We start from the raw sequence: 72,089 nt of genomic DNA on the forward strand, positions 1-72,089 counted from the left end.
AAAAGACTCTTGATTAACTCTGCAAACAAGATCTGAATATATCTGTCTCAATAGCTTTTATTTGCACATAATGTGTGTGTATTCAGATCAGGTTTTGCATAAAAATAAGTCAATAGATCATATTTGCAAATGTAGGTCTTCTTTCGTATTAAGAGAAGTTACCATTAGAAATCAGCACTTGTTTTCTAATGAAGCAATTAATTAATCACAGCTGTTAGTATAGTGTCACAAAAATCTCTGTAAGATTCCTCAGCCGATTTAGCAACTCATTTAGTGTTGGTGGGGAGATTTTAGCTGCCACTAGTATGATGCAATGTAGACACTTTTAGGGTTCTAATCCTTGTGGTTGTTTGCTTAGTGAAAAAGTTTCTACCAGCTAGACTGATTGCTCTTTCAGTCTCTTAAATCAAACATACCTGGAGGCCTCAAGATGAGAAAAACAAATATTTGGGGAAAAAAAAAAAAAAAGTGTTTGTTTGCAGGGTTCTCCTTAGTCTGATTCCTCTCTGACACTTTCATTTTCCTGTCTGTACACTTAAAAGGGATACACAGAGATCCAGGATACCTAAAAGAAATATGAAAGAGCCTAATAATCAGGGCTTGAGAGTTGTAGGAGGAGATTACAAGCAAGAATAGTTTCATGCTTGTAACTAAAAAGACCAGTTTCAAAGGTCTTTTAACCTTTGTACATGCTTGACTGCTTTGAGATCATTCTGGAGTTCAATAGAAGGAACCAAAAACAAAATGCAAGGGCAAAAATTTGCACTACGTATAATAACGAGGTTTAACAAGCACTTTCTGTTTATTCATTGCATGGAGAAAAAGGCTTGTTTTCCAGAAAATACTTAAAATTTATTTTAACTGACATAAAGAAACATAAAACTGCAGGTTTTGTCTCATTGTAGTAATTTGTCAGGAGGAACATTTACATACAGTGAAAAAAAAAAAAAAAAAAGGAAAAAAGAATTATCTGTATATTTTTTGTTATTGTTAAATTGACAGCATTTTTACTGGAATGCAGATGTAGAAAAGATCTCTTTGGGTCCAGACTTCTGTCATTGTGACCAATGTCAACATATAAGTAACTATGAACAATCAGACTAAAAAATATCAAAAAATTATTATTATTATTTGTAATTTAAATTCTGTAATGATTAAAGAGCTTTTATCAAATTTCCAGTCTAAATTTGTCTTTATCTTTTCTAACTACAAAGTAGTACATTATTATATGTACTGTGAAAGAATTAAATTAACAGAGGGATATTGTAACAATTTGTAAATCCAGTTAAATTCTCCAGAGCAGATATTGTGCCAATACAAATATTTGCATGGTACTAAAATTTAATATATGTGGAAGAACATAAATCAAGTAATTCAATGTAAGCTTTTAAAACTTCCACATGATTTTTGCTTCTCACTTTAAGACAAAAGATATGTTAATAGAAATCTCTGACAATGAAATACAAGACTCCCAAGATGTAGGTTATATTTAAAAGACCATAGTAAAAGAGTTTCCTTTTATTGTTGTTGTTGTAGTTGTTATAGTTATTTTCATCCATGAAAATCCTGTGTAAAACTATTAGTTTTAAAGAAATTTTGAAATTAACTGTGAATTGTTTTGAAGGGTTGGAAGTGTATCTGCGCATATAAGAGAGTTCACTTTGTAATGTGATAATAGCCAAATCCTGCACAGACTCTGACCCTTTCACAAGCCATGCAGGAACAGAAGATCAGGGAAGTTCTTATCTACATGTTAGACACTTCTGCAGGCTTGAAGTGAATCCAAATCTATTTCTGGAAGAGGCACTGTATAGGCTAGGCTCTCTGTAAGGGATACCTCAATGTTTTCTTCCCTGCTTCAAGGAAAATGAGTCATGGGATCTGGTTGTGTTTTATGTCACTCTTGTTGCCCAGGGGCAATCGGGGCATTGCAATGATGTTTCTACCACAGTGACAAAAATATGCTGTTTGAGGGGTATTGCTGCTCCTTGCCCCAGAGACAACTCATAGCTGGCTGACTGGCAGAAAGAAAAATGGGGCAGCTTTGAATTGAGCTCTGCTACACTTGGAAAGCAGGTTATGGAGTGGTTATGTACTTCACATTTGCATGCAGCAATAAATGTTGTGCACATTCTAAAAGTATGCATGAAGAGACTACTTAAGTAATTGGATGGTCTGTAATTGGGTCTATGTCACCCATTTTAAACATTTTTCTATTTTGTAACAGTTTATACATACTTTTATATTCATCGTGCTCTGGTAAAGGATGAATTCCTGAGAAATTAGAATTTCAGGGAACTACCATGAACGTTATTCGAACATTATTCTCACTAACAAGTGTTGTTCCTCAGGGGTCAGTATTGGGACCGGCACTGTTTAACAATCTTTCTCGGTTACATGGCCAGTGAGATCAAGAGCATCCTCAGCAAGTTTGCCAATGACACCAAGATGTGTGGTGTTGCTGACACGCTGGAGCAAAGGCATGCCATCCAGAGGGACCTGGACAGATTTGAGGGGTGGGCCTGTGAGAACCTCATGATGTTTAATGAGGCCAAGTGCAAGGTCCTGCATCTGGGCCAGGGCAATCCCAATCCCAGACACAAATACAGGCTCAGGGGTAGTGGTGGGGAATAGATAGAAAGCAACACCAAAGAGAAGGACCTGGAGTGTTAGTTGCCAAAATACTCAACATGAGCCAGCAACGTGCCCCTGAAGCCCAGAAAACTGACTGTACCCTGGGCTGCATCAAAAGCAGCATGGCCAACAGGGCAAGGGAGGTGATTGTCCTCTACTCTGCTCTTGTGAGATCCCACCTGGAGTCCTGTGTTCAGCTCTGGGGTCTCCAGCACAAGAATGACACCAAAATATTAGAATGAGCCCAGAGCAAAGCCATGAAGATGATCAAGGGGCTGTAGCACCTCTCCTACAAAGACAGGCTAAGGGAGTTGGGCTTGTTCAGCCTGGAAGGCTGCAGGGAGACCTTACAGAGGCTTTCAAGGACCTAAGGGGGGCCTACATGAGAGATGGGAAGGGACTCTTTGTCAGGGAGTGCAGGGATAGGACAAGGAGTAATGGATTTAAATTGAAAGAGGGTAGATTGAAATTAGTTATTAGGAAGAAAGTCTTTACTCAGAGGGTGGTAAGGCACTGGCACAGGTTGCCCAGAGAAGCTGTGGATGCCTCATCCCTGGAAGTGTTCAAGGCCAGGCTGCATGGGGCTTTGGGCAACCTGGTCTGGTGGGAGGTGTCCCTACCCATGGCAGGGGCATTAGAATTAGATGATCTTTAAGGTCCCTTCCAACCTAAACCATTCTGTGATTCTAAGATTAATGTAATCGGTGTTGTTATAGTTTGGAAAGTACATGCAAAAAAAGCTCTCTTGGGAACCTTTGTTTGTTCATCCTTATTATTTCCAGATTTGAATTTATGAAGTTCAGAAGTTTAAAGCTGTAGCAGTTCTTCACCACCACAAATCTGTGGCAGGTCTTAATCCAACAAAATAGGTTATGAAAGCCAGGTTGGTTTTATTCCAGCTCTTTTATTATCACTATCACTAAAGTTTATGGAAGGACTCCCAATCTACACTTGTTCAGTGTCACTGATCTCTAACAAGTACCAGAGATTTAACTGTTTATTTCCAAAGGAACTATGGTATATGCACCTAGAAACCTTTTTTTTTTCTTTTTTTGTAAGCTTGTCTAAGAAATTGAATCCTACTATACATGTTAAACAGATATAGCTTCAAAGAAAAGCAGGGCAAATGTGTCTGAAATGTTTCTACAAACCTTCAGGCTTATTTCAGTCAGAAGAAGAAGCACCTTGTCTGTGCCTCCTTTTGTTCCTGTCTAAAACATTCATGCAAGTATAGATTTGTTTACGCAGGTATCTACAAAGAGACAGAATTACTTTAAAAAGGGAGTTCTACGTCTAGAAAAAATCATTTTTCTTTGAAAATTTTGTTACCAGCCTTTTTTCTTGTTTGCAAAGTCACCGTCATTCACATAAGATGAGCAAAAAACAATGACAACAAAAGCACTTAATGGAAGTAGTTAGTTAGAAACAACAAACAGCAGTAAACAAGCAAGTGATTTTTTCATGATATTGTATAGATTACACTTGATTGGTGTAATTATTCAGTCAATATCTTCAAAAATCAGGTAGGCCTATATATTATTCCTGAACAGAGGAAGGGTTAGATGTGTTATAAAATGTATTGACAGTGAATAATTTGATGACGGTGATGAAAAATACAGTTTGATAACAAATATATTTATTTAGATGGTGGTAATTTTAGGAACAATTTTCCATAACAGACTAAAACAGTTAAAATAATATTTATATCAGTCTTAAGGAGGTTTGACAGTCAGTGATCCTGTGTTAGTGCTATGATAATAGGAACTTACACAGAGAAAAAATGGTGGCAAGGAGGGGGCTATGTTGCTCATGCATAAAGCATACTAGGCAGCATCTTATCTCTCTTAGGAGACTGTTGTCAGTACCTAAAAGCGGAGGGGAGAGTTCAAGAGGCTATATATCAGCCTATACAGACTTGCACACAATTTTATTTCAGCTCTCCAAAATGGTCTGAAAATAGCACAAAATATTTTAACAAAATAGTTAAAAATAACAACCTATGACCCAGGCGTATCTTTTGCCTAAAGATTTTCTACTTCCTCCTGCTCCTGACTGGGTCAGCTCTGAATAATTGTGTACACTGTTTTTGTAAAGATGCATCCTTAAATGCAGTATTTCCAGTCTCTGGAGAGCCAATAGGCGTTATCTGTCCCTTGGTGTGTCTGCATTTTATTAAGATGCATTAAGATTGTGAAAAAACAGGTCACACAGGTACTGTAAGAGAGATTAGTTCCTCCACATTATTTATGGAGTTTTATTTAGAGGACAGTAGGCAGATTTGTATAGACAAATAATTTTTGTAAAGAAAAAAAACATGTCAGGTATCCAAGTCTTGGTACCCGATTCTCAAGCTTTCCTTGACCACATTGGAGTCTTTATTGAAATAATCCACTAATATTGCCCTAGTTCAACACCGTCAGTATAGAAGTGGGTTGGATTTGAATTGACAGAGTTGCATATTTCCCCAGCCCTGGCAGAGCTCCTTCTCCCACTTTTACTTGTTTCTGTCTGAAGGGGAGGGGAGCAGGAATCCAAGGCTGAAGCTGGTATTGTTGACTTTTTAGGGGCTCCCCTTTTATGTTGCCTTGAATGAAAGGATTCTCAGCTAAATTGTAGCCAAATCTGTAAGCCCATGGGATCTGGTCCAGGGCTTTGGAGAATTATATCATTTTGATATTGTAGGTGAGGGAGCACTGCAAGCTTTTTGTGCAAAATATGTGAAATTATCTGTCAGCAATAAAGCAGACAGACATTTGAAAGTGAATAGCTTGTTTTGAACAGCTATGGATGACCTCAAATGATTAGATAAAAAGACAAGTACAATTTGAAGCAAATATAAGTCCAGGAGCTTTAGATGCTACATCCAGCTCTGCTGCAATATCTAGATGCTCTTGTGAGCAACCAGTAAGACTGAAGAGGTCTGTAATAAAGAGCGTGACTATTCACATTTGGGATAACATAACCACTCAGAGGATAGTTTTCAGAGGAAATGATCTAATAGCTTCAAAGTAGCAAAGTCAAAAAAACAGCAGGAGATGAAATACATGCTGTGTAGTTGTTTTTTTTTTTCCATTTGGGAAGGTGTTAAAATGCTCTGTAAGATCCTCCTTGTACTTCACAGTTACCATTGCAGGCTGGTGGAAATATATACATCCAATGAAAGTCATGGTGTGGGAGAATTTGTCTCAACTGCCTAGAATACTTGAATGTGATCTTGTGCCTGTCCCCAGTGTCCTCTGCTGTTTAGGAGACTGCTCAGCTGTAAGTCCTGGCCCCATACTGCTGAGTTTGCAATAAAAACTTTTGAATCCATGAATAAGGAGAGCTGCGTTCTGTCAGAGTTATTGTAACTTCTGAATGGCCTTGATAAACAGCACTGAGACAACAATGTTCCCCATTTGACAAACAAGCATTGTCCTTGTTTTAAGGTCGTTGTATGCTGTATCACCAATCTCTGATTTGGATTGCCTGTTTCCAGATACTAATTTAGTAGAGATATTAATGAAGGATAATGTTAGAAGAAATTCTGTGTGTATGCAATTCACTTTTCTCTCAGGCAGTTTCTCTGTAAATATTTTAAATTTTTAGAACCCACTTTTAATCATCTCAAAAACATGAAAGAGATAAGAGTTAGTTTAACAAAGAGCAAATTACGTATCTTTCAGAATATTTACTCTTCTGGAAAAGGTTCTTGACCTTCAGCTTGTGTTGTCGTAGTTCTTCTTTCAATGCGATCTTTTAGGTTTCAGCAATTATTACATATTTATGATACAGCACTGTTTGAAAGCCTTAGTCATTCTCTTGTATATAAGAGTACCTCATACCTGCAGTGTGAGAAATTCTGCATCTTAAAGACATTACACATATATGCACATATAGACATAGCCAGATAGGAAAATAATTTTTTCCTCTATTGGTGTGCACTGGGGAACTAGAGGACAGACAATGTGAATTTTTCAAGTTAATGAGAAGACTGTATGAGAATTCGGAGTTTGCATGCCCCAGACTAACAGTTTAACCACAGCTCTGTCTTCTGTGAATATAGCCTTCACACAGACATGTCCAACCTGTGGATCTTGAACCTTTGTGGTTGTTTGGGTGCAACTCATGCTGGGGCTATACCACACTACAGGTGGTGGGACTGTGCTCATGCAGGTTGTGTGAGTACTCTGAAACCTTAGCTGTGGGATGAAGAGTGCTTATAGGAGTAACTAGGCTGTTTAGCTGGCATTGCTTGGACACCTCCAGGGCAGCTATTCTCTCAGCTCAGCCTCATCCTATGCTGGAGACGTGAGACAATCTGCAGAACTGTTCTCATCTGCTGCCCATTTACCTTCCTGGCCCTAACTTGCCCAATACAGAAGACCTCAGCACTGTGCAGAGTTGGTATGTAGGTCACAGGACTAGACGTATGTACACACCTGCCCTAGGTGCTGAATTAAACATCCCGTATTATCTGTTAAAGAAAATTTTTTATTTTTTTTTTTCATCATTGCATATATTCTGTGGGGGAATTTCCCAGGGCATTGCTATAAGTACACCTCAGTCACTTATTTGTTTGTAGATACATCCTGGATGCTTCTCAAAGATCACTTTCATTATGCAAAGCACTTGTATCCTCAGTTATAATTCAATTGCACCTACATTTCACCTTATAGGAAGGCTCTTTCCCTCTCTTTCCTTAGCATAGCTTTTCTACAAGCAGCATTTTATTGATATCATGACTGTTTAACTACTGTCCCAGGCCAATGAACATGAAAGAGATGTTTAGCTGTGAATTCCTACAGTCTGCAACTATCAGTACTCTTTTCATCCAGCAGCCACAACTGCCATTACTTCTGCCCACCTGGGACAGAGCAGTGGTGAAGGCAGCTGGAAAGGGTAGCTCTGCCTGCAGAGGATGCAGACTGGTCCAATAACACAGCTTCTTGGCATCCATTCTCACCAGTCTGCCCCAAATGAATCTCAACAACTGCACATGGGTATATGTTGATAAATCATGATGGGAAATACAGAGGGAAGTCTTCGCTTTCAAATTTGTTTTCTTCCCAACTAGTTTCTGCTCTTCTGTTTACACTGCTGAGATGCTTCAGCTAAGCTTTTGACTGTGAGAGAGTCAAAAGTAGGATGAAACAGCTATTCTGCTCCAAGCACCCTATCCCTGAATGGACTATTATAGGGAAACCTGCACCGCAAGAGAGGAGTGTTCTGGGATCCCATCTGTACAGTCTAGGCTGAGCCCTGGTTTAAAACTGGCCCTTAACACAAGTCCAAAAATAGATTAAGTATATTTATTCATGCTTTAGCTGAAATTAGCATGCCAAAAACAACTTTTCTGAATGAGCATAGTAAAAAAGACATATTTCATTTGTTGCTAGTAACGTTGTCCTATCTCTGGGTAATAGATTTCTACTTTACAAAATAAAACCAAACAAAAAACATATACGAGCTAGAATCAATAGTTATCCAAATGTAACATGCTCAAGACTAGGAATCATTTAAAAAGTAGTGTCAAAAACAGAATGCTGTAAAAACTTTTCTTACCTGCGGGTGTAACAGTAGTTTAGGTTACTGTGAAAATATATTTGTCTTGCTTCATGTACTTAAAACCATTTCCTGGTGAATCCTCAAAGTCTTCAGCCTGAAAAATATTCTGCCCTGTAGCAGTAAGGGGTAAATCATAATGGGTCTGAGATTCTAGTTGAAACTTTCTTCCAGTCTCACTAGAGGGGTTATGGCTGAAGCATCTTGAGTAGAAGAATAGATGATAAGAAAGACAACTTTTGTTTGTCTTTCTCTGTGGTCTCAAGGTTTTTATTTATTTGTGTCTTATACAAGGGGATACTAGAACATTTCTGAAAACCATCTGAAAATCTTGAGGAAAAGAGTAAAGGAAGATATGGCTTCTCTTATAAAAACACTGCAGGTAAATGTTTTAGTACACACACAAATCTAAGCCAATGCAGACCTTTAACATTGCCCTAACACTTGAGCTCCTTGCTGCTTCTGAACCATAATATTTTGTGTATTGTAATCATCTCAATGAAACTGAAATTTACGCTCCCTTTTGAGTTGATTTTATAGTCAGTTATCACAAAATACTAGAAAGCAGTATACAGTTGAACACTGAGATCAAAAAATACTCTTGAAGACATTTGAAATTCATGTCAGGCTTTATGAAATATGCAAAAACATACCAAAAGCAATAACTCCCCCGCCAAATATGTTCAGTTTGTTTTAAGCCAAATGTTTATTTTTGAAAACATTTTGCATCTATTTTTACAATATTGAGTGTCCTCACAGGAAATGTTTCCTCGTAAGTTAATATCTGCTGTTAAGATATGAAGATATGGATACTAAGTTATGAAAATATTGGAATATGCATTTGTTTTCAGGTGTGAGCTCTTCGCTCTAGGCTTTTGGGGTCAGCAAAGGCTGGTTTTGCCCCTCCATAGGGCCACTGTGTGCTATGAAGTCTGTGTGCTGAGGAAGAGCAGTTCCACCCTAGGTTCACACAAATTATCTTTGTGCCCCTGCCTGACCCTGTCTTTGTGAGGGTAAAAAAACTGTCCTACTTTCTGTAAATACAGCTCAATGTGTGGAGAGAGGAATTTGGCCAGCCATGATCATACAACAGATGCACATAACTCTCATGTTTTCCCGTGACAAACTTGTTCGCTGCATTTTTGGATTGGCTTCCATTCAGATAGAGCCATGCTGGCTTTTTTAAAACTGTCAGACACAAAGTAGTGTACAATTTCTATTTTTATTTTTCCTGGTTATCTGCACTACTTTCCTCTGATGTTATTTCTGTTAGCAGTTCTGGCTGTAGAGGTTTTGAGAAAGCTATCTTGTAATCTAATTCATGTCAATTAGTCGTCAGTCCAGACAAAAGCCCTCTTATTCAGTTTGTGTAGTTAGTCCCCAATAAATCTTTCATGTGCTCTATCAGCATATATGGTAGCATTTTTTTTTCTTTTCTTTTTTTTTTTCTTGGTCCTCATTTTGTAGCTTTTATCGACAGCTCCTCTTGGGGGACCTAAACCTGTCACTCTGTCTTTATTTTTTATGTTCTTACCCATGACAGCAACATAATTAAAAAGTGCATGGATCTTGCAAATTACATACATCTTTCCATTAATGTTTAACTAAGCCATTTTGTGCTGTGTGAGTATAACCCACCTAACTCTTTATTAAGAAGAATGGATCAATTTGAATATGACACATTGCTCCATGAGATTAAGAAACAGAGTGAAGAAGTTTATAGGGGGGGAAACCCAAGAATTTCTTGGAGGTGAGTTTGCCATGTTCAGAGGTGGTTGTGGCTTGCCATGTGGTCTGCCTGGGAACTCATGAATGAGCTGTAGCTTCAGAATGCATTGGGCTCCCACATTGCTACTCCATTTGGTAGACTTTGATCACTACTGTGATTAACACAGGGGCAGGATGACCCAAGTGAAAGAGGCTTAAAATGAAGCATTTTATGGAGAACTATGCATTAGTGAAGTGTAGCAAATGAGCCAATACTGTGGGCAAGCTAAGGCAAGAGACCTCACAAATCTTTGTACAAATGTTTTCAGGTAGAATTACAAAAATTGGAAAAGTAATCTCAGTTTCACTGTTAGTTTTGCCTATTCTGGCATGTGTACAGTCTGTTTCTAGATGTAAACCTTAAGCTTAGATATTTTTGGTCAAGTTCTGCCCTATAGTTGGTAGAAAGTGTCCCAGATAGTGAAAATCAGCTAGAGGTAAATGTGAGGGTTGCATTTTCCTGAACTTAGGAAGCAAGTGTAAAAGCTGCAGGAAGAAATGCCTGGAGGGAAAAGACCTTGAGAACAAATGAATTCCACTGATATGTAGGTCTCTGGAAATGAGGAAGAAAAATGACATCAGAGGGCAGAGGCAGAAACTGCAAAGCCAGAGTAGGAACAGGCAGTTGTCCTTCTTAGTTGGCAAGAATCACAGACTGTCCTCATGGCATGCAGTGGAGAACTGTCTGATGGCAGAGGCTGCAGGACTGCATTCTTCACAAGCACGGTTCATTTGTCAAACAGTCCCAGAATTCCACAAAAAGTGCAGTCATCCAAGAGCCCCACATTGTACTGTGTTGCCAAGGGTCGACAGCAACTTTGCTTGCATTGGTGATTCCTATGAACTGTAGCAGCCCTGGGTGAGGATCTAGGGATGGTTTGAAAGAGAGGAGGGATTGGTAACATTCACCCTTGTTTTTGCAGCTGAAGATAAAAATCCTGATGGTTTCAGATATGAATAGATATATTCTGAAGCTGAAGAGATGTAAAAGTGATGTTAAGAGGTTATTGCTCTGATGTTACTGAGATGTTCACAGCCATAGGATGATGTTTCAAATGGATGCTGAATGTAGATGCAGTTTATTCCATAGGTACAGGTTGGGTGGCTAAATCTCATGAAAAAACTTTAGTTTCAGATTGACGCATGTTAAGTAACAGGGAAGACTGAAGTATCAGCGGGGTTTACACAATATAAAAGGCTGTTTAGCAAAGAAAATAAATGGGCATTTAAGTCCTCTAAGGGTAGGAAAAGAACTAATGGTTACTTATTTTAGCTAAATTTTCATCAGCTGAATCATCTTTGTAGCCTGATAGTCTGAAAATGGCAAATCTTTCTTCTGTTTATAACCTTCCCGTTGATCCGCTGGAAAGTTTTCTATGAGAAATAATCACATCAAACTCAATCTAGACAGCATAGTATAACAGCTGAGTCCATGGTGAATTTAAGTAATGCTTTAATCTAGCCCATTTCCTTTCAGAATAGCCTTGAAAAAGCAATTGAATGTCTCAGTTCCACCATGTGCAAAATAATGATAATACTTATCTACCTTATAATTAAGGTTGGGAATAATTAGTATTTAAACAGACTTCTCAATAAAACATAACCTGTTTGCAGGTCTACTTGTATAATCACAGTCAGTCTTGCCATCAGAATAAATAGGCCACTTATCTGTGTAATTATCAATGAGAAATTTACACTGCTGTTGATAATATGTTGTTATTGTGCCATCTGAGTCTTTTAAAAATGAAATGGTCATATGCCACACATATGCACCACACGTACACACACACATATATGCATTCTTCAGTCTAGATAAATAGGTAAGGGTTTTCCAGTTAAAAAAAATTAACTACATGGTAATAAGAAAAATACACTGAAGGCAAGGTTAGTAATAGAGAGTATATGATATTCAAATTTCAATCTATGCATATAGCTTGAAAGGGTATGTGAATTGAAAGAATTATATATTTTGGCAGACCAGTGGAAAAGTCTATTTCTATCAAGCTCAGAAGAAACTGGTGTTTTTAAAATATATATCAAAGAGGTGACTGAGGTGTTGAGATTTTTAGTGTGCAAAGAGAGATCATGTTAATTACCAAAATGAGACTTTATTTAATTTAGGAAAGACTCAGGGGAATATCAAAGTATTAATGTAACTTCCACAAATTATAAAAGTGAGAAGTGAGGGATTCTTTCAAAGGAATGTTATATAACCAACATTGCCTTATATTGTTCTCTCTATTATGGAATCCCTGTAGGAAAATGGATTTGTTGAATCAACTTTGTCATTACAACCTGTCTCCTGACTTCATCCTAATGTTGAAGTTGATCCCATGTTGTACATTATCCACTTTAGTTATGCTAGGTTGACATTTAGGAGATTTCAGACTTCTAGTGTTAACTGCAATATGGGGAGAATTTTCAGCAAAATTTGTAATTCTCATGTAGAAGATTTGTCCCTGACACCTCTGGAGACTTTAGTAGAGCTTATGAGGCATAGAGGTTGCAATCTGGCAGAACTGTGTATCTGAGAGTTCTTCAGGATGGAGTTTTCTTCGCCAGCTGGAGGAGGAGGGAACAGAGGGGACTGCATACTTATGAGAGAAGATGACTTGGGTAAAAGCCAGATCTTCTCTACCAATTCTCAGCCTAAAGGAGGGTGTTTGTGGGCCATAATACTTAACCTATTTTGAACGTGTCTGCTTGCTGTAATGTTGGAGGAGAGACTCTGCTGCGCTCATTCTAGATCTTGGACAAGGGTTCTGAATTTCTGAGGATTAAATTCCTTATGTAGTTGCCAAATGCAAGATTTGGGCTCCAAACCTTATCATGTTTCACTGGTGTCATTATAAACCAGATAGAAATTATATTACATAATGCGTGCTTCTTTTGAATGAAAGAGGCAACCTGTAATGTCATTTTAATTTTATTTTTTTATTTTTTTTTACTGCAAAAGTATTCAAGGGAAAAACAGTTTCCAGAAGAAGATGAGCACTTGCAGAACCTAAATTTAAAAAAAAAAAAAAAAAAAAAAACACAAACCCAACAGTTTTAAGGTACCCTGGAACCAGGAATATATGTTGGTTCCAGCAACTGAAATGTGATATTTTCATTCTGTATAGAAGTTCCTACTGAGAAAGTAGCTGCATCTTTTCTTCCCCTTGTTCGAAATAGTATCAGGCTTTACTGTCATTTTTTACTAACTGTCATTTACTAACATTTTTTACTTTACTTTTTTGTTTTTTAATTTCTTCTTACCCTTCTATTCAAGCTAAGATTCACCAAAGTTACATGTGCTAATTTGTATTAATTTTTTCTCCAGTTGTTTTCCACTGATTCTGTTTTGAATAAAAACCCTTGGTCATTTTATTCAAATTAATAATCAGAAATGGGTTGTGCCATTTAAACATTCTGTGGATGACTGATTATGTGTACCACTAAACACTAGAGAATTTACTGAAATAGATAAAATGGTCCTGGTAGCAGGATAAATAAGACCAAAGACACTTTTATGAAGTTTGTTTCATGTGAATACAGATGTCTGAGATCTTTGAAAGGAATATTATTGCTCTTCTGCAGCTCACTCCATTACAGGTCTTCAAAGATTGCTCTCCTCAGTGAAAAAAATAAAGATAAAAAAATCAATGCTTTCTTCCATCAAATTTCTGTAACCAGAACAGATGTGAAATCACTACAGTATAAAAGTATGTGTGAATAAAACTGATGCAAATCAGTGTGAATTTACTGAATTAGTATTTTCAAGAGTAAATAAAATAAAATAAAATAAAATAAAATAAAATAAAATAAAATAAAATAAAATAAAATAAAATAAAATACTTATTGGACTCTTTTTGAAAAGAGCTTTTATTCTGGTCCATGCACTTGTTATCCCATGTCATAGTGCTTTAATGCCAGGCTCATTGAGATGCATCAATTAGAGAGTACCTTCCAGATTTGTACCTGAATGGCATAGATATTCCACTTTATTGTACTGTGACTCTATTCTCTATGTGGTGGTATTATTAATCTGAAATGAATAAGGCTGGTTCCTTAATGATGATTATCTCAGTATCAAAAAGTGGATATTTATATCCAAATATCTCTTCTCTTCACCTCGTAGCTATGATACCAGTCTTCTGTTGTGCAGCAAGAGGACAGTGGAAATCAGTTACAGCCAAAGCAGTGAAGAATATTTTAAAAACTATTTAAAAATTTCCTTACCATCCCTGGAAGAAGCAGGATAGCTCTCTTAAAAGCATTTTTCCCATCTTTCAACTAGTGCTTCAATGGAAATAAAAGGCAAAATTAGTTTAATTTTCCCCTTGTGAGTTAGAATATTTGCCTCAAAGGACAATATTCTGAACTTAAACGTCTGAGTGGTACTAGCTATAACTGTTATAAGACATTAACAGAAAACCTAAATTTAGATTAAATAGATTAACACTTAGGTTGTTTGATGTGGCAAGTGTGGGCCGTCCAGCTCCAAACCACATGTTTTTATTCTGGTATTTCTCATTGGCCATCTGTTCTTTGTTGTCTGTCCCAATTCTACCATCTGTCCCCAGAATTGCACTCAGCACAATGACCTCACCTATGAAGCTGCAAGAAGGCAATAGCTCTGTCAATCAAAGCTAGTAAAGAACCACTGCTTCCTTCTCAGTTCTCTTTGTCCCCAGTGCTAGAAGCAAGGAATACAGATTACTGTCTCAAATTTTGATTCCAATTCTGTCTCTCTTTAACTTCTAGCTTTTTCACATAGCGAAAACCAAGTGATGGCACAGGAGGCAACATTGCTTTACAGAGGACACCTGCAGCTTGCAGAGAAAAAGTGATTCCTGATCAGTCAGGGGAGAAATTTCCTCTATGTCAATGAAAAAAAAAATATAAAATTTGACCTTCTCTGCCTTTGATGGCTCATGTTCTCTCAGCTGCTGCATGCTTAGACTTACTCTCTCCCTTTTTTCAGTCCTTCTCTGTGCTTATTCCTATTTACTGACAAATAAGTGAGGGAAGGACTGTGAATCAGACTAAAAGAAATATACTTAGTTGTCTTGCATGCCATTGGTGTCTTCTTGCTTCCTCTAAATGTTCTGGGTTTGTACATACATTCTGAAGTAGACAATCCTAGCACTGCCATTCCCCATAGCAACAGTAGTTCATAGCAGTACAACTTTCAATAAATGAGCAAATGAATAAATATACTCTTTTATTTTTTTTTCTTTTTGCATGGATGTCTTTTGTCAGTCTGAAAGCTAGACAACTAGTCTGAGTTGCCTATTGGATGCCTATTGTCAGTGGGAAATCAACACCAGGGGTGAGTAAGTTTGCACTTAAACTGATATCTAAATTGTCTGGATCCATCTGCCTCTTTTCATAGAGTCCAGAAAAAATGCAGATACCTCTAATAGATACATCTAGCTATCTCATGTTAAATGAGATGAAACCTGCACAAAGTCTGAAAGAAAAGGCAAAGTCTTCCTCCCTTACGCTGTGGACTTGCGCATGGAAAAACACTAGACAAATGCTCCATGCCTAAACTTCTTCATTCTTCCCTCATGCACAGCTACTTTATTTTCTTTCTTGTTTGGACGATTCATTTAGTGTACATCTAGCACTCACTGCATGCAGGCCAAGGGACAGCTCGATTGTGTAAGGGCTGCAGGCAGGTGATGGTGTCCTGGCCCCAGGTGAAGCTATCTGATTGTGAGAAGCCACTGGACATGACATAGTTGGAATTGCTGGATGTAGCAGATAACAATGTGGGAACCTGACAAAGGTTACAGATAGTGCTGTGAAGGATGTCTGGATTTCACAGATGTTTAAGGGAAAGCTATGTAAGAAATGGCTGGATTTCACGGATAATTGGAGGGGAATATCTAGTTAACCATACCAGAAATATCACACAAAGACATGAACGCCTAGGTAATGGTTTCAGAAACACTAGTTTTGGCTACATATTTAGCAATATCAAGACCAACACGAAAGAAGTAATCATGGTAGTTTAGTTGTGAGAGGGCAGAGGTGGCAAAAGCAATCTGTCTACTCTGAGTAGACGGAGAATTTCAAGAAACAGGGACAGGTATGCAAAGGTATGCGCATGGTGCAATCAGGGCTTCCTGAGGGTACCTCTGCAGCTTCCCTGGGCTCTCTCACCACAGCCTGGAGCAAGACAATAAACCAAACCTGTTCTGACCACACCACGCATGTTGAACCTGCCACTGCAATCAGCAGGACAGGGGCTGCAGAGATACCTTCTCTAACATAGAAACACCTATGGATGGATTAGTTATCTCAGCATCATTGTGCTGGTGCATGCTCCTGGAGAAAGCAGATCAAAGTCCTCCTCACATCCTTGCAGACTACACAAATCCTTGCACCTTGGACAGTTAATATCTCTCTTTTTCTTATTTTTTTCCTAAAGACTATGCTTCTAGTATGTCAGCGAGCTCTCTCACACATTTATTTTATCACCACAAACAATCACTAAACTGCAGAAAGCCACTTCCATAACTCCTGAGGTATAACAATGCTTTCATATTCCTTTGTTGATATTTAAATTATTTGTGGGTGACAAACACAAATATAGAAATCAGAAATATCTATAGCTTACCTTTAGTGCCTTGGTGAGGTCTCTAGATTGAAGAAGACACCTTCCACTTGATTTCTGGAAACTAAATATTTTTTAGTGTCTTCCTACCAGGGAGACACAAAGACATTAGATAGATTCCTTGGTTTCTAACTTCAGTGAGAGAAAGCTTAGTGCTACAGAGGGTTATCCAGTGAGAGCTGTTCTTGCTAAGTGGGAAGACAGTTGAGGCTGGCCATCAGAAACAGTAGCAACATCACACCTCTGAGGGTGTAGATTTTTGAGGTCAGCAGTTCATTAAACACATCTGTACACTTGAAAACTAGATGCCACCATCTCTTGTTTGAAGGTAAGTGCCTAACTGAGCAGGGGTCTCTTTTTACATGCAGGAAATAGCACCATCAGTTGTTAGGCAGTCATTCTGAAAGGGAGGACTTTGGGTTCTCTGACCTCCTCAATCTGGAGCTGAAACTGTCATATCCCACCTCCTTCAGGAGTAAACTAAACACCACACATACATTGAATGCCTTGAAGGAAGGTGAGAAAGAACAAGCCTGACTTTGCAGCCAAAACTTAAGTGATCTCAGGAGGAAGAAGGTGATCTTAATGCAGTTGAAGCATTTTATATTAGATATCTCAGGTAAAAAAACTGCCAGTTCCATACACTAGATTTCAGCATCCATTTGACTGGAAGAATAGTGCTTTATGACAAGTTTAGGGTTGTTTGGGTGGATGACGCAGGTTCCCAGGAGGCCTAAAGGATTATATTCCTGTGGGGATTTTACCACAGATTAGAGGCAGATCTGCCTGATCACCCCCTGGCTGAGGCTGAGTCCATCTGCACTTGCATAGATGCCAATAGGTGACTCCTCCCCAGAGGCAGAATCCCTGATGCCAGATGGGTTTTCCCCCATTATTTAATTGTCTTCCTGTATTAGTCCAGGTAGTGTATAAGCATCCTCCTTTGATAAAAATAGGGTGACTCCCTCTGGCAGATGAGTCAGAATCAATTTTATGCTGGCGCTGCGTCATTCACAAGCTTTGTTGTATGGCATGCTTAGCGTGTTTTTGTAATTTGTATTATAACAATTACAGGAAGCCCTGTGTCTCACTGGAACATACTGTGCTAAGGAGAAAAAAAAAAAAAAAAAAGAAAGAGAGAAACAAAGAAAGAAAATTTTTATATGACATATTACAGAAGCTAAATATATCACATATTATTTCACATTTCAGAGACCTCCACCCAAAAGTGTGTCCATAAAAGAGAAATAAAGGTTCCCAAAATGAAGCCTGAAACATTTATTATTAAGGTACCACTCATGAAAATGATGTAAAAGGCATTCTTTGCACACAACAAAAGAGCACGCTGTTTTGCATGGTACTAATAATGGGGAATGTGGCAGATAACCTTTTCCATGTTTCTGTGCAATTTGTACTGTTACTAATTTTGTTCCCTGTCTCTATCTTGTGTGGTACAATAAGAACATTGTATGGTAAATCTTGTCTTTCACAGATGCTTATGATCTGCTCATCGCTTTTAAATGTCTAGACCTTGCTACAGAATTACATACAATCTGATAGATTGACATTTTCCACTGTATTGGGTCTGGCTGGAATGTTAACTTTCCCAGCAGCAGCCCATACAGTGCCGTACTCTGTACTTGTAGCTGGAACAGCAGTGTTATCACACCAGTGTTGTGTCTGCTGCTGAGCAGCAGTGGCACAGTATTAGGCCTTTCTCTAACCCTCCTAGGGGGTGGGCAAAAGGTGAGGAGAGAAACATCACTAGGGCAGCTGGCCTAAACCAATCAAAGGGATATTCCATACCATGTGATGTCACACTCAGCAATAAAAGGTGGAAACAGGAAGAAGAGGGGAGGGGTGGGCTCTCGTTTGGAAGACGTCGGTCCTCCTCTCGAACACCGGCTGCGTGCGTTGAGGCCTTGCTTCAAGGACGTGGTCAATCATCGCTCATTTGTGGGAAGTAGAGAGTAATTTCTTTCCTCTGCACTTCCATATAGCCTTCATTTATTTTGTTTGTTTGTTTTCCTCCCTTCTTTTTATTTTCCTTTTTTTCCCCTCCCTTTCCCCTTTCCCTTTTTATTTTCCCCTTAGTTAAATTGTTAGTTCATGGTAGTCTTTATTTAACTATTATAATTATTTCCCTTTAATTAAATTATCCTTATCTCAACCCGTGAGTTGTTCTTCGCTTTACTTCTCCCCCTCCTCATCTAAAGGAGGGGGAGTGAGAGAGCGGTTGTGGGGTTTAGCTGCCCAGTACGGTAAAACCACCACATCCACATACACAGAAATATTTGTATTTATTCTTGTTTTAAAATTCATGCTACTTTCAAAAAACGTACTAACCCAGGAACTCAAAGTTAATATATTTAAGCTGTTTTGATAAACACTTTAATCCTTCTCTAGATATGACATTTAACCAGGATGTCTATGAACAGTGTGGGCCCCACATAGGTGGGAGTCCTCCACCCTGTTCATCCTACCATCATGGACCCTGTCAAACAGAAGAAAATTAGAAGCTCTAACATTCAATCTTATTCACATTAAGGGATTATTTAAAACGGTGTCTTTCTTGAAATGTAATTGCCTTGGAAATCCAGTACCACAGCAGGACTTGTAACATAAACAAATATCTACCCATAAATTAATGTTTTTCTCCTTCCTCACAACTGTTAAATAACTTGTGTTTTCTACTGACAATTAGTATGGTCTTTTTCCTATTTTATCTGCACAAAAAAAGGCCCTTTATTTAATGATTTTGCTTGCTCATCTGTATGATAATTCAAAAAGTAGTATAAGAAATGCTTAAACTATTTAAATAATGTTTAATTTGCAAATATATATATATATATATTTTACACAGAAATGATGTTAGAACTTAGCAAAAATGATATACATTTTTCCCACCAGAAAGTTTAGTACCATTGTTTATTTGTCTTTATATGTGTTATGTGTGTGGGTGTTCAGATATATTTAGTTTTTTGTTTTGTTTTGTTTTGTTTTTAATTTTGTTTACTCTGTTAGCAGTGATTTTGTTCATACTTTTATTCTTCACTAATTAAAATTTGATGTTTCTTAAACAAATTTACAGTACAGCCAGGTTTTCACATACAAATATAACATCTATAATTTATTTTACTGTGTGTTTATGAATGTTAAATTGGATGAGAAATATGTCAAGCAGCTGAAAGACAATGAACTTAGCTTCAGAGAGTTCATTAAACATTCAAAAACATTTGGAATGAAATTACTAAAACTCAGTTAATGTATTTCCAATGGCTGGGTTTTCACTTTTTCCATTTGCTTACATAGCAGAGAAGAGGAAACAAGCAAGAGTGCCAAGGTTGGTATAGCAAATGTCACTGCACACCTCAGAACTGCATTTATTTCTGTTTGTGTAAACTGGTTATTGTTAAACCACTTATATATCTGCTGGCCAAAACTGCTAGATACAGAGGAAGCTATAATGTTTAAGTATTCTAAATGCTTTTGATTTAGTTTTCTGAGGCAGTTTATATAAAAGATCTCAAGTGGAATCTTGTAGAGACCTACATAAATTATTTTTAAGTGGGCAAAGTGCATTTGAACTTCACAAATGTGAAGGAAGGGATATAAAGGTAAACTATGATTTTAAGTGATTGTTCTGCAACTCGATTCACTGTGTATCAATTGCAAAAGGATATGTTAAATATCTAACTAAAGTTTTCTGGGACCAGAGACCTAGAGGGTTGTGTAAAGAGGAAAGCTTTGGTTAAAATGAAGCATTATAATGGTGCACTAGGGCATAGTGTACAGAAGAAGGTGCTGCAAAACAAGACTCTTGTAAGAACTGGGTCTCACTAGCTACAGGCAATGTTTTTCAACTCACATTCCTATATGTTTGTGTCATATAAACATATTAGTATTTATACATAAAACACACATTTATATATATACTAAATTGTGGTCTTCCAAATTGATTGCAAGCTTCAGGAGGTGCAAAGAAGCTTTATGGGCTCTGCTAGACTGGATAAGTGCAGAGAGACGAGAGGTGGGTAACCAGAAAAGCAGCAGCAGGACAAACTTTCCAGAGCTATTCTCACCTTTTTCCACAGAGCCCAGGCAGCTTACTGGGGAATGGGGTAAAGGAGAGGTATCTTCACCTTACCCTTTTCACATGCAGGCAGAGGTTAATGCTCTGGACAGGCTGGTGATTTAATTTTTCTCCTTGAGCAGGGATAGAATCATAGAATGGCTTGGGTTGGAAGGGATCTTAAAGATCATCTAATTCCAAACCCCTGCCATGTGCAGGGATGCCACTCACAAGATCATGTTGGCCATGGCCTCATCCATCTTGGTCTTGAACACCTCCAGGGATGGGGTATCTACAACTTCTCTGGGCTATCTGTGCCAGTGCCTCACTACCTTTACAGTGAAGAATTTCCTCCTAATATCTAGTCTAAATCTATCCTATTTTAGGATATAAGATTTAGTTTTAGTGAGAAGGCAGAAAGGTGCGTGCTAAGAAAGGAAGTAAAGAAAAAAAAATAAAAATCCCTAATTTCAACAGGGAAGGAGAAGGGGAAGGGAAAGGGGAAAGGGAAGGGGAAGGGGAAGGGGAAGGGGAAGGGGAAGACTCACTGGAAAAGTGAGATGAGTGGGTTGGTGGTGTAGAGGGAGGGGTTTGATTTTGCTGTTTTTAGTAACTGAAAATGCAAATGTCTGTGTTCACCCCATGAGCTGTGATGCTTTTCCAGAGAAAAATAAATAAAATGAAAAGAAAAGAAAAGAAAAGAAAAGAAAAGAAAAGAAAAGAAAAGAAAAGAAAAGAAAAGAAAAGAAAAGAAAAGAAAAGAAAATCTGTATTATTTAAAACTAACATTATCAAAGTGGTACAATCATCCTGTAGGGTTTTATCCCCTTTTGCTGAATATAGAGAGAATCAGATGAGTATCTTACCCAAATGTCTTTCTTTTGGCTCACAGACATTCATAGAGATGAATCCAGGCCTTGATGAGACAATGAGGGCAAAAGATGTAGAAGATAAGGCTTTTTGGAGGCTAGATCAATTTTCAGACATTGCATTTGAGACAAAGCAATGTCTACTCTTATAAAGGAAGTCAGCTTTTCTTTGCTGCTCAGATATAGAAAGTGGGTCACCTTTTAGGTCCAGAGACCATTATTTCAGGAACAGTCTGTCTTTCAAAGCCTCCAAAATAACACACACACACACGTAAAAATACATACACAAACAGAAGAGGAAATGACTCTACATTTGCCATATCCATTAATCAAAGAAAAGATATAAAAATAATACCTTGTTGACATTAAAGAGGGAGCACAATGAGAACAACAGAAGCTACGTAATTTTATAACTGAGCCATACAGTTTACTTGAGATGTAGTTCCCTCTGGCATATTTGCTTGGTAATTGGGGGAAAAAAAATAACAATAAATGTGATACGTGTTTATAAAAGACATATTTATTTAATACATCTATCAATTTGATTTTTTTCCACATAAATGAAAAATTGAAAGTGGCAAATGCTCTCAAAAAAATCCTAGACAATCTCAGGATAGTTTAAAATAAATAAATAAATAAAATGGTACAAATTAAAGCCTATATTGGAAAAAAAAAAAAAAAGTACTTGGCAATATAATAATATATTTATTATAAAGTTATGATTTCTTTGCTTCCTCAGAAAACTATTTTCCAGCTGGTTGATCAGTGTCATGACTTGAAGAAGCAACAAAGTTTTTACTAAAACAGCTTAGGATTCAACCAAAAAAGTGTTATAGTAAATGCAATGGTTGTAGACGGGGCAGAGTGACTTTTGTTACGGAACTGATATTATAGAAAGAAATTCCCCCTAACTTTTTAAATCAATTTACAAAAGCAAGCAGCATTTTAGATTTATTACTATATTGTCCAAAGCTAAAGGAAATGAAAAGAGGAAGTATTATTTCTAAGCTGGAATGGAAAGTGACTTTTAACTGCATTTTCTCTGTTATTTTTAGAAACTTCGTGTGTGTGTGTGTGTGTGTGTGTGTTTTGTTTTTCCATATATTACACCAAGAGAGAGGAGAAATACAGCAGGTAACTGGTATATCTCAGAGTGTATTGAATTCAATTGATAATGGACATGACCTGAAGAATTAATAAAGTGAATTTGTTTGCGTATTTGGAAACAGAGCAAATGGTCTTTTAAATTTTGAAAACAGATAGAAGTAAGGGGGAAACTACCAGAGTGTAATTTTTCTACAAGTTTACTATGGTATTCTTTAATTAGTAATCAAAGACAACAAAATCTGGAGGAGGCCTCAGGTTCATTTCAGCTGAAGCTGGCATCCTCTGTTGAAATCCTCTTACATGAGATACCACATTGCCACCCTGGAGACAGTGCAACACAGGTTTCTCTTGCTGTCTTCACTTCAGAGTACACCACACGTTTAATTTTAGGTCATAAACATTTGGCAATATCCTGCACATCTGCCTTTAAAATGGCTTGTGGATACAGCAAGATGCAATGTAGAGAGATACAAATCACCAAATAAATAAATGTTGTAAGCCTGTCTTTCTCCCTGTTTCTGACCTCATGTAGCAGTACTGTTGATCACTTTTATCATTTTAACAGAACACATGTGAATAACTTTTCCCACCCATTGGCTAATCCCAATTTTTGCAGTTCACAAGGATCTGTGCCTATCCAATAAAGATGTGGGGTAAACAATATAAAAACTTCTGGATTTGTTATATCAGCGACTGGAGTAGATGTCAAGGCTTGAACAAATAGGTTAAGGCACAAACACAATGAATTTAGCAATTACTACATGCTAGCATAATGGTTAGTGTTCAATGGGAAGGGCAATTTAAAAATCAGTTAATCCAGTGAACAAATCTAGACACTGATATAAAATCTTGTTAAACATAGGGAAAATACAGGTGTTGGAAAGCAATGGCATGACACTACTACACTTAGATTATCTTCTTATCATAATTTTATCTCATCTATTCTTAACTAATTTTAATACGACATTATTTTTGGAGTGATCAAAAGTATTTCAGCTTTTGCATTTTTCCTTCTTTATCAGACTAAGAATAGGTTTTCTGAAAAGCAATAACTTGCCGAGTGAATTGTACCTGATTTTTTCTTTCTTTGATTTTTACCAAGAAAACTGAAAAAAAAAAAATCTCAAAATACTCACATTTCAGGGAGATTATATGGATTATATGTTCCTTTCTAATAAACTGTGAACTGCAATCTGGCTGTGGCTGTTTCAGTGATAAATTACTTTCTTTTTTTTTTTTTTCCCCCTGTCTGTAACTTATACACTGACAATAAATTTTATTCTGTATTAGCAGAAAAATATAATAAATCATACTGAGGATCCTTCATAAATTCTTTTAAGTATAATTCAGTTTTATTTATACAGTCTCATGTTTCATTAATAATAATCAGTATCAAAGTCTTATATCTTAATATGCATATCACATATTAGTTCTGAGAATAGCTAGCTCCTGCAGGGTAAATTCCTGGCACCATTTGAATTCTCTTTGTACCACCTAAGCTATAGAGTGTGAATCTGCTGCCTCAGTTTCCCTCATATCCCTTTGGATTTGCAGGACTGTGGCTAGAGCCCTGTGGGAATAGGGAGCTGGAAACAGGTATTTGAAGACCTCTCCCTTGCTTTCTGACCAAATGATATTTTGTGAAAGAAATAAAAGAATCTATCCGAGTATTTGATCTGTCATTAAAACATAATTTTTTTATCTTTTCATATAAGGCAGAATGAATGCACCTGACGATGTAAAGACAGGCTGGATATCAGTCTTTATTTTCCTTGCAGAAAATTCAAATTTTAAATGATATCTCCCATTTTAAAATCGCCTTAAAAGACAGTAGCAGGTTACATGTTAAGCTCTTGAATATGCTATATTAATTATAGAAGCTGTCTGTAAGAACTGAGTCCTTTATTTGGGAAAACCCTCTTTTTAATCTCTTGAGATTCTCTGAAGCATTCTGATCTTCACATAATCATGCCTTTTCTTAAATAATTCCTAAAATAAGCCCTTTCTCTCTGTTACTTATGTACATATGTGCACTTACGTACATGCCTGAAATGTGGTCCTGCTGATGTTTTACTTCTATTTAGAAAGATAGGCACTCCTGATGCATAAGGAAAGGTTGCCCCAAATTATTCTGCAGAATGCCAAATATTTTTCATGTTGGCCATACTGCTGACTGTGGTGGTGAGGAACAAAGTGGTCCTTCAGCTTTGTCTCATAACTCATTTTCAGCATTTTGAGAAACCAACACAAGGCATCTGTCACAATGACATTTTATTTACTCTGTACATTTTATTCGACTCCTATATTTTCTGTTTTCAGACAAGCATAGCATAAAAACTTAGACCTGAAAGCAGTTGGGAAACTAAAAGACATCTTCATCTCCACCCCCCACTCCTTACAGTATTTATTAAATTAGACAATAAAGAGTTTCAAAGCAATTATAAGTCCTGAGAAAGAAGCCCATCCCCCAGTACCCTGAAAGAAGCAGGATTCATTAAGTTCGATCAAACCCACTTGGGGTTACACTGCAGCACACACATGCAGAACAGATCAAGCTCACTACTGACATTTGGATTGCACTATGTAGGATTTATGTTTAGAAAATGTCTCAGCCAGTGTTTTGGCATATCTTATCTCTAGGGCACTGCAAGAATAAATTCTGTGAAAAGTAATCAAATGTTAAATAGAAAATCCTGTGTGGGAGACATCTTTGATAGTGAGTTTTTCTCTCCACCCCCTTTCCACTCTAAAAAGCTGTTTATCTACACAGGCAGATCTATACCTGCCACTTGTAGTTGCACTCTACTGTGTTTTGTGGAGCTGATGATTGACATGAAGAAAACAGAGCTGTGGAGACATCTTCTAGACACATGCCATTCTGCTGCAAATCTTTTTAAATCTTCTGGTGGGGTTTAGGACTGGTCTCAAAGCATCTGAAATGAAAAAGAACATACCCCAAAAGAACACATCATGACCAGGGCTAAAGAGATACAGAAAATAGACTAATACACCATGAAGACTTTCACCAGGATGAGTCACCAAGCAAGCCGCTTTCTTCACCTGTCCCGAAGCACGTAGCTGTTGACGGATGCAGAACACGTTTTGGCCGCAACTGGCTATATCCGTGATCCTGTTTGTTTTTCTCATAACCTGTAGTTAAAGTAATTAAGCTTCTTATGTGATGCTAAGTGGCACTGAATAACTGTGCTCGTGCCAGGTGTGTTGGGAACAGGGCCCAAATGGAAATTAAGGAGAGCTTAACAACATCTTTGTGGCTTTCTTAACCTTGTGCTGGTCACTAACCTCAGGTCAAGAAACCTTCAGAATCTTCCAGCATACAGCTGCCTGCCTGCAGTCATAACACGTTAAACCAGTCCACATATGATGGGAGCAGGAAGGCATTCAAACTATACCAGGGGGTGTCCTGGTTTGCACCATAGTTCAGGCACCAGGCTGGCCACATGCATGTGGAAAGTCCTTCAGCCCCATGCCTTCCTCCCACAAAGTGGTGCTTGCTTCAGCTCAGACTCACAGGAATTGAGGTTTATAGGGAAGGTTCCTGTCAGCTTCCAGGGAAGGGCAACAAGCCAGGAGGAAGTTTCAGGAGGCTGGGCCTGGCCAGAAAGCTGCTAGTTGGATCCTGATGGAAATGGGAATTTGGCAACAGGGTTACTGCGTAGGTGCAAATCTGACCTGCTGGATTAAGAAATGATTGTATAGCATAAAGGAAATAGTACTTTTTGCTTACCTTTTTTTTTTTTTTTTTTTTTCCCTTTATTTCCCAATAGTAAAACAAAGTGTAGGACATTGAGTGAGTTATTTTAGATCCATCCTGCTTTTTCGTATGGGTGGAGGTAGGAGGATGAAATGAGATTTTCTATTTAAAACTATTCTAACTCAAATCTGTATTCCAGTATCATATCTATGTAGAACTACCCATTACACTTCTCTTTGCAATATTACTCTTTTCTCCTTACTAATCTCACTATAAAAAATATTTTCTTATAGTAAATTATGCAGAAAGAAAGTCATTGTCATAGACAGATTGAAGTAAGATGGATAGGGTACATAGTCTGGAAGTTCTTGGCTAAGTTAGATCCTCATTACAATTTAAAACAATAAAAATAAAATAAAAATCCAGATTTTGAATGAAAACAAGAAAGTTTAGACATGTTATAAATTTATAATTATTTTTTTTCCTGAATTTATAACAATTTACTTCATCTGAGAAAACTGAGCAAACTGCTGGCAAAACTCAGACAAAGTCTTAATAAACTTGATGGTTATTTCTGGATTCCCAAAACAGAAAATGAAAAATGAGGTAATTTAGTCTCTTCCAGGTGGAACAATATCAAGCTCCTTTGCCCCATTATCTTTGATTCAGTCATGTTTGGACTAAATTTCTGCTCAGCTCAAACAAGGTGTGGGCACTGCCTCATCTTCCCAAGGCTTCATGAAATATTAATAGCTAATTAGACTGCTTATCCCAGATGGCAAGCAGCTCCCATTTGTTTTAAAGACATAAGTTTTTGCCATGTAGATGGAGAAGTTAACTGTGTTTGCATAGTTATCTTAGAAAAAAAAAAGGGAAATGAAGTTAAAATTTACATCCCAGTACACATCCTTCTTTATGTAAATTCTACTGGGCTGAGATTGTCTGCTCACGAGAGGCCTCGTGCTGGGAATAGCAGGACTGTTATTATAGGCAGAACTGAAACACATTGGCAGAATCTGTGGGAAAGTTTATCCGTTTTAGTCCTGGTTCTACTGGATGGTGAAACATTCCTCGAGTAGTTAGCATGCTGGACAAGGGCCTGACAAAAGTAACTAAAAATAACTTTTTTTTTTTTTCTTTATCTTTTGTACTGAAAACCAAAATAAGATTAATAGAACAGGTTTCTCACAGGAATCATTTCCATCTTCAGTCACAAACTGGTTGAGGTTATCCACCTGGTTTCAAGTGAGGGACACAGGAAAGAGCATGATGAACAGGGCTACGAAGATGGTGAAAGGCCTGGAGGGGAAGACGTACGAGGAACGGCTGAGGGCACTGGGCCTGTTCAGCCTGGAGAAGAGGAGGCTAAGGGGAGACCTCATCGCAGTCTACAACTTCCTCGTAAGGGGGTGTCGAGAGGCAGGAGACCTTTTCTCCATTAACACCAGCGACAGGACCCGCGGGAATGGAGTTAAGCTGAGGCAGGGGAAGTTTAGGCTGGACATCAGGAGGGGGTTCTTCACAGAGAGAGTGGTTGCACACTGGAACAGGCTCCCCAGGGAAGTGGTCACTGCACCGAGCCTGTCTGAATTTAAGAAGAGATTGGACTGTGCACTTAGTCACATGGTCTGAACTTGGGTAGACCTGTGCGGTGTCAAGAGTTGGACTTGATGATCCTTAAGGGTCCCTTCCAACTCAGGATATTCTATGATTCTATGATTCTATGAACATAATAGGTGCGTAATGTCCTGCATGACAACTTCCTTGCAGCTAACAATCCCCTGAAGTATATTTCTCCTTTCCAGGAAAAACAAACAAACAAACAAACAAACAACCCCCAAAAACATATGTTGTTTGTGAGATATTAACTCTGGGACTATGATATTTAAACTTAAGGGTCACTATTGTGCTACAAGAATATGCAACTTTTTTTCCTTGCATAATGAAGACATCAAAAATTCTGACTTAGGAAGAACTTTCTCTTAAAATGCTTGTCCTCATTTCTCAAAATCAACAGAGGAATTAAATTAAAGAGCAATTAGAGATTGTCTCTTCAAACCGTCTTTGCACAGTTTATTTATTCATTTATTTACTGGTTCCGAAATTTCAAAGATGCTGGAGTAACTCTAATAAGCACTTAATTTTGGTAACCAATAGTGTGACTAACATTTGCTTCTTTACTTTCTTTACTTCCTAATTCTCAAGTCTTATCAAAGTGTGACAAAGAGAAAAGACCAAATTTTCACTTTTTTTTTTTTTTTTTTTTTTTTTTTTAGGGTGAGAAGAGAGGTCATTGGGCTAGAAATTGTATTACATTTCTGAAAATTTATACTTGTATGCATATATAAAAATACATTCTTTTAAATAAAAAATGGGAAATGAGTCCAATTAACATAATCAGTATGGGTAGAGTAGAGAAGTAATGTGTTAATTTGCAAGGGATGATAGGAATACAATGACTTGAATTTGTTGTCTGTGTTTAGTACATAGAGCCAAAAACTAACTTGGCAATTAATTTGGTGTCCTGAGCAGATTTCTTCATAAAACTAAAGATGTGATTCTATCAGTTCATATCAAATTGTCTTTTTATTTTTAATTTCCATGATTTCAAATAGGAAAAAAAGAGTAATCCCCTCAAAACATTTTATTTAATACTCAAATGTTAAGAGGTGAAACGTTAAGTTTATATTAACTTAAAATTAAAAATCCACATGCTAATCACCTGTCTTCTCTTGTTATCCGTTTGCAAAGTGTGCTTTAATCTTTTATGTGATTTCAGTTTCACTTTCCACTTAATCTACTTTCATGTCCAAGCCCACCTCAGAATCAGATAAGAATAGAGACTGAAGGGATTGAGAATCCAGAGCTAGGGATGTTGCAGCAGTCGCTAGGCTAGAACTAAATCTGGACAATATTTCTATATCAGTTGCTCTTCATCAGTATCCCTAAAATGCTGAATCTTTCTAGTTCACCACCTTGCTTATCTCAGACTCAGAACTTTTCAGACATGCTCAAAATAATATTTGCAATTATCTTTTTGTTCAGTTCTCATTTAATTTTAACATTAAAAAGAACCTTTCTCAGTTATTTGCAGTTAGAGGAGGATTTTTGTGTTACACAGAATCTCTGAAATGCAACGTTATACAAGGAAAAGGATTTTTGTGTTACACAGAATCTCTGAAATGCAACGTTATAAAATGAAAGAGCAGTATTGTAAGCAGTTCACAAAAAAAAATAAAAAAAATCTTATCCAATAAGAAATTATGATACTGTCTCATTTATTGCATCCTGAATTAAAGCAAAACAAAGGTGTTCAAGTCTTTGTAAAAATGAAAACTCGGGAAACATTAAAATATTTTGAAAGGGTTTTATAATTATGTTGACATATCATAATATAAAGTTGTCAACTACAGCAAATACACATTTTACTATGTGATGTCAAAATGAATGACATAAAACCAACTGATGGAATTGGGAAAAATAAAAAATAAAAAATTTTGTGTATCTAAACAAAATATTTTGATGCTGTCAAAAAAAAAAGTTGAAAAGATTTTGACACTTGCAGAAAAATGTCTTAAAAAATAACACATTCCCTTGAATTTTCTGGTGCAAAACTCATCTGTCAAAATGTTTTCACCCTGTTTGAGTGATACCATATTTCTAGCCAAACTTCTGTCTCAGCCTGTGCTTCCTCATGGACTAGCATTTTGCCTCCCCCTCTCACCTAGTGGAGCAGGTTTGATCTACAGCCAGTCTGAGCCTAGACTCACATTTTTGTCAAATTAACTTGTGCACATGACACAATTTTTGTGCTAGTGTTAGGCTGCTAGAGTGCAGAAAATGCTTAATCTTGTTTAAAGCCTGTCATGACAAAGTTTTTGCTAAAGGATGTTTTTTTGACAGAGTTCACCCTTGTGAGTTTACATTTTGGAGGGACTTCTTGGCACTTTGCATCTTGAAGTGATTGTGTCTCTGGTCTGGCCCTCAGTGCCACAGAGAAGGATCTTGTGGAGCACTGGCCTATGGCCAGAGCAAGCTGTCATTCATTACTGCAGGGAGAAGATACGCGGCAGTGGCTAGCATGAAATGCCTCTTGGAAAAAACAGCACTTGAACAGATTCTGTAGAGAACACAAAACTTAAACTGTTTATATGCTGTAGCTTGATAGACTCCCTCTTCTTTTTTTTTTTTTTTTCTTCCCAGAGTAATTCAGATTTGTTGCCTGAGATTCAAAAGACCAGATAGAAAGAAGTTAAACTTGTTTCCCTTCAGGTTAAAAAGATCTCATGCTCTGGCTGAGCAGGGGAGCAGAGAATGGGGCTGTGCACTGCTTTATGTGCACCCTCCCACAGATCCCACCATGCCCATCTGTGGTGGCTCCCATGGGGTAGTAAAGCTGTCACTTAGACTTATGGCTCACTCCCTTTGCTTTCATCCTTCACTGGTCATGGAAGCAAGGCACTGTAATTCATACCAAAATCATCTAACTGAAACCCTGACCTGCAGGCCATGGTATTCTAGGAGGTGGTCAAAGGGGAAGCAATGAAGGGTAAAGTAAAAAAATAATTTTTGTTTTAAGCTTAGCACTCACTAGTACCATTGAGTTAGTTCATCTTGGCCAAGGTTTTAACTAAGCTGTTTTCTCAAGACTGCATGGAAAATCATGAGTGTGATTATTTTCCTTTCCAGCATTGCATGCTTCAGGAGAATTTCAGTCATTCATAAAGAAACTGGGGTTTGGAGATGAGGGTGATTCAGCATTAAGTACTTTTTTTCTACTTGGAGTTATAATTTCAGCTATAGAGAATCAACAGAGAAAGTGAAGAAAGGGTCCTAAGCCAAACATATGGTGCCCGTCTCTAAATTCTGTTAGTTCTAAAGCCCAGTTCTTAGAAGTAATGGAAGAAAAACAGCCTGCTAAACACATGGGCCCCACTCAGTTAACATGGTGCAAGACCAGCTGGTTAAAAGAGACAAGTCATTTAGGGAAGGAAAAAAACCTAAAAGGAAGATGCAAAGTTCATAGGGTGTTGCCTCTTCACATGTGCTTTTTTTTTTTTTTTTTTTTTTTTTTTTTTTCTCCTACTGAATAGCAAAAGGTTTATTTTTCATCTTTGTCACCCTAATAAAAGATATACTAGGGAAAGTTACAGAGCTCTTACACCCTTGCACCTGTATCTCAATCAGCTTGGAGCACTCTGGTTTTGATTTTCTTTCCAACAGAACCTTTTAAGCTTCTCTTAAGCAACTCCTGATTTATGTTTCTATAAATTAGATTATAATCATGCCCAGAAGGCATGGCATATGTTCTTATACTCTCATATATTATGATTAACAAAAGCTTTTGGCAAAACTTCCTTTAAAAACTTGCCAATTTTGCTGTAGATAAACAGATATGGCTTTCTTGCAGAAAATACCTGAAGAATACGGCAACTGCTGGAGTAATGTTGTTTATTTTCCAAAATTGCTTATTAATTTTTTGGAGTTACTATTATGATGAGTTTGTTCCACTTGAAAATACATAAATAACCTCTTGTTCTGTTTTGGTTAATTCTCCTTTAGTGATTTCTGGATTTTATTTTAGTTTCATGGATGTTCATGTGACTCTATTCTTCTAATTATGGCACTTGTTTGTGCAAACTCTACATCACCTGCAAAGATTTCCTTGATAACCTATATGATACTTGGAAGCTCCTGGGGCAACAGAAGGTGCTTTCAGCCCTGAGGGGTGGGGGAAGTGCATCTTGCAGTATGCCCCCCTCTCGGTGCACTTCAAAATTGATCTGTACAGAGAGAGAGTGAGAGATATAGGTGCAATGTCCCACGTTTCTTTTACCCAGTTCGGCATACTTTGAGAGTAGTAATGAGTGGGACATTGACATCAGGCAGCAATTCCTGTAACTGAGATAGGGACTGAAACTCATTTTTTCACAGTCAAAGCATGGCTCTGGGATGAATCTGTTTGCAGTCTTTTCTGTAATTTACTTATGGACTTCATTCAGAGAAATCACCTCTATTTTTCTGGATGTAGCTGGTTCTGCTATGTTTTTTGGTATAATCATGGGCAGATGATGAACTACACCTAGTGATCCAAGGTATTACTCATCAGTAGGACGTTACTCTACAAACCCACAAAGGAAAGGTTAGCAATTTCTTTCTGTACTTTGCCATCTTTTACTATGGGATGGGTTCAAATACTTGTGTCAGTACTCGTGTTCAGTGGGAAGACTGCCTCCTCCAGGGCAAGTGTTTAAGAGCCACCAGGTAGGAGCAGAAGGAGAAGATGCTACCCTGAAAATGCAAAGATGAGTTCTGAAGTTTCACCACTCATCTCAAGGGTAGCTTACCTTCAGTGCTGTGGTGACTGAAACCCCGCTCTAGTGTCTGGATGACTGAAATGTCTTTTGTTAAGAAAAGGTCACATCAGGTGTGTCTACACAACTTCTCTGATTTCTTTTGACAGTAGAAGTAGTTATTGCCATCTTCTTAGTTGGCTGTTCCTCCACCACTCCAAAGGGCCATGGAAGAGGCACAGCTACTAACAAGGTAGAAAGAAGGAATAAAAGCTCTCGGTATCACCTTTCTTAAAGTGATTTTATATTCAGTGTGTGTTACATCCTGCACACTATACCACTGACGTTAGAAACTTCCATGCTTGTCTCTCAATAGCTTCAACATAGTTTGAACTTAATACATAAGTAAAAAGATAAATTTTCTGCCTGCCAAAAAGAGTCTTTGGCATTTCTGGCTCACATCTCAGCATTTGTAAATGGATAGTAACTGAAACCAACACAACTCTCCTGAACGGATATGAGTAGTGAGAGTCCTGTACATGTTTCTTGAGAACTGTGTCTCATAACATCAACAAGCTTAAAACAACAGCAAAATCTTCAGTAACTAAAGCAAGCATCTTACATTCTCAATGTAAATTGAAAGAGGATCCTCTGAGTAAGGAAATGTAGTCACTTATCTGACCATAATGGTACTGTTAAAAGTCTAAGAGCAGTTCTCAAGGCAATACCACAAGTTAACATAATAAAAGTGTAGTATTGCAGCACCTTGCAAGCTGGGTCAGCAGGTTATTTACTGTATGTACACTGATGAAAATAACGCTATGGTACTGTGTCAGACTTCCTAACACCAGGATATAAGATTGTTTTCCCAAAGACAAAGAACAGAAACATATATGAAACTTTCCCACTGATTTAACGGATGTTTTATTTGTGGCTCATTGCTATCATTGCTGTCATTTGATAATTCAAATAGGAAAAAACATGTGAAGTGGAGACCGAAGTGCAGAAAGGAGAACCTACAAGAGCAGATACCTGTATTTTAACATGTATGTTAGACAACAATGCTTGCAGATTAGGTTTTATTTTCTTTCTGAATTAAGCATTAACACCTGCTGATGGGGAATGATTTATTATTATTTTATTTATTTATTTATTTATTCAGGCTGAACTGACCCTGAACAAAGGTAATTTTCACCTCTTTCACTACACATAATAAAAAGTGTTAATAAAGTCTCTCAACACTTTACTTCCTAAAGACCCATTCCAATAATTACCTGTTCATTCTTGTTGTTGGTAACAGGGTTGTTTTTTAATTAAAATCATTAGGGGAGTCCACCTAGATAAGAGGGTAGACTTTTGAGTAATCCCAAATCACAATTTATGTGTATGTTTTTTAAAGATGTATGTGAGGCTTACTAGACAGCAAGGCACTGATTTCAAATTTTTAAAGGGAGTAGAAAATTTTCTAATTGATACTAGTGGGAACAAGCTCTTCTTTAGTGATGATAACACATGAATGACCTACATTAATATGGCAGAAGTATAGCTGGGACCAGTGGAAATGGAGATGGGAAGCAGCCAGAATAAAAACAATCGCTTGCATGTATGTTTATGTAGTGTGCATGCTTATACAAATGAAAACACTTTTGTCATACATTTTCTGACTTTTCCAGCTGATTTCTTAGTTAACTCAATCTACTTTAATTTTAATTTTTATTTTTATTTATTTTTTTTTAGCCTAAACAATTACAATATCGATAATTATTGCCAGATAATGCTAGCAATTCCTGATGTTACAAAATTTTCCCCATATAATAAGCATTTAGTAGGTCTAATACAGACGTGATATCCCATATCATGGTTACTGAGATGGAATTCAAGGTGGCAGGGTCTGAGCCTGACCAAGTGCTTTTCTGAACACATCTTGCTGTACCTGAAAATCTCTTTTTCCTGAAGGACTTTTGTGACAAATGTTTTGTGAGATCTCAACATTTGTTGAACAAATTGTTTGTTACAGCCTTTTGGGTAGAAAATAGAAACGGACAGCAGGAATTTGGAGGAAAGAGACGTCATTCCAAACTTATTTTCACTATAATATTTTCTCAACTGAATTGGCCTTTTAAAATGTGTGTAACTACTCAGTAGGAACACAGCTATGACAGGAATGAGGCCAACAGTTTTCAACTACATGGTTAAATTAAAGTAACATTGAGAAGTTATGACTGGTACTTTTCAATTTGAACTGTATTTAACAACTGAGAAAAAAGAGAAGATTCATCTGTCACTGGATGAAAAATGAAAACCTTTCTCAAATCTGTTGCATAAAAATAGAAAAGGTCCTCAAGGGACTTCTGAGAAGGACTGGGAGAGTGACCAAAGAGATTTAGAAAACTTTTTTTTTTTTAACCCATGTCAAACCTTGTGGCATGGAGAACATCCCCTTGATTTCTACAATATAGAGAATGGGAAAAACAAGCGATTCTCTCTTTCTGGATAGAAACCTCAGAAATATAAGGAGAATCTGTTAGCAAGACTAGGAAAATTTTAACAAAATTCATGTAAGATAGGGGAATGAATTATTGTTTATAGGAACAAGGAACTGTCTAACTTTACAAATTTATGCATTCAGTTATACAGTTGGTAACAAATCTCAGGAAAAAGTTTTTCCTCACAGTAGAAATGGTCCTTCATGACTAAACATGAATACAGGACAAACTTCAGGTAATGCATATTACTAACTTGAAAATAAAATGTAAAAGATTTGTGAAGATCAGGTGCTATTGACCCAAGATTTTAAAAGCATAAAGAAATACAGTTTTTGTCCTTGTTTTGCTTTGTTTTGTTTTCAAATACTTACTTACAAGTATTTGGAGTTGAAATGCAAAGTTGCACACCACACACAATTAACGTCAGTATATTTCTTTGCATCGTAGATATGTTGGTAGTAAGACAATATGTGGAATTTAAAATAACTTTAAGATACAACAGAATGAAAAAAATGCTATGTTTCATCTTTTAAAATTAGTTTTATAATGGTCACCCAAGACAATTAGTGAATGTGCAATTTCCAGGTAATTTTGAGCATTCAGCAATTCAGAAAAAAAATAGAAAAGTAGTAAAGCTTTGTAATGCTTTTTTGAACTGCACCTGAACCTGGATTTTGTGATTCACTTATCTATGCCTCACTATATTAGAGAAATCTTTCATCTGTTCATTGAACAGCTTTGACAGATTGAAAAGTAATAGAGTTTTAAATTGTTTTACCTTACCTAAATAATTTTTAGTCCTTTTTTGTTTTTCAAAAATAATAAAATGTAGAATGAAATTGCATTAAACAATGTGCAAAACTTTAAGAAGAATGATTACTTCTTTAATTTTTTTTTAAGCAAATAATTTATTAGTAAAAAAAAAAAAAAAGTCATATAATTGAGACCAGTAAAAGACAGCAAAATCTTACTTTCTGTGCAAATATTCATGACCAAATATAGAAATATGTAAAACCAATGTCTTGAAGACTTTGTATAGATATTTAAGTAGAAAGTCTGAAGGAGTATTTCCATCTTTCTATTCTGTACATACATTGTAAATTGGTGTGTCCTTACATGAGAGTAGAATGTATATACACTTGTACATATATTTATGTGGCCATGTAATTAACTATCATACTATCATACCTAACAGAATTCTTGGCAAGCCTCAATTCTGGCTTTTCTTAATTTCATGTGTTCTGTTTTTCAAAAACAGAACACATGAAATTTGACCATAGTTCTTTGGTATGTCATGACAGTAACTCTCATTTGTCTTCATATGCTAACTTGTGGTTGGAAACAAACAGAATTACTTATCACTTGATTTCAGTCTTGGTTGTTAGCTGTAGGACTTATTTTGTTTAACAGCTGTTGAACACGTATATTCTGCTGAGAAATGATGTTGGCACTGGGCTGAGATATGACTAACAAATGGGTCATGCAGAATGTTCTTATAAATAAGATTATTTGATGCTGAATGTCCCTCTGCTCTTACTTACCATATTTCATCTCATAGTAAAAATACATTATTCTTATTAAGGGTCTTAATTCAATTTGCGATATCTAGGGTCATGGAAACTCTTGATTGTACTGTAGTGTATTACTATGGAAACAATAAAATTGACTACAAAGCCACTACTAACTGGGTAAGAAGTGAATAAGAGGTTTTTCAAGATAACTTTGAAGTTACAGTTTAACTTGTTTGTCTTTATTCTAATGGCCACATCTGGTGACCAAGCTTTAAGAACATAAATGAACTCGATTAGTGATACTGTGATATCCAATTTTCTGGTTTTACAATGAAATCTGTACTTCTCCCTGGAGTCCTTCATTTTCTACTTTAATGATCTCTCATGATCCTTCAACCAAAATCATCCTGTCAAACAGAAATGAGTCTTTTGAATTCTTTTGTGTCTTACCTCTCCACCTCCACCTCCATTTTTATTTTATTTTATTTTTTTCAGAAGGCTTCAGAGTGTTCTTGTTAAAAAGGAATATGCATCAATATTTCAGGCTGAGTTCTGGACCTTTTTTTGTTGTTGTTGTTCTTAATGGGGATATTTTCATTTCCATGATTCATGATTCATTTTCCAATGAACCATGAACCTTTGCCTACTGTCATCATTTTTATTTCCTTAATCTTCCATGTTTGGTTAATAGTTTTATCTGCAGAATCATCGGACTTTAGCCGTATGTGTTTTGGAAGTCAGGACCCCTTCATACGTGGGAGAAAATTTTCCAGTCTTCTGCAGGAATGATTTACTTTCATGCTCAGAATTTCTTATTAGATAAATGCTCTCCTTGGCACCTACATATATATATATGCAATCATCATGTATCTCCTAGGATAGTTATTTCCTGGAGAAGATACATTTAAGTTCTATTCTCACATCAGACTACTTCCCTAGGATAGTTGTGCTTACATCTGAAATTTTGCAGTGAAAGAATCATTTAGGTTGGAAGAGGCCTCTAAGAAATCTAAACAATCAATTAATTTGTAAATGGGGAATACACCGAACTTAAAATCCTATTAATATGTCCAGTTTCTTCCTACATAATTTATGAATATTACAGTAATCAAATGCATTACTAGGAAAAGAATCAGTAAAATACTTGAAATCTTAAAACTCCTTTTTTTTCATCTCTTTTGTTAAATGTAGCTATGCGAATCAAGTATGAGCACAAAGTTGGAATCTTGAATTATACTCCTCAAAACTTCTGTTTCTAATTTTTACTCTCTAGTTTTCATTTTGTAGGAGCCTGGTCAGTACAATCATTTTGACCAGCTGTGAGCTGTCATTTCTCAGCTGCCCTGAGCTCAGTGGGATCCTACTTGGTTGCTCTTCCTGGTTCTGTGATATGCCAGGTGAACCCATATTTTCCTAGACACTATATCCATATAACTCCATTCTTGGACAAACACAGGCCTTGAAAACCTAAACCATAATTTCATTTACAGAAGAATTTGACCTACATTGTTAAATAATTAAGCAATTTTCTGTGGTACAATTGCATATTTTATTCTGATGGCTCAGAAGAGTGAACATAAAAAAATGCAAGTCTAGCTTACTGTTGGTTGCAGAAATGTCCCTGTCCTTCTAAACTCAGTGTTGTTTGTTTGTTTCTTTCCTTTCTATCCATAAATATTGTGCAGCCAAAAGAGGAGCTATTTTCTGGATCTATTTCAAAGACAATAAAAAATGGCAAAGCCCCAGATCTCAGCCTTTCTTTCTGGTATTGTTTAAAACTTCTGTCACTGTGTACTCCAGCAAGTCCAAGGTTCCCTTTTTTATTACCAAAAAAAAAAAAAAAAAAAAAAAAAAAAGACAAGGGTTTTATCATTCAATGGTTCACATGATCCATGTCAGTGTAACTGTTCTAAATTATCGATGTCATGGTTAATCTGAGCTGTTTGTGAATAGGATTATTCAGACAAAAACAGATCCTCTCATTTAATTTAAGCAATCATTGATTTTCATGCATTTCTGCTGAGGAGAACTAAATGCAAAATCTATCTATTATTACAATATCTTTACAGGGTAACTGGAAATAATTATATTTATATTTATGTTTATGTTTATGTTTATGCTTATATTATTTATACAATTGCACAGAAATGTATGAGAAGTTTCTCTTCTCTTCTCTTCTCTTCTCTTCTCTTCTCTTCTCTTCTCTTCTCTTCTCTTCTCTTCTCTTCTCTTCTCTTCTCTTCTCTTCTCTTCTCTTCTCTTCTCTTCTCTTCTCTTCTCTTCTCTTCTCTTCTCTTCTCTTCTCTTCTCTTCTCTTCTCTTCTCTTCTCTTCTCTTCTCTTCTCTTCTCTTCTCTTCTCTTCTCTTCTCTTCTCTTCTCTTCTCTTCTCTCTTTTTTTTTTTTTTTTTTCCCCTTGGAGTTCTGCTGCATATGATCCTTAACTATTGTCTTCATATTGTAGAACTGACACCACACCACAGAAAGTTTTCTTTATACTAGACTGTCCTCTCAGATTAGCTAATCTTAAAAATGACTGTGTGTAAAGTTTCCTGAAATAAACATTTAAAGTCTCAAATGGAATAACAGAGCCCACAAAAATTGTTTAATGTTGCATACTTAAAAGTCTTCTAAAATGTTTTCTTACTACTGTGTACTAGCAAAGGGACAAAATTATCATGTATAAAATACATACACATGCTTAAAAGTTGATTAATAGAAATTATAAACGTATTGAGGAAAAATATTAATGAATATTACATTATAATTTAGTCTGCTGGACTGCAATATGAAAAAGACTTATTTGTATTTGGTTGCAATTGCAGTTAAAATGATTACAATGCTTAGATAAAACAGGCCTTGCAAAAGTCATTTAATGAGAAGTAGAGAATATGAAGTTATTCTGCATGTGTCTAGCAGGCATTACAACAAGATATTGCTGAATCTATTGTATTGCTTTATGACTAAGGCCTAGTGTATGAATATGTGGTTACTGAGCATCTCATGCTGGGACTGCTTCTACATTTTAAGGTCTCAACAAAGGAGGAATATAGCAGTGCTATCCCAGCCTGGCACTGCAGCAAATAGACCATTTGCATCAGGCTTAATAGAGATTGATGCAAGTAGCATATAGCAGTCAAGTGGCAGCATGATGTACATTTAATCTTCTGCTCTATTTTCTTTATTTTTTTATTATTATTTTTTTTTTAAGTTGAGTTAAAAACAAAATACAAAAGGCTGTGGTGAAAGAATGGTTCCTATGCAAGCTGTACAATGTGCATCATAGACTCTTCTGTTTAAAATGCCATGTTTATGTATCACAAGAAATGCTAAAAGTTAATTGGGACTTGTATAGTATTTACTGACTATGAAATAGAAATGCCTAAAGCTGAAGGCTAACTCCAAACAGTAGTTTATTTCATGCAATTTATGTGACTTGCTGAGTACTGCTACCAACAGGAAAAAAAAAGAAAAAAAAAAAAAGAAAAAAAAAAGTGAAGACATTTCTATTGGTTTATGTTCTGTTTGGGAAATTATAGTGTACACCCATGAGATTTTCTTTGCCCAAAACTTTCCTGAGCAAATGGTTTTCTCAGTCAGGGAATGACGTTTTAGAAGGAAAACATTGCAACTGAAATAGCTCCCAAGTATCTGTGTGGAATGAGAATACTTTATAAATGATTTAGCATTTCATCAGAAGCATGTAAAGTTAGATTTGGCAGGCAAAAACACAGTTTTGATAACCTCAAGCTCATTCTGTTTAGATTGTTCTGGTAGTACGTGAATGTACCAAGGACATGGGAACTGTCACAGTGTATGGTACAATGTGCTGGATAGTGTCCTCATTAAAATAACTCATAGGGTTGATTTTTTTCTTTCTGTGGTGTGAAGTCTACATTCATTTAAAGTAATTCACTTGAGCTGAGTCAAATCTAATTTCATCCTCATATAATTTTGTACAAAGTAAGGCCCTGACTGGAAATAAGGAACTGCTTTGGGTTGTGATGTTTTGTGCCCTGTTGATCTCCCTTTAGAGCTCCAAACACCCTTTGGGTAACTGCATCCTGAAACACAATGTGTGTAAAAAAAATAATAATAATAAAATAAAGAGCCAGGACTTCACTCCTTCTTTCCAATGAGAAACCAGAGATGATCTTAAGGCTAGCAGTTTAGGCTGGCTGTAGCAGCCAGGAGAGAGAGAAGAAGGGGGAGATCTTACATGTCAGTTGTGTTAGTGGTGACTGGAGGCATGGTATCATTGGGGAGCTGAAACAAAAAAGCATGCTGTTTCAGGATAGGACTCCTGACAGGGTTTGGGTTCTCAGAGGTGAAGGTGAGTCACGGGCACTTCAATGGCACTTCTCTAATGGTAAAGACAGGATACTAACAGACAGGAGAAAGTGTAAAGGTGGTAGTTCTGGTAGTTTTGAACAAGACACCAAAGGAAAGACATCAAAATAGGGAATATAGCTCTGAAGGTATGCGAAGAGGGAGTTAAGGGAATTGGAACTCCATGGTTCCAAGGGCCTTGGAAGGGAGGTGTCCAGGACTACACATCAAGGTGCATTTGAAGCATCCTCAAAAATTCCAGGCACCTTTGGCTGAGACCTCAATTGGGAGTCAGGGTCTCTTCACCCATATACTTACAGTATCCTTTTTTCCCTTATCCTTAGTTCCTTTCCATGTATGCTTCCTTCTAATGTTGGATATACAAAGGCCCTTACCTGAAAAAGTATCTACATTTAATTTTAACATTTTTTGTGGCTGTCTTAATGTATAGGAGTTCTGGAATAAACTAGAAATAGGTTTTCTCAAGGATGCACCGAAGGTAGAACCAAAGAGTTACTATCAATCATTGGGGAAGACCAAGAGATACAAATAGACGAGGAGAAAGAAACTGAGACTGGGAGATAAGCACAGGCTGGAATCCATTTCTCAAGGTATGTTGGGCTTTCTGGCTTGATAAAAGTTCCTTCTGGTGGCCTACTGAAACAATTACAGTTCACTAGCTGGCAACTTGGTGTTACCAGATAAATATCTTTTAATTTCCTTTGATGCACAAATCTTTTATTTATTTATTTTTAATCTTTTGTTTTTTTTTCCTTGATTTTGAGAAACCTGAGGACACCATTGCAAAGCATACAGGATGACAGAAAGGCTAACAAGGGAAGGCCAGGTGCCATTTAGAGTAGGAAAAATAGAGTAGGAAAAATCTTGGAGAAGACAGAGGAAGACAGAACTGAAGTATATGTATATGTATTGACTTTACTTATATTGAGGCATTATCTTTCAGCTTATTAAATTAATTATGGGGTATTATTATTATTCAAAACTAATATACATTTCCCCACAATGACATTACCTGGCAGGAAGAGGATTTATATGGTCCTGACTAGTGTTCCTAACATACCTCGTGGTGGGGCTAGGTCTAGTACCCATTCAGTCATCACAGGTACCACCACATATGGTGGTATAACTATAGGACACATTAATCTTGTGTGAAATATGATGAATAGGAGCAGATTCTAAGCTTTTTTCTTACAAAGAAATATGCTGATCACCACCTCAAAACAGCAGTCCTGGATCACTTTAAGTAAAAAGGGATATCAGCTACAAATCTGAAAAATATCGTTTGATTTTCATTAGAAAATCTTGGGCTGTCTGGCTAATCTTTTTGAAGGTAGCATCTTCCTAATCTTTGCAGAAACAAAGACTGCTGCTGTGAAAGCTTTGTGTAACCCCCTTCTCTCTCAGCTGCATTGTTTGTAAGGTTTACTGCTACCTGTGTTTACCACCCTTCTGTGAGGAACCACCAAGCCACCATCACTCGAAACCCTCAAGGCAGCAGCATCTCAGCATCTCCTGGCAGCAGCTCTGCCAGGAGAGGAGCAGATTGATCCCTGGATCCCTTTCTTCATTTAATTTTCCCTTTAATAATTTTTCTCCAGACTTGGTGGTCCCATGTTGATTCCTCTAATTACAATCACCATTCCTGTGCTTTTGTGAGGCCTTTGTTAGCAGCTTATTTTGAGGCTGAAAAGATCTTTTTTGGCATACACACATACATACAGGTATTCTCTAGTCTATGTACCATACTTGCCTGGCTACATACCATACATATTTGTTTGTTGGCTGTTGGCTGTTATTCATCCTAGTTGCTTACTATTTATAGTTGTTTCCACAGTTTCAATTTCATTTGAAGTCAAGTCCTTAGCTACCATAAATTGATGTTGCCTTATTTAAATTAATTGAGCTACACTGATTTATACTGACTAGGAGCTGGCCTTTTACAGTCTGGATTGTTTACTGTTAAGGCAGTTGCAAATGTTCATATTTATGAAAAGTCCTGACTATAAGACGTCCTTTGTACTTGAAGTTCATGTTGCGTGTGATTAGACAGAAGCTGATTGTATAAACCTGCTTGCTATTATTAATTTAATTAACAAAAACAACTTTACTCTGACTATGTATCTTCTCTCCTTCCTCAATGAAAGATAATTTCACAACGTCTCCTGATTGTTTCTCCTGTCCATGTAAACCTTTGGGACAGGTAAGTAAGCAGACCATTTGGCTGAAAAAGAAATTCTATGATAGTTTGGACATGAATAAGCATAGATGAATACTTCCATGGTACAATTGTATTATATTTAGCTATGGATATGTTTGCTAGAAAATTCTTGTCATGAGAGTCTTGGTGTCTGGCATTACTTTCCAAACTGGCTATACTTTGATTTTAAAGTTTTAAATGAAGATGTATATATTGTGGCTGCTGGTGAAATGAAATGGCAGTTGATGATGGCCACAGCTGGGGAGTGAATTAACTATAGAAAAATCTCAATTCATGCTTCCAGGGGTCCAGACATTCATCGTCTAATATAAGATCATTCTGAAAGTGAGCAGCTTCTGGCTCCCAGTAAGGACAAATGTGTTCAAATATAGTCAAGGTTGGATCATTTATATAACCAAAGTGTTTCTGCAGTCAGTGGATGTTAAAAATATCATATGTGCAGCATATACTTTTATTAAAACATCAGAGGAATTATAATTTAAAAGTGGAGGGGCTGAAGCCTCATGAGGACTTTCTTTAGCAGCATTTCCAGCTTTACAATATGCCTTGCGTGACATGTGATTATCAAAGAATGTGCATCCCAGTTTCTACAAACTGAAACACTGGAATAAGAGTGAACACTTTTTGTTACTTAAACAGATCTAAACCAAATGTTCTGAGGTTTGTTCATCCTATGTCATTACAGACCAATCTGACATTTCCAAATGGAAATGCTTTTATGACTTACCATGTTCTACTTGTAAGCCTTTGAAGAGAGCAATCCTCTCTTCAAAGATGATTGGTTGCACCATCATTTAAAAGATTTTGGACAGAAAAGGTGCTCTTAAAGCACCTCTTTTCATTGGTAACTTTAATGGGATTTCTGCCAGTTCTGTCTGGTCTATGATTGTGAATAAATTTCATTAGTTTGATTTTAATTTTAGTATCCACATACTGTAACTGAGAAAAAACAACGCATAAACTGACCAGGAATTACTGAGGATAGCTACAAATACTTGAGAAATACCTTCAGATCTTTCAACAATTGGACCAATAATCCACATTCTTTAAAAATGCTTGAAGTTATTGGCATGTGAACTGCTTAGCCGAATGGGTAAATGAACAAGAATGAAATATTGTGCAATCACTTTGGGCAATTTCTTTCTCCCTATTCCGGGAATGTTCTGGTTAATTAGCGTGCTTTAAACACAACATCTGGCTGTCTGATATGCACAGCTGTACAGTTTGTGCTCCGCTGGTGATAATGCTACTCAACATGCCACACTCCATCTGCTTTCTGTAGACTGGAAGAGGCAATATCTTGACTGCAATATTCAGGACATGGGTTTCTTTTTCTCTCTCCCCCCTCTGCCCTCCCTCTTCCCCCCCCCCCCCCCCCCCCCCCCTTTTTTTTTTCCTCTCAATTTCTTTGCAATTCACAAGTCAGAAACTTGAATCACTACATTTTATTTAGAAATATTTTACTTCAGGTGAGTTTTTCAGAAATGATCCTCTGAGAACTGTGAGATACAGAACAGAAAACCCCCATGAAAAAATATCTTGAACAGCAAATTTTAGCTGAAAGTAAAATCATGCACCAAAGAATATTCACTGGTATGATTTCATGGAGTCTAAACAAATTATTTTAACATAGCCAGGTTTTTATTATTGCTAAGCTTTTGAACAGCTGAAGGACTTTTATAGTGTTCCATAAAGTGTCCCATTGTGCTGAAAGTGTCCCAGTTTTGAGAAGATGTAATAGACAAACAATTTAAATTACAAAATCTCAAGGATCTGATAGAGGCATCTTATTTAAGGTTAGACACTAGATCTAAACTGTTTACCAACCCCCAAATTTAGAAATGCTTTATGTTACTCAGAGAGCTGAAACGGGCACTTGTGTGGTCCATAGGTCATCACCTATATTGTATATATTGTTGGCTGTTCTTGCCTGGGTACCCTCTCTTGGGCAACACACCATTCCTTCTCTGACCCTTTTCCCTGTGTGAACTGTATTGTTTCATCAGGAAACACAAACCTCCCTATTGGCTGTTCCCCTTTCACCACTATCAGCACTGGCAGGAGAAGGTTTTGCTGAGGAATTGCTGGCTGCTTGGGAAGTTCTGCAACTATATATTACTGCCCTAGTGCTCATCAGCTACTGAGATGACCATTATCATTATTTACTCAGCATTTTTTACATTAGCATTATTTACTCAGCTTTTTTTTTTTCTTGATTATAAAATACAAATTTAAAGCTACAAAAGAAGGAATAGAAAAAAGGAAACACTTTATCTACAGCAGTGAGATGCAAAGCTAAGTGTAATAATCTTGAGGCTGATGGTGACCATCTTCTAATGAAGTCATACTGACTAATTGTGTATCTTTTTGATACATTTTTTATAACATTTCTATTAATATATTGTCAAAGCTATAAATCAAGCTGTTTATATACAGAAAGTCTTTATCCATGTTACATTAGTTTTCTTCTAAAAAAGTCAGTTTGCTTCTGAATGCTGTTTCTGATGTCCCAAAGGAGACAGTATTCTCATTTTCCTTTTTTCCATTTTCCAATAAAAGTACAATTATTACAAAATTTATGACTATTTAAGATTATGGGAAATATTTTAATTAAATGCTTTAAGGGAGTAAAGTCACATTCTGTGCAGAAAAAAAAAATAAATAAATGAAATCAACTGTACTATCAGAGCTAGGAGAAGTTAAGAAAATTTCCTTTGCCTTATGTTGGGTAGGATCTCTTCTGAAATGTTTACGCAATTAGACAGCTGGTAATATATTTCCAAGAAATGTAAACTACCTTGTACAAGGACTCTTTTCTGCTAAATGACACCTTTGAATCTTGTGCATATAGCAGTAATGTATTTAGTGTAATTTTCTACATTACTATGAAATAGCATTTTGATAATGGTAGCCTGTAGATGGTCTTTAGCATAAACACATTTGGAAGCACTAGGCTCACTAGCCATTTTCCACTTGTTTCAAAAGATGAAGCAATGTCATATCCCCTAGTGCAATGATAGACAGAAAATGCAAGCTGCTTCTAAATATGTTGGGGAATTGGAAAAGGCCTAAGGAAATGCCGCAGTCTAGATTAAAACAATATTTTCGGGGCTCAAGGTAGTCCTCCTGAATGTCTCACTGCCTGGATGCTACCCATGCACAAGAAGGAGTTATGGTGGATCAGGAAGAATTCTCCACTGTGATTTGGGAGCTGGTGAGAGCTCTGCAGCTGTGGAGCAGGGTGAAATTGTGAAGAGCTGAGGAAGGTGGGTAGGGCAGCTGGAGCATGGGCTTGGGTATGGGGAGTGTTCTGTACTGGTGCTTCAGTGCGTGCCTGGAGTAGACAAAACTGATAAACAGCAGGGGTACAGATAAACCACTGAACATGGCCCCAGAAGGAACATCCAAGGATGTCGCAGGGTGGAGAAGGACCAGCTAGCTTGGGGACACAGAAAGAAAGAAAAGACATGGTTAGCATTGATCCAAGAAAACAGTTTTAGCTTAAAATCTAGGAGAACAATACTGGAAAAGAAAGGTCAGACTGGTATTAGTTCTTGCACCTAAGAGAAAAACTATTAGAGTAGTTACAAATGTCAGCTCTCTGGGCCAAGAAATATCTTACCATATCTTCATAACCAAAGGGCATTTAGAAAATTTGTGAGGGAAATTTGGCACCTAGCCCTGTGTATATATATACAGATCATATATAAATTCAGTCCTTTCTTAGACTTCTTTAATAGCAATTGATTTATACTTCAAACTGTAGTCTGAGATTTATGTCTTTGAAGCACCTATTAACCAGAGCGTGTAGCAGCCGGTGTGTTTCCCTATGCCAGTAAAGCACACCATTTCCATCCTCTTGCCATGCCCATTTGGGTTTTGGCTTCTCCTGAGACAGCATCACAATTGGTTCCTGCTATATTAATGTATTCTGGCATATGAGGATGGGCTTGCTAGGAACCAAAATGAGAACCTCAGCTCATTTCACTATGACAACCAAACATCTGTCCAATACAAAAACAAACCTTTGCTCATGATCTGGGCCAGATTTTAATAGAAGATTAGGAGTTAAAAGCTTTCACATTCCTTTTTGAATTCCCTGTTCCTGCCCACTCAGACCTAAGCACACTGGTGTACCCTGGCAGAGCTTTGAAACAGAGCAATTAGTCACACTGATTAGCCTGAAAACAATACAAATTGGGAGGAGTTGCTCATGTGTAGAATGACATGTGAATGTGCTGATCTTACGGAAGGTACGAGTCGCTTTGACCCTTAATGACCACCATGAGTTAGACACTGATGTGAAGAACTGTGTGCACCTGGGTAAATCAGTAGGAATGGATGGTTGTATCCTGCTGGCTTCTGAACACTCAGGACCTCTGTGGCATAGGATTTCCTAGACAGGAATTATGCTCCCTGAAAAATCAGAGTCCCTTTAAAAGCTGTGGAGGTTGAGGGCTGTCAGCAACTTATAGAGTCAAAGCCCTGTGCAGTGAAACAATGGGTTTGTTTTGGATCCTACCCTTAGAAACTGTATAGATTTTCTTATTTGACTTGTGCATGAAGGCTATTCAATGACTTTACTTCATTGGTTTCACATTATTACTTAGACACAGCACCCTCTGCTAGAGAAAGGAGAAAAGACAGGTAAACAGCCAAGGAGAAGAAGCAAGTATTGCCGACCACCTTGAGCTGAATTCTTCTTTCTTCTGTATGTAACCGAAGATACTGATTATTATCTGTTGATACCATAAATTGGCTCCCTGAATCACCTCTGTGCTGTGTAGCCCACAGCTGCAGAGGCAGCTCATTGCGTTGTCTATTTAAGGGCCTGTTACAGCTAAAGTACAGGGCCAAAAATTATATTACTGTGTTAAAACATATTCGTATCTCATCTCAGAAAACAAACAAACAAACAAAGGAAACAACAAACAAACAACTTCTCCCCCCCCCCTCCATATACAAACTTCTCCCCCCTCCTCCCCCATACACAAACACACAAGAGAGAAGGTAATGGAGGTAACCAAAACAATGGTAGATATTCTGTTCCAAATTAATTGTTTGTGCATTCACAGAGGGCAATTTTCTACTTCAATAATTATCTTTGCTTATTATTTATTCTAAAATCAGAAATAGTTTATTGTCATAACCACTAATTTTATCTTCCCAAATGAACTCTAGAATCATTTTGTTGCCACGTGTAACTCATTTCCTCACTGTTAAGTGCAACATCAGAGGATCATGAGTTATTTGTACATCACATCAAAAGTATGAGGTATTTTATTCATATCTGGTAAATAATTGTTTGTTTGACTAAATAAGCTCTTAAAGCCAATGACCTTGCTTTCATGTAGGTGTCCTAAGTGATATAAGGGGTAGAAAAAAAGAAAAAAGAAAAAGGAAGAAAAAAAAAAGAAAAAAAAAAAAACAAAACACTGAAAACCATAAAGAATAAATACAATGGTTTGCTTCAGGCCCATTCCTGAAACAAAGCGTTATTCTGACTTCAGTGAATCACCCTCAGGCTTAACAGACTGACTATTAAATTGTAACAATGCATAACTAAAAACTATCACACAGGTCCTGCAAAACCACTTACTAAAGTTGCAGATCCTGGAAATATCTTTTACTCTCCTGACTGGCTGCTGCAGACAGCTTAGTGCCTCTCTGACTCTGAGCTGCTGGATGGGAATCTCACATGCTTTCCACAGAGAGGTCAGGTTTTATACATCCATGGATGTCTGCTTAAGTCCTCTGGCTCCATTCTCTTCATACTTTGAAACTTTCTGTAGCATTTACATAGACACAACTTTCAATTTTCTTTTTAAGAGGTATTTTCTTCACACATTTGAATGACTGTTTGTGAAACAGAAAGAAAATTTTATAAGCTAACAATATCTTGAAGAACAAAACAAATAAAAAACCCATGTGTTCCTACTTTCTGAAGGCTAAAATAAATAGCAGTTCCTGAGAAATATTATTTCTACATCATTGTGTCACTTTGCATCTGATGAGACTTCTGTGTTAAAAGGTTAGGAAAACTTTTACTTTGTTGTCCTCTCAGCAAACTATAAAAGATGAATTATCCCATCTTTATCTCCCACTGGAACAATTTGACTTTCATTGCCTCATTTTAATTATCATGCCAAAGTAAAATCATCACCAGACCAAGTGTGGAATTTTTGAAGTATATATGCACCTGTTCCTAGAAATATTCCGAAATTTCTCTTTGTGTTTATGAAATCTGCGTTTGAAAATATAAATCTACATAATCTTTGAATTTCTATCACTCAGCTCAAAGTGCTCAACAAATTGTAGATACTGTTTTAGCCACCTAAGTCTCACAGATACTCTATATAGAACATTTGAGAGATTCTTATAAACGGAAATAGATTCTTTGGATCAGTCTAAACACTACTTATTATAAACAAAATGAGATTACCTAATTTGAACAGGTTAGTTGTTATCTAGGTCTTCAAGAAGGAAACCTGAGCTTTTGAATCATTAATTGACTTTGAAGGATTCACATTGACAAAGACATAAAGAACAAGGAAAGCTCTCCTTCCAGTTTTAATGTCAAGACCATCTTTAATTTGTTTTTCAGTATATTGTATGTGCATGGTGGATTTTTTTTTCTCTGTCTCTGGATTTTTGTATCTGAATGCTTGAGATTATAAGTCAATAAAATGTTTATTTAATTAAAGGTTTCAACTGCATGATGTGCCTAGAGAAAGATAATATTTAGGGGCTTATTTGAAATTTCCTGTCAGAATACGTCAAGGGCTTAAATTCTGTTGAGTTTTATTAGTGGTAAAATCTGAATTTTCTGGCTCACACTGAGAGAAAAAAAAAAAAAAAAAAGTAATATACTCATCTCATTAACTTTTGATGAAGGGAGAAGTCCTCCATCCTTGAGCTCACGCAAAGTGAGTTGCAGGGATTCAGAGACCCATGAACCCCTGTTGTCCTCAATAGTGAGGACAATATATTGAGTCAATAGACTCAATAGTGTCTATATTGTTCTTCTCAATAATATTATTTTTGTGTTGATATATATTTCTGTAAGGCACTGGAATCCTTTACCAAAACTAAATCTGCTGATGATCTATACAAGTGTTCTGTAAAGAAAAGAAGGTTGGCGTAATTTTGTAATTTGTGGCACATGGCCTCTTTCTGGTTCTGTGTTTTTAAATTAGCAGAGTATGTGTTCATCCCGTCTGTCCAAGATCATTCCAAAATCAACAAAGAAAATTAATCTGGGTTATTGCAATCTGTTGCCTCTTATAGACAGGCAAACGTAGTGTAAAAGGCTCTGAGCAAACAGATATTTGTGTGTGGGCTAGATCTTGGAGAGATTGTTCCTCTAAGCTCTCTGAGTTTTTCTTTGCTAAATCGCAGCCTGAAGCCTGGTAAGGAATAGGCCAAGCCATAAGTGAAGAGCATATTGTGTTGGCATTCTCAAAGACTGGAGAAAGGGACATTGAAGACATTGAAATAGGAGTAATTAGAATGCCACAACAGGAGTAATTAGAATGCCACTAAAATGAGCAAGTTGATTGCTGGGTGAGATCAGAAAGGCCCGTGGAAAAGGTTCCTTTAGGAAGCTTTAGGTTTTGCATGACTAGCCTCTGCAACCTATTAATACTGGTAACGGTCCTGTTGGTCTGCTGGTAAAAATATGACCCTGTGCCAGCTCCTCCAGCAGCAGAACAGCCATCACCCAGCTTGACTACAGCCTCACAACTGAAGAATCATGTTTTGAGTATATATCTTCCTTTACTGATGCCTCTGTGCTGTGTCTAAATGTATAATTTACATTTTAAATGTTCCAGTCATTGTGATGCATTATTGTAGGACTCTTTTCCCATTCAACACTTTAATATCCATTTTCCAGGTTTTGGAGTATGCATTTTAAGTGTGAAAATACAGTATCTTTTTTTTTTAAATATAAAATATAGCTATTTTAGACTTCTTTATTGGTAAACTGCCTGCATTTCTAATTGTACTTTCCACAAATCTTGTCACAACAGATTTCTTCTAAAACTGTTTATGGCAATGACTCTGGCTCCTTCCCCTTCCCTTTGTAAATAAATAAACAAATAAATAAATCTTAAACTAGAAAAATAGAGTGTAGTCCCTTGACTAGCAATGTTCTATGAAAGAAGTTTTGAATGTGTATCATAGATTGTGGCAAAACTCAACAGACAATGATACCCTTACCTTGTTGTTAACACTGAAAGAAACTGCACAGTATTTATGACCAATGCCCTTGTATTTGTGTGTGGTTATACAGCTGGACTGAGATATGGTTTTGAATATATGACATGCTATAACTTTGGTCTTCATTTGCTTGGGGCTACTAGGGGAGGAGGAAGTTATAAATATCTAATGAAATCAAAATCAAAATAATTATTATTCTTTTTGTTGTTGTTGATTATTGTCATTTAACAAATTAGTTAAAAAAGTTCTTCAGTTACCATGCAAACATCTTTGCATCACTCTTGGGATGTGGGGAAAATATTATCAGTTCTACTGTACACTCTGCCTCTTTGTGTTCTGTGGTCCCAAAAGAAGAAACTGGTATGGTAAAGATAGTCTTGTGTATCCTTGGCTTTTCCAGAACTTTCCTAACTGCCACATCTGATCTTCAAGGAACTTCACACCATCTGCACCTTTCTCTTCCTGTGTCATTTTTCCACTGCTGTTTGTCCAGACTGGAGAGTTTGGACCTTGTTCTTTGTGTGAAGAACACATATTAAATATATTTTTTTTGTTCAACCATCTGTTTCAAATACTGTGAAATGAGTTGATCTTTAAAACTTGACTCTTCTTTACAAATATTGTTAAATGTTCCCCCAGTCTTACCATGATGGCGACTAGCAAGAATATCTATCTATCTATCTATCTATCTATCTATCTATCTATCTATCTATCTATCTATCTATTATCTATCTCTATTTATTGTGTCATTAAAGCAAACCTTTAACTACTATTAGTTAGCTACTGCTAATAGTTAACTACTATTAGCATGCACAACAACTCAGTTTGTTAAGTTAGCCATATGTAAACTACGTAGTGTATTCAACCTTTAAGAACAACTAATATTGAATTAGAAACTTTCCTTTTTATTATGTGTTATGGTGAATACTCACAGTTGCTCATACTGTAAAGGGTACAGATTGTTCTGTTAAATGTTAAATATGTACCTCAGAACTTAGAAACTAATCTTAAGGTTTGCAATCTCAAGAGGGAAACATTTATTTAGTATGGAGCATATGAATGGGAAAGCAGATGTATAGGCGAGTTTCTTCTTTTCTGTCCTAGTCAGACAAAAGGAGTGGCCATTCTTCAGTTCATAAAAGGATTCTGAAACATATTAACATAATTAGGAATACAATGCTGGGCCAAACTTTGTTAGCTACACAAGTGCCACCACAGCAAATTCAGCTTGATTTTTACCAGAAGAAATTCTCAGTAATTTTCCATTTGCCAAGCGCAAATGGAAAATACATTTCCCCCCATTAAAATAAATAAATAAATAAATCACTCCAAATATTTTGATGGTGTCATGACAAAAGCAGCTGCATTTTTAAACTTTGCATGTAAATAGTCTTAATGAGGGAAAGTGCCTTTAACAGATGGGCAGTTGCAAAACTACGTAGGCATCTGCTAAGAATTTAGTGGTAGAATGAATAGATCCACCCTTTTTGTGACATGGCGGCACAAGGCTTATGGTTCTCCCTCAGCCTTGCTGTTTTCTGGTTTTTACTAAGGGAGAAGGCAATTGTAAGCAGCAGACTTAGCAACAAGTTGAAACCATTACCAGCTTACCATAGCTCTCAGTAGTAGTTACTATGTGTCTAGCCTTTCTTGTTGGAAAGTCAATGGTTTAATTTACATCAAAAGATGCTATTAAAGTGTCAGAAAATCCAAGTTCACCTATAAAACTAAATTCTTTGGTAACAAATAAGCCAAAATGAACAAACACAGGTTTATAGGTAAAGTAACAATGGTGAGATTTCTGACAAGTCTACCATTAATACATTGGCCTCATCTTCAGGGTTCAGGGGCCTTTTGTCTAGAAGGCCTTTAACTATCTCTTGGGGTGGATGAACATTTCATCTGCAGTCAAGATAAATTTTTCCAACTGAGTCTCCTAATGGTATCTTCTGACTTAGGCAGGGAGATTTATTTATTTATTTATTTCCACAACGTCTCACATACTGGTTTCTAGGAAGATAAAATTCTGTGGGAAGCCAGGAAATCTGAGCCACATTTCATCCACCTTCCAGAAGTGTATGGCATCAGCAATCACATCAGTATCTGGGCTCTACCACAAATAAGGTAACACACTGCAGGCAGATGTTTTGCACAAATGAGACTCTGAAGGCATGTAAAGCAGTGCAAACCAGAGATGTCACTGATTCTGCTTCTGTCACTAGAAAGAAGTTTATTATATATCCTCTGTGGAATAAAGGTCTTCTCACTTATTGCAAGTGCTTTTGGTGACATCAGAAAGAATTTTGAATCTCCTGATGGGATCAGAGGTTTTGAAATTCTTTTCTGAAAACTCAGACTTCACTACGCTAATTAAATCTTTCTTCCTATGTCAGACATCCTTTAATTGACATTGAGTTATTAACCTCCCTCTTCTTCTTTTTAACATGAAGAAAACCCTCCAGTCTCAAATACAGCATGTATTTCTTCTTAAAACAATGATGAAATAATCTTACCATTTTCTTTAGTTGTGTCATGAAGAGTTGTAATTTTGAATCTGCGGCATGCTGTAGATCTGCTGAATATTTTTTACTTTACTGTTGGTAACCAGTGACTTTTTGTTTGTTTGCCTTTTTTTTTTTTTTTTTTTTTTTTTAATACTTTCAATAGCTAAACTAGATATCTCCATCTGGCTACATGTAAAGACAGGGTACTTATATGTAGTGTTTTATGAAGACACTTGGGAGAAGAGTGGCCTGTCCTCCACCCAACTCCATGTTCTGAAATGTCTTAATATTGATTCCATTCCATTCACCACACACTCATAGGCACACTGTAGTCACAGCACAAGACCTGCTAGCTGCCAAGCAAGCAGTAAGGAGGATCTACTCATTAAGGCTGAAGATCCTACGTCTTCACAAGTGCATTCATAATCAATGGACATTCACATTATTTAATTTTGTAAATTAACTGAAACCTCAATAGAAATTCTTGTTATTCACGAGGTCTTTCACTTACCTGTGAAGAAATCTAAATACATAGCATCAGTTATATATATGAATCCCTTTAAGCATAAGTAGGACCCCATCAATAAGAATGTGACTGGGCTTAACAAGGTCATCAGCTTGTATACCAGTGGATGTTTTAATGTTGCATACCTGGGCCAAGCTAAGATCATGTGCATGATGAACTACTGTGGTCTCAAAGCAGTTTTCTGAGGTTCTGTATCTTTCCTGTGCATGTTCTTGCTTCTCATAGGAGCAATACTATGAGTTTTGCTATGCCATGGTTTCTCTGCAGCATTCAGTCCTGCTCAACAGGGACTTGGGTAATGGGGAGTATCTGCAGCTCTATTGACCTTGCTGCTTCTCATCCACAAAGATACACTTTATCTTTGCAGTGATAATGCTTGAGTGAGAAGCAGGAGTGCAAGTACACAGATTAGGTAAAGTATTTTCTTCCAGTTTTCTGCAGTGGTTTGCTTGAATGAGAACTGCGAGCAACATGAAAGTTTTATTTCTCCTGCATATGTAATCTAAGCTCTAATTGTTTTCATATTGGAGAGTTATCCAGGAATAAAAGGGGATATAGAACCTAGTGTAGAAAGCCAGTGTGAAGTCCACTGTGTCACTAGGATCCTGTGAGACCCATGTCAAGACTAGCAGAAGTAGAGCAGCAGCAGAGAAGAGAGGTTTGGAGATGTGATTACAACAAGATTTTTGAGGAGCTTCACAAAACAGTGAAGTACAGACTTAGTCTGTAGAAGGCCATGGGAGTCAGTCTCTGATTGTACCACTGTGAGTAAGGTTGCCAAAACCTTGCCTACAGACCCTGAGGTTACAGTATCTGTTCCACTCTGTGCACACCAACAAGTCTTTCTTAGCTAGCTTTTGCTTTATAAAAGAAAGAATAATGCAATTCATTGTAAGCTCTGCAAAGATGGTTGTGACAGTAAAATGGTATTGGTTAACTGCTATCTTGACCAAGGTATTTTGAATGAGATAGGTTGCCTTCTGCTGATTTTTCTGTTTGTGCATGTGTCATAATATGCGTGCATAGTACATCTCAACACTCAGAGGTTTCTGCCTTGTACCTCACAGCTCCATATTTCAGCTCACTCCTAACTTAAAAAAAAAAAAAAAAAAAAGTAGTCAGAGAATAATTTAAAGGTATCTATAGATAAAATAATGTTGTGACACTTCAGTTTGCTTGTGTGTTTTGTACATTTCATGGTATTTATGACAAGATTGTAACTTTTTCCTTTTACCTCTTGTCTTCTGAAATTTCTCAAACAGTGGTAAAAGAAGAATTTTAAAAGACAATAATTGTTACCATTATATGTACATATTAACTAAGGTTCAGTAGGAAGACTTGAATTTGTTAATATAATATAGTCTAATATTAAGTGACTGTATTTCAAGTTGATACTACCTTTTTAAAGTCATAAAGGCATTTCTACATATACATAATCATAGTGCAGTCTAGCATCTAAAAACATGAAAGTAAAAATGGTAATGTAATTACATTTATTCCCATTTTTATATCTTTTATGTACAGCTGAGCTATGATGTTGAAGCATTTATTGCAGTATATTTAAACTTATTTTTGTCTCCATAAGATAAATTTAAGTGAAAAATATTTGGAGAAATATATTTAATTTGATGTCACTGCTGATGCATTCAGCAAGGCAATTTGATTACATTAAGATACCTCAAAGAAAACGCCACATATGACTCACATATACAAAATCAGTGCAAGCAACTTATAGTTCTTGTCAGGCATTGAAAGATGTTATGTCAAAATAAAATGACAATAATTATTATTAAAAAAATAAAAAATAAAAATTCAAGAACAAACTTCAGCTCTTTTTTTTTTTCTCGTATTTCTTTCTTTTGTAGTACTTTGAAACCCACAAGAATTTCCCTCTCTTCTTGGCTCCATATAAGTTGGACTTTGAAATACACATTAAATGCCAATAAATTATGGGTAACTTGTATAAACTGATACGTTTGGGAGAGGGGAGAACAAATTCCAAATCTCTGTATTGTGCAGTTTACTGAAAATTCTTAGCATAAGGCCATCTTCCGGCAGCAGAAAAATGTCACAGAATCCTATTTTGTCACCACTGATAACCTAAAACAATACTTTGGGGATTTGGGGGAGCAGGTGCTTTTAATGTCACTTAGAAATAGAATTAAAAGTGCACAGCTGAATGCACTGAGCCCAGTCTTGAGGAAACTTATGTGTGTGGCATTAAATCTTCCTGGATGATAAAAGAGGAGAGAAAAATGGTAGAGAAGGGGAGGAGGAAATGAATATTGGGAACAAAGAATGCTTAACTATTCCCTCCTGGCCTGCTGACCTGCAGCAGGTTTTGAGACAGATTCCCAATATCCTACTTCTTCTCTAAGACTACTGTGTCAGCTGTGCTAAGGCTACTATATGTCAGCTGTGAAGCTCCGTGCTCTTCCCTGTGGGTAGATGGGCTCTTGTGTAGCATTCAGAAGTTCTCTGCTCTGGATTATTGGGCTGTGAAGAGCTGATAGGATCCAGACTACCACATTTATTTCTGTTCTCTAATACAAAATCATGAACATGCAAGGTTGAATCCTAATTTGGCTACAACCATTTGAGATTCAGAGCAAACCGTGATCTTTAATGTACATGAATGAATATAATTTGGTCTGCGTTATTTAAATCAGCCAAAAGAGAAGGTATTTACAGGTACAGGATGGCTCACTTTAGTCTTTTCTTTTTTTTTTTTTTTCTTCTACAGGGATTATACGGAATATAGGAACATGAAAATAGAAACTAATGTAGATTAGATGGGTCCTTGGGGATTTACTTGCTTTCATTTTAGAATTCTCAGAAGCCAACTTCTGTTGTTGGTAATCCCTTAATATGGTTGCCTTCACTAGTCTTAAATTGATGACTCAATACTGATAGCACTCTAAGGCAGTGAAAGATCAATACACATGGGTCTTTTTCAGTGCCCTCCATTACTTTTTGTGATTTATTTCTCTCTTAGCTATCTCATGACTAAGCCTCTTGTATTGAGTTTATTGCATTTCTACTTTGGCAGCTAAATAATTGAGAACTTTGCTAAAAGAAGAGATATAAAACTTGAAAATGTGTTCTTCACAAGGCCTCTCTTGGTTTGAAACTCTTCCGAGCTGTTGCAACTTATTTAGAATAAATCATTTTGCCCCTGTTAAAATATTATGGAAGTTAAAATGTTCAGTCTGCTTGAAGGAAACTTTGCTCAGGGGCATTTCCATATATTTTTGTGATACTCCAGCAAGAATGTTACGGTAACAGCTGGTGGCTGGCTGGTAATGATGATCAATGTATCACAGCCATGAAGAGCAAGATGTTTCAATGTGGAATGTGGTGCTTTCTGTCTACTAACACTGTCAAAATTTAACTATACTTGTGCAGGTTTTGGTCCTTGGTACTCATCCTTTCTGAGAAAAAAAAGATATTTATATATACTACCGAACTAGTTAAAACTAAATATTCCAGAGTGAAATGGCTCAGAATAGGAAATTTCTGTTAGACATTAAGGACAATTATAACATCCAATTAACATTTGTTATGATTGTATGCTGAAGTGGTAATTACAGTTACATTGAGGGTTGGCTCTCAACATATTAGACACTATGCAGAACAATGCCAGTCCATTGTGCAAAAAAAAAAATATTTTTAGTTTAGCTAAACAAGCATTACATTAGTAAGTGTTTGCTGCTTTAAACAGGCAGCTTAAGGTCCAACAGAATGTTTCTTTTGGCAGAGACGATGACAACAGATCTATACCCAGACAGAACAGTGACTATATAAAGATGTAACACTGCTGAAGTTTTGAGGGGAGACAAAAGCTGGTATGCAACTCTCACTTAAAAATTTGACAAACTCCAGTGAGGAGAGAGTCAAGGCAATGACGAAGTATGTGGTAGATTAGCTGGAGTTAAGGTACTATCAACTTCCCAGAATTAAAGGCACTGGAACATCAGTTCCAGATAGAAAGAAAATTCATCTCCTCATGCAAACTGGCAACTGTGGAGTTTCTCTTCCTTTGTCCCAGTAACAGATCCTGTTGTGATGTCAGTTAAACTTCTCTCCAATTTTATTTATTTTTTTTTTAAAGGCTATAAAGAAGTGTTGACACCTCAGGGATATCTTTCTGAAAAACTTCCTGTTTTCAGAAAATTTTCAGATGCAGTGTTAGAAAGGCCTTGGCCTTCTCTGCATGATTTCTGCATTTTGTTTGCAAGATATGCCTGCATAAAAACATGATTATGTTTCAGAACGATAATCTTTTTCTTCTGATTATTCCTCATTTAAAATTTTCACTGTCCAGCTAATTCCATGGCCATTGCAGTTGTGTCTCTCTGCTGTGTCATCACCTGGAACCCTCTCCAATATGTTTATAGCACTTTCAGTGAGTACGTTTTTGAATAGGAAATGCTTGTTAGATGGAAGGATATAATTTTTATTTATGTTGGTATTTGTATTGGTACAATGTTAGTATGACTACAATTGTATCAGTATGACGTACACCTCTGTAAAACAATGAAACATGCTGATATAACAACATGTTAAAATGTTGAAAAACATGTTGAAACATGTTGAAAAACATGTTGAAAAACAATTTTGATTCTGTGAGCTATAGCACTCCCAAATTGCAATCTTTTAATCTTGCAATCTTATCTGTGTGGTAGATAAGACAGCATGGTACAAGAAGTATGCTGTGAGGTTGGAGATTTCATTTTTTTTCTTCTCATGGCCACAAGAAGCTTGCATAGGGCAGGAGGACTTGGTAGCTGAAGAAAGTGAGGACTGCTGTGGAGATCACTGCTAGCTCAGCCTGCCCCTTTAACCATGGCCCAAGGTGTTAGCTTCAGGTCCTTTAGTGACGCACAAAATCCCACTACTGTCACTACTTTTCTTTTCCCCGGAGATTTTTGTGGCCTGTGTTACTATGTGCTGTTGCAAGATACATACGCTGTTTCTATCTATATATAAAGTTTTCTGTCTTCAAAAATATAGGGCCCCTTATCTCCAGGTGCACATTTCTGATACTCACCCAGTCTTTTTCCTTTTTGTGACCCCAGTTAATCTCAGAAATGAAATAGTTATGGCTTTGATGAGGAATACTTACTGTTACTGCTATTACATCCACACCCAGCAAATGTGTTTGACTCCTTCTATTCTCAGAGTTTTTCACTGGATGATAGGGGAAATGGCCTCAAATTGCACCAGTGGAAGTTTACACTGGATATTAGGAGAAATTTCTTTACTGAAAGGGTTGTGCAGCATTGGAGTAGGCTGCCCAGAAAAGCAGTTGAGTCACCATCTGTGGAGGTCTTCAAGAAACATGTTCATGTAGAACTTAGTAGCATGGTTTAGCAGTGGACTTGAAGGGAGAGAACAGTTTTGGAAAGAAATGTCATCCTTCATGTGGCTATTGAAATTTCAGAAAATGTGGAGCATTTTCTTCTGTAATACAGCTTGTCTTTGCAAAGGTAGCAGGCTGGTCACAGAGGCTCACAACTCACATTTTTCATTAGTAAAGAAAAGAAAATGTATGAGCAGCATTTGTTTTAAGGCAAATTAAAAGATCAAAGACAAATGAGAAAATATGAAATATTCACATGAAAGTAATATTCCCAGCTTTCTAGTGGCTTAAGTGGTCAGCACACATATTAGTTCTCTATGTAGACTTCATTATAGACTGTGCAACATGAAGCATCACATACTTGGAACTATTGTAATGTTACTAATAATGTATTTTATCAACATTTAGAACAATGAGTCCTACCTGTACTTCATAAACAAGAAGCAACTGAAATAATGAATGAGAATTTTTTATGTTCTTCTTAATTTTTATTTTTTATTATTTTATTTTTTATTTTATTTTATTTTATTTTATTTTATTATTTTATTTTATTTTATTTTATTTTTTTTTTTTTTTTTTTTTTTTTTTTTTTTTTTTTTTTTTTTCCCTTAAGGAAGACGATGCCATACTTCAAATTCTGATCCCAGTTAAGGGTGAGAAAAACAATTTTGATTCTGTGAGGTTATTTGACCTTATTTGTCTCTTGCAATCTTGCAGGACGCTTTCCCTCTGTAGCTATACTCAAAGTTGGGAGAAGAGCAGAAAGGAAAGTTTTGGTGAAGGCCCATTTCCACTTTCGTTCATAAATGAATGATTGTAAAATCATTTTCAAAGTCTAACTCATCTTGTGTGTATGCCCTTTACCAGATTTTGTGAGAAGCTTATTTTTCACTATAGAGGGCTGTAATTTTTCCTAGCCCTTGGGATTGAAACCAAACACAAATAAGGGGGTAAAAAGTAGTTTGCAAGCATTTCTCTTGAAAAAAAATAAATAAACAATTTAGACACTCATCTATAACATTACTTATATCACTGTTGGTTAGTCATATTTCCATAATAAATGCCTTGAAAATACTACACTTGTTTATTTGTGCCAGGGAAAATATTATCTTGATTTCACTCTGGTCTTCCAATTCTCTTTGGTGTTCTACATACAAAAGGCCTATTCTCCTAATTAAATAAATAAACAGCAGTTTGCTCTTTGCAAAACCTTTTATTTAAAAAAAAAAAAAAAATAAAAAAAGTACAGATATACAGATATATTGGTATTTACAGTTATGATGTCTTGCAGTAAATTAGATGTTTGCCTAGTATAGTTCTGAAGAAAACTTATAATTAGGTCTTTTATTTGTTAATTTGCATATTTAATTAAAAGTCAGTCATACAATTGTATTTAAATTGCTGAATTCAATAAGTTTTCCATGTCTCAGACAAACTGCAGTCACATATATAGAAAAATTAATCCTTTTAAGACTTTGAATGATATAAGCGGCTCAAAAGAGGCTTTTCATTTTTATTTTTTTTTAAGATGGAAATTTATTTTGTTTAAGAAATGAGTACATGTTCACATACAGTTATATTGCACTTGAAAATTGAAAATAAGATTATTTTTGCAATGGGTGGATAAGTACTTCAAATTATTTGATTTTTTTTATTTTTTATTTTTTTTCACATGCAATGTCTCTTGGTACACATATAATGACATACAGAAAAGACAGCTAAACTCATGCAGAGAAGTAAAACTCTTGTACTGAAATCACAAAAACATATGTTCAGTTGCTATACATATGATTGCTTTTTATTCATTTACCTGTTACTCTTTAATCTAATAGAGTCTTTCCACTTTTTCTTCTTACTAGATTATTAAATGTGTCCCCAGGCTATGAGAAGTTCACCCAACTTCCAGTCATCATGTTTTGTTGATGTTGTTGCTAGCATGTGCTATGATGTAGTTGTTAGTATGCGTTATTCAAAGTTATACCGATGTCAGTCTTATTACCAAAATCTGTGTTAAAAGCTGTCTTCCACCTACTATTATCACGTTTAGAAATCTTTCCTAACAGGCAATCTGATGAAAAGAATATTTTTGCTCTGCCTGTATTCAGATCTCCCCAGCTACCTCTGTAGCTCCATCTAAATGTTAACATTTGACACCAAGTTTGTAAACTTGATTCTTGAGTCTTTTTTGGCTTTAATAATAATAATAATAATAATAATAATAATAATAATAATATCATGTTTAAGATCCAGGACAAAAAATAACTTTTATGCCACCAGCTGCAAGGGCTGCTCTCTTACTTGGCATAGAATCATAGAATCAGGGAATCATTAAGGTCAGAAAAGACCTCCAGGATCATCTGGTCCAACCAACCCCCTACCATCAATATCTTCCACTAAACCATGTCCCTAAGCACCAGGTCCAACCTTTCCTTAAACACCCCCAGGAGCTGTAACTCCATCACCTCCCTGGGCAATTCGTTCCAATGCCTGACCTCTCTTTCTGAGAATAAATTTCTCCTCATTTCCAACCTAAACCTCCTCTAGTGCAACTTGAGGCCATTCCCTCTAGTCCTATCACTGGTTATCTACGAGAAGAAGATGACCCCCAGCTCCCCACACCTTCCTTTCATGTAGTTATAGAGAGCAGTAAGGTCTCCCCTGAGCCTCCTCTTCTCCAGACCAAATAACCCCAGTTCACTCAGCTGCTCCTCATAGGACTTGTGTTCCAGGCCCTTCACCAGCTTCGTAGCCCTTCTCCGGACACACTCCAGGGCCTCAATGTCCTTCTTATCGTGAGGGGCCCAAAACACCATACTGAACACCATACTCGAGGTGCAGCCTCACGAGAGCAGAATACAAGGGGATGCTCACCTCCCTGGTCCTGCTGGTGACACAGGATGCTGTTGGCCTTCTTGGCCACCTGGGCACACTGCTGACTCATGTTCAGGTGAGCATCAACCAGCATCCACAGATCCTTTTCCTCTGCACAGATTTCCAGACACTCTGCCCCAAGTCTGTAGCACTGCATGGCGTTGTTGTGGACAAAGTGCAGGACCCATCACTAAGCCACGTTGAACCTCATCCCATTGGCCTCTGCCCATTGACCCATGCTGTCCAGGTCCCTCTGCAGGGCTTCCTAAGCTCCAGCAGATTGACACTTCCCCCCAGCTTGGTGTTGCCTATAAACTTACTACTAAGGGTGCACTCAATTCCCTCATACAAACCATCAATAAAGACATTAAAGAGGATGGGCCCCAACACTGATCCTTGGGGAACACCACTGGTGACCAGTAACCAGCTGGATTTCACTCTGTTCACCACCACTCGATGGTCCCGGCCTTCCAGCCAGTTTTTAACCCAACAAAGAGTGTACCTGTCCAAGCCATGGATTGCCAGCTTCTCCAGGAGAATTCTGTGGGAGACTGTGTCAAAGGCATTGCTGAAGTCTAGCTAGACTATGTCAACAGTTTCCCTCATCCACCAGATGGGTCGCCCACTCATAGAAGGAGATGAGGTTGGTCCAGCAGGACTTGCCTTCCATGAACCCATGCTGAATGTGCCGGATTCCCCGGTTGTCCCACACATACTGCAAAATTGCATTCAATATGACTTGTTACATCACTTTTAATGGCACTGGCACAGTGCTGGCAGGCCTGTAGTTCCATGGGTCTTCCTTATGACCCTTCTTATAGATGAGTTACACATTAGCAAGTCTCCAGTCATCCAGGACCTCTCCAGATGACCATGACCATTGATAGATGATGGAAAGTGACCCAGTAATCATATCTGCCAGCACCCTCAGATGGATCCCATCTGGCCCCATGGACTTGTGATAGTCCAGGTGGGGTAACAGGTCTCTAACTGTTTCCACCTGAATCGTGGAGAATTTCTTCTGTTCCCTATCCCAGGATACTTGTCACACAGTCTTCAGAATAACCCAACATCCCAAATACCGATCCTTCAACCCTCTCACTGAGGCAACTGCTAAGCCACAAGCTAAATTCACACTGAAAGGTCTCAGCAGAAAAACACGGTGTTCTCTTGGTACTCTATCATGCTGCTAATCTCTCAGTTACAAATCCACTGTCCCCTCCTTTGACATGCATAAGACCCAGACACGGAGCCTGCTGCAGATATGCTCCATTTGACACTCAGGAGGCATTTGTGAGGGAAGTGAGGGGCAGAAGGTGCAGACTGCCAAACACCTAATTGTTTCACAACTTGTGCATTCTCATGGACAATATACAACAAATGTATTATTTTAACAGACACTCCTCAATATTTATGTTGGCAAATAGGATTCAATATTTGTTTACTTTGATGAGCAGGGTTGTATCAAGGAAAATCCTACTACCTGGCTCTCAGTAAAAGCAACGCATAAGATTCCAGATACTGCTGAACTGCTGGAGACGGGAAAGAAAAGCACAAAACGTCATGAGTAAGTGTGTTAAATGACTGTGCTGCCAGCAGTGGCTAGGTCTGGGCTCCCAAGTGAGTTCTCAAGTATACACCTTGGCTGTCCCCTTACGCCATGCTGGCGTGAGGCTCAAGTACAGACTAGTCCCAAACGCACTGGTTTCCTCAGAAATTAGAGCCCTGCGACAGACAGGAGCCATATTAAGCACCCAGCTTGGCCTCAGACTGGACAATTGATGTTGACCTGTTTCATAAGATCTGTTATGCTGGAGGTCAGTTTGGGTCTTCCCCCTCTCCCTCCCGAAGCTCATTTCTCATCTGACACAAATAACTACATCCTCAACGCTTCTGGTGGAGCTAATTTGATTTAATTTAAAGACATGGAGTACTCTTGAGTTGCTGTAAAAAATATACAAGTTCCCTGTATCAAGAGAGATACTGCACCTTAATGCACCATATAAATAAATGATAAGCCATAATGACCAGACATGAAAAATCAAACCAAACCAATGCAACAAAAAAAAAAAAAAAAAAAAAAAAAAAAAAGAAGCGTGGATTGTTAATGTTATAGGCAATAAATACCATAGTCTTTGACTTTGATTTCACAACATGTTTATTTTATTGCCCTTCAATACATTTGAAGTAACAGAACATGACATAGAAATACATTTTCCTACAAAAAGCGAATAGTATTGACTTTAAATTCAAGAACTGATATTTGTGTAAGATGATTGGCAGCAGCTTTATGATACTACATGTATTTCAGCAGTAACATGAAGTACCAGGTCTGGTTGTGATGGAGTTAACTTTCCCTGCAGCAGCCCATACAGTGCTATGTTCTGAACTTGTAACTAGAACAGCATTGGTATAATGCCATCCCAGCCAGACCCAGTACACACGAATCCCCACTTTTCCTCCAAAGTGCATGGTGCAATCTTCACGGCTCTTCTGCTTAAAGATAAGCTCAGTGCATTTCACCAGCATTGAAGAATTTTCATCTAGAAGTAATGTTGTTGTAGGTTATGCTTTTAGTTTCAGTTTACAAATCTTTTGAAAAAAAATAATTGATGATTTTAAAATTGATAGCATTGTGTTGTCATTTTAAGATCACTGATAAATACCAGCTTCATGATATGACAAAATCCTCTGAGTCCATGTTAATCTGCTATCTCAGTAACAAGAAATATTCTATGAATGTTTTGCAACTTGTTGCCAAGTGCTCAAGTGCCTTTATTAATATTTTTTCAAGGTATTTTTTGTATAACAGTTCCAGTGACCTCTCATATATGTGGAACTATAGCAGCTTTGGAAAAATGAGAAAATGTATTTATTTTTTTTCCTTTTTTTATTTTTTCTTTCCACTCTGAGAAGAAGAATAATGAGGAAATTTCAGTGATTTTGTGAGAAATTGTTAAAGTTTGAGTTTAAGGTATTCTCCATATCCACAGAATGATTTATTTGATCTAATCACTGTGTTCATATAACAGTTTTAAATTTGTCTAATTCACCTTTGAAACTCAGCTCCCTATAAGAGAAAATGTAAAATTAATTACCAGTAAAAAAAAGAAAGACCATAACTACAGTCTACTGGACATAATTCAGAGCTGGAAGACATAAATTTGTTGTAATTATTACATCATTTAACTAAGATTTCTTTTATTTTTATTTACTTTTATTTTTATTTTTTATTATTTTTCATTTTAATTTTCATATATTTTCATTTTTGTTGTTTTTTAATATGTAATAGTGGGGGAAAGATATTGCTATGATTTAACTTGAAAAAAACTCAACACTGATTGCTAGTTAAATAATAATAAACACTATGAAATTTAATCCTACCAAAAGAACATATACATTATCACCACTTACAGGCCCCTCTGAACAATACACCCCTCAGCCCAGACAAGAAAAATAATTGTTTTAACCATCCTACATGTGGAAAATGTGGCAGGATATGGTCATTTGTCTCTGTATAATCACTCTATCAAATCTGTAATGACCTGTGAAATGAAAAAGCTGTGGTTGGTGCACCAAAAGAAAAAAATTAGAAAAAAGAAGAAGGAAAAAAGAAGAAGGAAAAAAAAAAAAAAAAAAAAAAAAAAAAAAACTGGGAATGCTGGGAATGCTGTGCATAGCCCCTGCTGTGCTTTTAATATGAACACCTGTGCATAATAGTAAAAAAACACACTCCCAAAGCAACCTACAACAACAACAATGTCAAAAAGAATGCAAAGAGACTGATCTGTTTATTTCTTTCATTTATTATGATCTTCAGTCTGGGCTTCTGAGCCTGCTGCTATTTGAGTTTAGTTTTTGTTCCAGAAGTTCTGCTTTTTTTTTTTTTTTTTTTCTCAGAATTTTCTCTGCAAGGCTGCTATCGCGGAAATATAGGATTCTTGCTTTTTGTTGTTTGTTAGTGCACTAATTTTGTGCCATTACACCACAGCAAAAAGGACAGTGTTTTGTGCTTATGATCTAAACCTTCTGTATCTGTGGTAGAAAAGACACTTTACATAAAACCAGTGAAAAAGCTAAGGAGAAAAAGAATCTGCCTACATGGTTAGCCACACTGTTCAGTTTTGTGGAAATGAACTGTTTCAGGTTCAGGTAAGTAAGCTCCCAGCAAAGACAAAGGGAGCTGGCTGTTGATCCACTAGGTCAGTGAGACCCTTAGGGTTCCTTACATGGCTGTGTATGAGACGATATCAAATTTTAGTGTCATGTAGAGATACTAAGCTACTGTATTTTTCTCCCTTTGGTTTCCAGGATGGAACCTCTTGAACCTCTGTTCATGCATATACAATATCTACTACTTCTGAAAAGTAGTAGAGCAGGTGAGTAAAATGTACTGTCTTCTACTCAATGACCACAGTTTTTTGCTACTTCTGGTAATGGTAAAAAACAATGGCAGAAAGAGGGTGAATTGTCTGAGCAACGATGCAAAGTTCAAAGTCCAAAGATCATGGAAAATCATGTTGGGCCTTGCCTTTGACAGGGACTGACTGTGCCTGTTGGTGCTAGTGGACATCGGTGTCAAGCTCTGCACAGGTCCATATTTATTTATTTATTTATTTATTTATTTATTTATTTTCTAAAAAAGTTACTCTTTCAAAAGCTCTTTGTAGGAATAAAATGTTCAAAGAGAAATATCCCAAACAACACTCTTTGTGACTCACAATAAGCAGTAAGGAAAATGATTCCATTTTTTAATGTAATGTAAATACACTTTTCGAGCACTTTCCCTTATTATTCTGTAATTATGGACTCAGCTCTCATTCAGAAACACCAAATCTTTTTCTTTAAAGACCAGACTGCACTGATTTCTTGTAAACGAGTCCTTTTCTTGCCTCTCCTTCACAGGTGAATCATGATCTTTCAGATTTTTCCTTTTTTTGGTGACTCAGTACACAGCTATCAAAGGATATACTTGAAGAAACTTGTCCTCTAATACTTAGAAGTCAAAACAGGATTTTTCCTAGTCCTGGTTTTAAGGACAGTCCCATGTTTAATTATCCCAATCATATTCACCTCCCCTTAACATTTTGTGTACCCTCCAGTCATGCAAACAACAGATTTTTGTTCTGGGTATCAGCTGGATTTGCTCTGGAGCCCAGAGCTGGCTGTAGGAAAGGATCTGCTCTGGGATACAGACACAGACATGCTGCTTTGTCTGTATGTATTTGTATGTGTTTGTACCCCACCTGGCAGCCAGTTCCATGTGGGGTACAAAACCTTTCAGGTCTCTGAGGCATAAACTGACCAAATGCCACACATCAGATATACTGTGAATAATTCCATATTGCTCACACACAACACTTTCTGTTGTTGGTATGCTAGTTAACTTCTCAACTTTCTATAGGAAAAAGAGAAGGACAATTGAAGCAATAAAAACTGTGAACCACAGTTAGGGTTCTCAAATATTTTGAAGAAAAAAAAAAAAAGAAAAAAAGGACTTAGAGTCTTGGATGAGGTTTGACCACCTGACCTGTAATATTGTCAGCCTGCTCTGGAGGGTATGTCTTTGTTTTCCACTTAGAAATGAGGAATAGAAACCAATACAAGGATGGAGGTGGTGTTGTAAATGAGCTAAATTGCTAAATGAAAAGGAAGACGAGAAATGATTGAAGCAAAAACAGTTCCCTGAACAAGTGATTAACCTGCCTCTGATTACTGAGCTGGCTGGAGCCTCCTGCCTGCCCTCCAAGGAGCCAAATGTTAGCATGGAGCAGTCGGCCTAAGAGTAAATTGGTGATGTGATAAACCAGCATCATTAGCAAGCAACAGCAGGGAGGAAAACCCATTTCTTTCTGGCCTTCTTTCTCAAATGGTAAAGTAATATAAACTGTTTTTAAGCACCCCATGTGGCGTTGAATCGAAAGTTTCATTGAGTGTTAAAATGACTGCTTCCTTCAGTAGCGATGCAGTGATTCCCATTTGAATGGAAAGGTGGGAGGAGCTGTGGACAAGCCGACCCTTTTGCCAAAGGAGGGCCTCCAGTTTTTATGGGAGTGGAACTGAACATTAAGCAACTTTGAGACATCCAGATTTGGATGCCATAAATACTGAAGTAACAGAGAGATGGAGACACATAATGCCTTGGGTCTGAAACCAGTGGAAACTTAAAGACTAGACGTAATGTGGGCCAATGCTGAGCCTGAAGAATATTTTATCTCAGGCCGAGTGAGGACACATTAAAATTGCTTTGAGAGAGAGATTAAAGTGGAGCAAGGGGCAAAAAAAGCTGTAAGGTGGTACTGTAACATTTCAATCTATATGCTGTACTGTGTTTGCACAAGATTTGAGTTTGGTGTTGGATAGGCTTTTATAAGGCAATAAATTGCTTAATTGGCACTTTCAGTAGGATTCATTTGCTCATAAAGGACTGCATTTACATCTGGACTTCCGGGTACAAATCACTTTCCTACAGCCACAAAACGTTGCTTGTGTCAATCTCAGCATATGTCTGCAAAGAAGTTTTAAATGTATCACCCGAGTTGAGGGTTTTCAGACAAAACAGCCCCTTCTCCCTGCTCTCTGCAGAATCTATGGAAAATACATTAAAATCTCTTGTCTTGAGATGCACTGCTGTGTCTGCTGACTTCTGAAAGCAATCAAATTTGACTACATTTTTTTGAGCTTCACAGAGGTGAAGTGCTACGGGTAACTTGAGTCCATACACTAATATTGAGTATAGAAGGGACATCGGTGTCCAGGGACTACAGTTCCCATCTGTCTCACAGCAGGCACCACCAGAACTGTTCTTGGCTGGACCCAGAGCTGTTTTCTCTGTCTGGTGAAAGTGACATATCTTTGCTTCCAGGGCAAAGAGAGGACCTGGATTGTACCAGAAGAAACATAGTGCTGTAGGTGTCTTCACAGAGGCTGAGAGAGGGTCCTGCCTCAAGAACCAAGCTTTTCTCCCATTCCATTGATGCTCTCTTCAACCCTCTACTTAAGCAGAGAGTGGCCAGCTGGTGAGTTGGGACTTGAGCTTGCTATGTCATGGCATACACATAGCCAGATAATTGAAGAAATATGTCACATTGGTGTGATATGGACAAGCAGAAAACTGCAGTACTTTTAATAAAACCCACAAGTACTGCAGCTTTCCCTTCCCCGTGTTTCCTTCAGGCACTGGTGACAGGACTGCTGCTCCTTGCAGAGCAGAGCAGTGCTGCAATAGATTTGCGGGGCTGCAGGGAAGGGGCCTCCCCTGTGCCATAGTGGTGGTGGGCAGATCACTTTCAGTCCTTGCTACCAGCCTGATGTAGGACCAGCCCAAAGTTTCTCCTTCAAGGGAAAGATCCCTATAAGTTAAGTTTTCTTTAAAATGTATGTTTTAACTAAACACATGTGCTTTCAATTTTTATAAAAATGTATTGGCATATTTATTCTATTTTACTTGCTTCATGGCTCTCTTCAAGGCAAAGCTTTCTTTTTCCAGCAGAAGAAAAGCTGCTCATATCATCATCTGCTTTATACTTGAGCCGTTTACTTTTTTTTTTTTTTTTAATCTTGTCTCACTGTCTCTTTGAGGGTGTGTGTGAATTTCATTTTCTAGCACAGTAGTCCTGATGTGCCCTCATCTCCCTGCTCTGACATTCAGATTCTCTGATTCTCTGAGCTTTTTGCTGCTTTCATATTTATCACCTTTAAATACACAGTGTGTTTTTTTGTTGTTCTTGTTTTTTTGTTTGTTTTGTTTTGGTTTGGTTTGGTTTGTTTTTTTCCCTTTCTTTTGGACAGCTTTTCAGAACAATTGATCATCCCAGTTTTGATAACTGGGTCATCTTCTGGAAGCAGGAGGTAAGACACGTTGACAGACCTTTGAACTCCATGTGTTCACCTCACAAACTCTGCCAATCCCTCAAAATTTTCAACAATCCTCACAAAAAGGCTCGAGTCCAGAGCCCTCGGGAGCCCTGTTTCTTTTGCCTCTGTTCACAGATTCCTCCATACAATAGTACTTATAATACTTTCCTATGTCTTTAGCTTCAGCTTTAGCTGTTATTGCCCCCCTTTGAGATAGGAAGGAATTTGATATTACAGATGGATAGAAAGGTAAGATTAGCTGATTGATAAAAATCAACTTTTTTTTCTTCTATCTTTTCTCTCTTCTTTCTTTTCTTTCTTTTTTTTTTCTTTTATCTTCTTTTCTCTTTCCTATTCTCTTTTACTTTCTTTTTTTCTTTTTCTTTTTTTTTCTTTTTTTTTTTCTTTTCTCTCATCTCTCTTCTCTCTTTTTTTTTTTTTTTTTGAATGCAACTGAACATAAAATTAATTGGACTAATGAGGAAAGACATCATTGCAACTTCTTTTAAAAGAAAGAAGTAGAAAAGAGGACATGGCAAGGTGCTCATTTATTTCAGCATTGGCAGGCTCTCTCATATGATGAGATATGACATTTTAAAGTCTTGGTTTGAGAAAACTCAGCACAACTCTGCATGTATTTTTAAGCTTGTTAAAATATGCACTCCTATAAAAGTATGAACGTGTATCTGTTAAAGTCACTATGTACCAAGGTCTTCCTAAAAATTCAACACCATCACAAAAGTATGAGGGCTGGAAGAGCCCAGAGAAACCATACAGAGTTGCTCTCCTCTGTCATCTTGGCACAGGTCATCTGGCCAAATATTTTCCTGGTTAAGATAAGCAGATGGAAAGACTTCCTACTTTTATGGAAGGGTCAAGTGACTGGTTAAAGTATTTGGATATTTTAAATAAAGGTTTTCATATTTGCTTATTGTTGTGGACACAATGATAGAAAATCTCAACATTTTTTTAAAGGTCATGGCAAACATAACCTTGCTATCAACAGATAACCATGCTGGCTTGAGGAGGGACAGAAACTAGGCTATTAAATTACACCTTGTCACAATTCATCCATAAACGAATGAGACTGTGCTGTGTTGCAATTCCTCCGTATCAGTTTCTTCTGGCTGATGACATTGTTTCCCCTGCAAAATTCAAGTTCAGTGCTTGCTATTGTAAATTGTCGTTCTGAATTCAGCTGGGACTAATCAATATGAATACAAAGAGCATGTCAAGAAGTGTTAATAAAATGAAAGTTTAGGGCATTTATACCTCGTTCCACTTGGCAGGGGTGCTGCACTGTTATTTAAGCTTATTATCAGGGGTTGTACTGGCCATTGGCATGGTCGTATTTCAAAATAAGAAAATGTTTCATAAAATCTGATTAACCGCATACGATGTTTGAAATGATGGCCTCCTCTATCCTGTGTAGTGCAGAGATGCTCCAACATATTCTCAGGCTGCAATGCACAGAGACAGTAACCTGTGTCTTGTAAGGAAGGGATCGCACCACGAGTGATACACTCAGGGAGTCAAAGACCACATCTCTAAAGATGAGATACTGAGAAAACAAGTGAA

This window comes from Anas acuta, chromosome 3, assembly GCF_963932015.1.
Source record: "Anas acuta chromosome 3, bAnaAcu1.1, whole genome shotgun sequence".
NCBI lineage: Eukaryota > Metazoa > Chordata > Aves > Anseriformes > Anatidae > Anas > Anas acuta.